Genomic DNA, 72,089 nt, shown 5'->3' with positions numbered 1-72,089 from the left:
AGTTCATGGATTCGGATTTTAATGGAAACAAACTTAAATTTTGGGTACCATTCCTGAATCTGGCATCAGTTCACTTCTTCTTCCTTCACTTTGAATTGAATAGATGGTTGTTTCTCTACAATAAGTAGGCCATCTATTCAATTTTGCTACCTGTAACATGAAAATCAAACGAATGATAAATAACTAGGTATCGTGTAGCTAATAAACTGTTATGAATTTATTGACCTGTACTGAAACCCACGAAGCTAGAAAAAGAAGACTCATGTAAAACTACAATAAAGTTCATATAAATACAGGTACCAAATATGTTTCTCCAACAAAAAAAATCACATCTTTTGACCAAGTTATTGCAGAAATCCCTGCTCAAGATGTTCAATTGAGAGAGATCCTTTGTTCAGAGTACAAATAACTGAGGTTAAATGATACAACCAATGTCATAGTTATAAAAAACACCAAAAAAAAAAATATATATATATATATATAACTACGAGGATTACTGCAATCTTGCAAAGAATGAGAACGTAACAAAAGAGCTTGGAAATCAATCAATTGCTTAGCCTATTCCTCATTCATGACTACTGACATCTTGCTATTTCTTATATGGGTTAGACTTAATCAACTGGAGAAACAAAATTCAAGTCTCAAGAAATTTTAAGTCATTCAATAAAAAGAAAGCAACCTCTATTTTAGAACAAATCCTGGATAACCACGGAGTGAATGGTTGACATTAATACATACTCTCAAAAACCAACATTCTCTTCAGAGATTGAGTGGAACTTCTAGCAAAATAAAGCACCAAAAGTTGCAAATTTGCAAGATTTGGAAGTAGTAAATATTAAAGAGCAAGATAACAGGAAAAAAAAATTGAACATTTTCAGTAGAAATTGGGTGAGTTCTGAACCCAGAAAGTTATGCCACAGAGAATTGTTTTGAGTGATTTTCCCATGAAGCCACAAACACACCTTTTGGATGATACAAATATATATGTAAAAAAAAAAAGCTTCCATATACATGTGAAATTTCTCAACAATAGCTCTACCAACTCTACGCATCAGTGACAAATGCACCATCTTTTAGTTTAAACACGTACATGACACACAACAATCAATCTTTTTTTTTTTCTTTTTTTCATTGATTTTCATCAAAACAGAACCCATTCAGGACTTTCATCAAACCGGTAGTGAGCATGTTCAATTTCAGTACAAAATATTGGAAACCAACCATAAAACAAAGAATAGTTGACAAGATTATTCATATAATTTTTTCGAATACAAAAAATAAAAAGAGGGAAAAAAAACTGACCTTTTTTTGGGTATAAAAATTCTTATTTGACTTCTGAAGAGGTTGAGAAAGATCCAACTACTCCAACAATGCAAAATTTTTAGTTCTCATCATAAATCTTACTGCTCCGACCACAAACTTGAAATAATTACATTGGAGAGAGAATTCAGAATACTGAGATTACAAGTACATTCAAAATAAAACAAAAAATAGTTGTTTTGATACAATGTATTCAATATTAATAAGTAACATAGTCAATAGTACTATAATGTACAACTAAAACGTTAGTCCATGGAACATCATCGCATGCCTGAAAAACATAAAATAACATCGTTAGGAGACAAAATAGTAAATATCAACTAAACATAAAAGCAACTAAAATTATTTAAACAATCTAGACATTATTGAAATGCATCGCGTACCTAGTTTGGAAGATGACCGCTTGTCGAAGAGCCACAAGAATCCGGACATTTTCTACGGTTATGCCCCTCTTCATGACACAATCCACATCTCTGCTTAGGTTGATTCTCCCTCAAATCTGACTCCTCCCTCCTGCATCTCTTTTTTCGCCTAACTCCATCCATCTCATTTCTTATTCTTGATTTCACTGGTCGACCTTTGTCCCGCAACAATTCTGGGTTAGGCAGCCACTTTAAGCCATCAGCATCCCTCCACAATGACTCTGACTTAGGCACTGTAAATCCATGTGAATAGCTGTTAATGGCATTCGCCAAACTATAACACGGGTCAATATATTTGGTCGAATCAATGTGTAGCAACTCACAAACTTTAATTACATGTGAACAAGGAATCTTAATATTTTGCCATTCCCCACACCCACATGTTCTATCCATTAATCGAATTTCATAACTACGGTGTCCCCCTCCAGAGTTGTGGTTATTGTATGATGTAAATACTTGATATATATCATCCTGATTGTTAAATTCCCTCACATGATGTTGTGCAGCTTTGAGCTTATTTGCATGATAAATGGACATGGCATATTCACTCCAACTCTTACCCTCCAAGAGATCATGAGTAATGTCTTTGTGCCGATCATGAAAATATGCGACAAGTTTGGACCAAGTAAACTCAACCATTGCAGCTATAGGCAAGCCACGTGCACCGTTTAGTACACCATTTAAGCACTCGAATATATTGGTTGTCATTGCCCCATAACGTTTTCCACCATCATGTGACTGGGTCCACATGTTCACAGGCTCACTCATTAGATATGTGTGTGGCTTAAAGGGTTTGGGATCACCTCCATTAATGCCAATGGTCAACTTCTTCTTAATGGATTCAATCTCGGCATTCTTAATGGAGTCCATTATGTTATCGAATTTGGCTTCCTGAATAGCATATCCCGCTTTTAAGACTAATGACTTTAGAAAGGGGTCCTGAAAATGTGTGTTAAAGTTGCTAGCGACATATCTAAGGCAATATCGATGAAATACCCTTAATCTTCCATTTTCATCCTTAGGCCAAGTTGCAATAGCATTTTTGATACCCTCATGTTGGTCAGAAATTATGCAAATTCCCTCATCAGGTATCACACCCCCTATCGTCTCCCTGAGGCATTCTAAAAACCATCTCCAACTGGACCCTGACTCAATATCCACAACGGCAAAGGCAAGAGGAAATACCTTGTTGTTAGCATCGGTTGTCATTGCAATCAACAACTTTCCTTGATATTTACCATACAAATGAGTCCCATCAATACTGATCACTGGCTTGCAATATTTGAATCCATCAATGCATGGAGCAAAAGCCCAAAATACATAATGCAATAAACTAGTACCTGCTATGCTCCCAGGTGTGGTATGATAGAAAAACCGGGTACCCGGATCCTGATCAATGTATGCCAATAACAACTTTTGTAACCTTTGATAAGACTCCTCCCAATCCCCAAATATCTTTGCAATAGCCTTTTGTTTTGCATCCCATACCTTATAGTAAGAAAGCTCATGGCCAAACTTCTTGCTCATGTTAGTTCTGAGATCATGAATTGTGGTAGTATGTTTCTTGAGTAAAATCGGAAGAAGTTCTAATGCAACAAAATTAGAATCCATCATTCTACCATCTTTTGGCAACCCAAGGGATATACAAGTGTGAGGACCCACATAAACTGTGACCACCCATTGTCCATGAAATTTAGGTTTCATAAATGCCCCAATATACCATTTGCATGACTCATCCCTGCATTTTGCACACAGTTTCACCTTGGTGGACCTACTGATTATAAAATTTTTGTTTTCCTTAGCCGCGGAAATTGTTAACGCACGCTTCACTGCCTCTTTATTCGCAAAAATCAACCCTTTACTAAAATTCATCCCCTCTTGCCAAGTAGAAACAAATGGAATCTCAACATTTGAAAGATCAACCATATCTTTCCAAGTATTTGCATAGAATGATTGGGCAGGAGGTGTGTATGTAGGGATTGTGTTTGTAACATGCTGGACACCAATATCATCCTCCACATCATTTTCATCACAATCAACCATATCATCGGTGTGAAGATTGGCAGCAATTTCATGGACATCAACATTTTTTTCAAAGTCACTTCGCTCAACCGTCTCTTCATACTCATTTCTATTGTCAAGATCTTCACCGTTAATGACAGTATGATCAACATATTCTTCATCTTCCTCTTCCTCTTCTAGATGTGTAAAAGATTCATCTTGATATCTATGGCCGTCGTTGTTCTCAATCGGTGTTGTTTGTTGCATTTCCTTGCCACCAACTTTTACACGCGGCTCCACACTTATGTACAACTCAATAGCAATTATTTGAGTCATTCTCTCCATCCTGTCAAACATGATCTTCATATGTTTGTCTTCTTCTATTGCCATATACCTGTAATTAATGCGTTCTTGGAGGACTTCATGTGGAGAACGAAAAGTAATTTTAATGTCATGCAAAATAGGGTTCACACGCAGTTCTTCCATAATTATCCTCTTCAAATCATTCAGGGTCTTCAATCTATGATGTAACTGAATATAATAGCACTTGATACCCCGTCCTTTAAATGGCAATCCCTCATTCTCATCATCATTACAAAGCTCTCCACCATAGTATAGATTTATATCAATCACAGTCATTGTGAACCTATTAAAGTCAAGTGTAATATGTTAGCGACAAATATAACACTTTCATTCAACATCAATTACAAAACATTTTATCTACTCAAAGTACAAAAATTACCTATGAAATGCCAACAACACCTTGTTACAACATATGGTATGGTTATGAGATTATGTTCCAACATCTCAAGCAAATTTGCATATACTCACCCCACATCACACGTAAAAACACTCATTATCCATTTCATACCCATTACAAATTCCAAATCATTCTAAGATCAAAACCCATTCAAATCTTAAACAAAAATATTTTCAAAAAGGTAATGATAAAACACCTAGCAATACTATCCAATTCATACCCAATACAAAATTCCAAATCCTTCTAAGGCCATGATAAAAACTCATTCATGATAAAAATTTAATAATACTAAATAAATATCTTAAATAAGTAATGATAAAAACCTAGCAAATAAATAATCACAATATTTACGCAAACAAAACTAAATAAATATTCACAATATTTAGAATAATATCTTAAATAAGTTATGATAAAAACCTAGCAAATAAAAAATCACAATATCTATATACTAACAAGATTGTTAGAAGTTTTAACCCACACTCCAAAAATAAATAAAACCCGAGTGCAAAATTGTAAAACCCTTACCTAAGATGTAGATTTGTTGAGACTGTGAGAGAGAGTGAGATGAGAGGGTGAGTCTGTGAGTCTGTAAGTGTGGCTGTCTGTGAGTGAGGCTGACAGGATAACCACGGAGTGAATGGTTGACATTAATACATACTCTTCAGAGATTGAGTGGAACTTCTAGCAAAAATAAAGCGCCAAAAGTTGCAAACCTGCAAGATAACAGGAAAAAAAATTTTAAAATTTTCTGTAGAAATTGGGTGAGTTCTGAACCCAGAAAGTAATGCCACAGAGAATTTTTTTTTGTGATTTTCCCATGAAGCCATAACCACACCTTTTGGATAATTTATATAAGTAAAAAAATAAATAAATAAATTTCCATATACATGTGAAATTTCTCAACAATGGCTCTACCAACTCTACCCAAGAGTTACAAATGCACCATATACATGACACACACAACAATTAATCTTAATTTTTTTTTCTGTTCACTTCATTGATTTTATATCAAAACAGAACCCATTCAGGACTTTTATCAAACAGGTAGTGAGCGTGTTCGATTTCAGTACAAAATACTTTAAACCCAACCATAAAACAAAAAATTAGTTGACAAGATTATTCATACAATGTTTTCAAATACCAAAAAAAAAAAAAAAAAAAAAAAAACTGACCTTTGTTTGTTTGGGTGTAAAAATTCTTATTTTTTAGCGTTCTGAAGAGCTTGAGGAAGAAACGGCGCTATGCAGTTTAACTGAGGGTAAATGAAATTCGGGATAGAATGATATTTGTGCCGGGCCTGAGCTAAACATGAGTGTGAACTGGGCTTTATCTGATATTGGGCCTTGCTTTTTAGTCCGAACACACTTTCAGCCTTTAGTCTAAATAGGCTCGAAATACCTTATTGGGCTTAGATTTTATTCTCGGAGCCCAATTTCATTTGTGCTTAAAAATGTATTGATCAAAGATAACGTATAGAGCGTTTTTTTTCTTTTTTTCTTTTTTTTTTTTAAGTTTCAACTCCGCTTTTGATAATAACTCTTTATCATCAGATCAAAACACCAATCAGTTTTTGATGTAAACAGGGATTGAACTCAAAATCTCTTATTCAACTATCAAATATTTTACCAGTTAAACTAACTGAAACCTACGAGATAATGCCTAGAGCTAGATATTCTAATCTTTAGCATGATTTTCATGTGCATGATAATTTACTAAGATGATTAGACAAAGGAACTGTTTTAGCAAACAAACGAAATAGGTCTCATTTGTTATAGCTTCACTTTCATGATTGAGTGAAATCATTCTTAAATTTTTTGTTTATACATGTGGATATGTGCATTGAATAATATATGAAGTACCTAATAGGATTATTGAAAATTGAAAGACAAGCAAACAGGTTGTAATTAAGTCCTAGTACTAAGTACTAACACAAGTGCCACCATTTCGTGATTTTTCATGGTTGAGTGGGACTCACATTCATCACACCTAATCAAACTAATGTGGGAAATTATATTATGAAATTGGTTTATATAGCTTCAGTTCTCCTTGTTATGTATGATTCTTATAGGTCAACATGGTTGTGAGAGAGGTACTCTGTATAAGGGAAAAATCTTAGGTAGTCTCAGAGTATAGTGAAATAATGTTTCCTTCTCTTACATTCATGGTGGACCTTACTTTGAATTTAATGAATACACCCCACTATGAATATGAGAGGAAGAAGTATCATTCTCTATACTCCTGAAATACCTAAGAATCACTCCTATATAAGATAGTGTGATAAGATACTTTCTCTTAAGTGAGTTATGTAGTGTTGCAAGAGCTCACAATACATTAGTGTCTAAATTTACCTACATTTACCATACATTGATAATAAGACAGTAGGTGGACATAGATTAGGGCTTGTAACAATTTCAATGTGTGTCCATGTAACCTTGGAGGAGTATGATGAGGTTCAAAAGGAATTTTTTTTTTTTTTTTTTTTTTTTAGAATACTAAGTATTTTAACACACACACGAGAAGAGGAGAGAATGTCTTAAAAAAACTAACAATGAGAGGTTTAACCACCATCCCCGCACCCCCCCCCCCAAAAAAATCATTTTTTTATAAATTAAAAAAAAATTTGTCAAAAGAATCGAAAAAGTGAGAGGTTTAAGATTTTAAAATTAGATCAGATTCAATTAGAAGTTAGATCATGATGATTTTATAACTAATAAATCCAAGTCTCACCCTGAAAAAAATGAGAGGATCTTTTATATAACTATATATATATATATATTAAAAAAAGTATTCTAAGTCATTTATTCACTTGAAAAATATATATTATAAGTCTCGATCCGAAAGGAGGAGGAAAAGTGCTATAATTCTTCCTTTATAAATAGCATATTCATTCAAATATGTTAAGTATTATAATAAATATATTTACTTTTATCAAGCCTGGGATTCTAAAATTAAATAAATAGTTTAGTTCTTTTTTTTATCAATAATTATAATAATAATGCAGGTGATTTTTTTTAAGCCAAAAAAAAAAAAAAAATGGTCAAGACTATTTTAGATTCTTGGGTTTGGTTGCTTTTGATCCTTGGGCTTGACTGTTTTTCATTGGTTTTTATCGATTTTGGAACAATTTTTATTTTGGTTGGTTTTTAGTATTGGATCAAACTAGACATTGATTAATTCTTGATTAACCCCATCAAACTGCTGGTCAATTTGGTTGTTTGTTTTTATTTCTTTTCTTTTTCTTTTTTTTGGTTGAAAGAGTTTATTTGTTTTTTAAAACCATGAAAAAGTAGCATTGATAGTAAAGCATACATATCAATAATAAGATGTCATCAAATATTCATATTACAAGCACAATTCAATGAATCCATAAGGTGCATGCTCGGTTGGGAGAGTTTATTTTCGTTAGTTTATTGGACTTAAAAAAATAAACTTAAGTAAATATAGCTCAAGAGAGAGGTAAAGATATAAAAATGTGCAAAAACTAAATAAAACAATTGCTTGATTAGGTGCGACTGGCAAAATATATGACATTGTAAAATTGTGAATAACATGCATTGAGGACCTGAGGTGGATGTATCCAATTTTTTTATAAAGCAAGTTATTAAAGGTTTATGTGAAATGCAGGACCCATGCACTGATGTATGATATACCTCCACATATATAATATATTAGACCCAATACAATGTGAACACATGGTAAATATTAAACACACGTACACACTCTACAGCCCAAGCCAGTTCCAATAATAAATAGACACAATAATTTTGGATTTTGTTTGTTATTAACAAAACAAAATAAAACAAAAACAAAAACAAAAAAGAAAGAAGAAGAAGAAGGGTATAGTACTGTGGATAGAATGTGGATAAATGGCACAAAAAATGAGTGGTAATTAAGAAGCCTGTTTTCAAATGATCATAGCTCTCAATCATATCAAGACAACTGACAAATTCCAATGAGCTTTTTGTCTCATCTATATGAATTTTGTGAAGACAGTAAACTTTGAACAGTATCATTTCATGAGATTCTCTAAACAACTCACGTTATTTTTGTTCTTTACTACAAACACCCCCCCCCCCCCCCTCTCTTCCCAAAAAAAAAAAAAAAAAAATCAGACTCTTTCCTAGTTCCCACTGTCCGTGTATCATGGAAATAGAATAGCCAAAAGAACCTTGTCATTTGAAGAGTTTAATGGCCTGTTTGGATTGAGAGGAAAATGAGGAAGAGTAAAGGGAAGTAAAGTAAAATTAGTTGAAAATAAGCTAATTTTGGACCAATTATACTCTACTCTTCCTCCTTCCCCTCAATCCAAATGGACCATAAATATGGAAATCTATTATAGATAGTCATGAAATAGTATATATATGTGTACTATAAGGGCACCTAGGCATGTACTAGTCTTCTTTATTTTCTTTTTTCTCATGATTTCCATGAAACATTGTGCATTAAGCATCCGTTTGGATACACGTCCACGTCCGTCCAAACGGACCATAAATATGGAAATCTATTGTAGATAGTCATGAAGTAGTATATATATGTGTACTATAAGGGCACCTAGGCATGTACTAGTCTTCTTTATTTTCTTTTTTCTCATGATTTCCATGAAACATTGTGCATTAAGTATCCGTTTGGATGCATGTCCACGTCCCTGCGTTTTTACGTTTCATGTTTTTTTATTTTATTTTATTTTATTTTATTTTTTTTGAGAAGAGCATTAACTGAATTCCAGTGGGTCCCATGAATAGTGCACAGGACCCACAAACCTCTTTTTTAAACAAAACTTTCATTAAAAATGGGTTCCACGGCACTATTCACACATTTAAAAATTATTTTGCTACAGTATTTTCAGCTTTCAGTTTTCAGCAAAATAAGCGATATCCAAGTGAACCCTAAGTGATTCTTTATTATTTGGATTCATTCATCTCTCTTCAGTTTATATAAGAGATTTCATTCTGCAACTTTGACATTACCCTTTAAGTAATAAGATGATATATAATATAATCATCCCAAGTGCAATAATGTTTGACCATCACACATGATCCCAGAACTTTAGTTCAAATTATGAGATGTAGAATTAACCTGGTTAGTTTTCAAATTTTGTGATATTTTTTTATGTGTTTTAAACAAGAAGAAGATACCAATATTCCATAGAAATTGTTTACTTTCTGTCAACCAAATTCATAAAAGGACATTTTTGGTTTACAAGTCGTGAAAATTGCACTCTGAATAATCAAGAAAAGGCCCATTAGTGATCCTCACTCACTGAATTGAGTTTTGAATACAATAATAAAACAGGGTAAACTAAAAGCTTACACGAATCACGTTGGTTTTGTAAACTAAAATATGGGGGAACTTCAACATTTCCCCCTAAAAGAGTTACATAAATTCATAACAGTTAATTAGCTAAGCGATGCCTAGTTATTTATCTTTTGTTTGATTTTCATGTTATAGATAGCAAAATTAAATAGATAGCCTCCTTATTGTACACAAACAACCATCTGTTCAATTCAAAATTAAGGAAGAAGAAGTGAACCGATGCCAGATTCAGGAATGGTACTCAAAATTTTATTTCCATTAAAACCCAAATCCATGAACTTCCAGAATTGTTTACTCAGTATTGACTTTTTTGATAGAAATTCACAAGTACCAGAACCACCTAGCCTCAACAATAATATTTTACTTGTCACAAGTATGAGGCACGTAGCTCTTTAGCAAGGATTGCTGAATTCTTATCAAAGGCTAAGTAGACGAAATATTTTTTGTTGAGTCAGACTTTTCAAAGAGAAAGTTCAGTTGCTAAACTGCACATCCCTCTCACTAAGGAGACGAAATAATTGAAACTTTTGACTTTTAAGTTGATTGATATATTCCAAATCTAATTGATATATTAAACTCATCCTTGATATCCTAACCTATTAAGTCCTACATTAAGAGTCCCACATTAATTTCAGCTTGAAAGGTAGTTAAGGTACCTGACATGCCAACTTTGCAATTTATGGATAAAAATCTAAGAGCATTGTTACAAACGTCTTGTTTTATACACATTTACATTCAAGTGAAAAAATAACTGAAATTGTGATTTGAAGTCATGATTTCTAACTTAAAAATCATGATTTATGGAAAGTTTGGATGATTGGCTAGTTTTCCTCCATTCAAAGTTCAAACTATCCATTAAAAGTCACAATTTCAAATATTTTTTCGCTTGTGTGTAAATGTGTGTGCAACAAAGTGCATGTAATAGTTTTTTTCCAAAATCTAAAACTTGTTGTGTGCTTTTGGAGATCCCAACAGCTCGCATATAAATTCTATTTGGTTCTTTTGGCACAAAAGACACCTACAAATGGTCACTCCTTTAATCAAAGGAAATTTATTTTTCATCATTCCAATTTTGTACATGTTTGGACTTTTTTTTTCCTCTACTTTCTTATAGGATGCTTGGATGTGATGTGATAGTTTTTGAAAGTTTAATAATGCATTTTCTAGCATCTTATTATTATTATTATTATTATTATTATTATTATAGTTTTATTTATTTAGTTTGTTAGCCTTTATTTGATTATTAATCTCTTAGTAAAAACATCTTAAATTTAATTAATTTTTAAATTCACATAAGAGTTACATTAAAACTAATTTTATTAGTGCTTAAAATATCAAAAACAATAATTTTACTGCAACAACTCCAAAACATGATTAATGAAGTACCAAAGAAAAGGGGAAGTGCACACATATTTAACCAATTCTACCATATCATGTTTACATTTAATATAGCATTTTTTTTAAAAATCCTAAAACCTAAAGGTTTAGGATTGTAGCAAATTAAGAACTATTTGTTTTGAATACAATATTTAAACAAACACTTAATAAACATAAACATGAATATAAACATTCAATTTTTTTCCAACATAAAAATTTGGTCTAATCACCATTTTGGTCACTAATTTTTACCCAGTGCGTCAAAATGGTCTATAATATTTAAAATGTGTTAGTTTAGGTCATAACCTTCTTATATTATGTTAAAATAGCCGTTGCTGTAAAGAGGTGAATAGAGAAAAGCAAACACACTAACAGTGATATTAAAATATTATTATTAATGCCACTTAGGTTCTCACATAGCTTGCCAAGTAGCCTTTATTATAATTATTATTATTATTATTATAAAATCTCAACTAAACTAAAATCACAAACTTAATAGGGATTGAAATTTTAAAATCTTAACTTAGATAGATCAAATATAATGCATGATTGAATCCTTATAAGCATATAATTGCTTAACTTTATAAAGGACAGCCACGGGGCAAAAAGCCTAGAAAATAAGCACTTTATAAAGGACAGCCACGGGGCAAAAAGCCTAGAAAATAAGCAATTTTAGAGTGTATATTATGATCATCCTCTATGATGTATATGACATTTGTAAAGCAATTAAAACATGTAAAAAAAATTTATATGTCAAAAAATGTGAAATACGATAACATTAAATAAGACACATGTAAGAAAAATATGATTTTCAAATACTAAAATTTGTTTACAATCCAAACACTCAAAAACATATGGCAAAGGAAAAAAAAAAAAAAAAAAGCACCTACTTTATATCTATACTCAATGCCTTTTTGTTTTTTAATAATTAAATTTTTGTAATGTTTTCCCCCCATGAGATGCTACTCAATTCTAATATATCATATATATACCATTTTAAAAGTCCTAAAGGATTAAGAATGTAGAAAATTAAGAAACATTTGTTTTGAATACAATATTTAAATATAAACTGAATAACATAAACATAACATATACATCAGAATTTTTTATAAGCCATATTACAAATTACAACCTCTAATTTTGCCTAAAATTCAATTATGTAACTTTAATTTCATTCATTTAAGTTCTTTAACTTTTTCTTTATTCAATTCAGTTCTCATATCAATGTTGTTAGGTGATCATTGTTACTGCCCAAAACAAAGTAGGTTTTTTAAATTTCTTACATTAAAAATAATCTTAGAATTAATAACAATAAAATTAAATACAGAAGAAAAGAAAAAAAAATATTTTATAAACACCAACCTTCATACACAAATTTTGTATCACAATTCAAGACTCCATAACAAAATGCCATATACAAGTTCTACAAACCCAAACCAAATTTTTATTCTGGTTTTCTCTTACATTTTTTGTCTTGATTTTCTTGAGAATCAATGGGATTAGGGGTGTTAAGGGGCTAAAATGATAGGTTGCTTTGTATTATCTGATCACTGATGCGTAAAATATTTGGACTAAAAATACAAGCGTAAAACGTTTTACTCCCAAAGAGCCTTTACTTTACAATCAACCTAAAAATATCTTAGGTTAACCAGCATTTTCAATTGCAACAAACACCTAAAATTGGGGAAATATTTTCTAGAAATCAATTTTTATCAAAACAAATGCAGTGAAGGTTGTTGATAGAAATTTTTCCTAATTAATTCCTACTAGACCTGTTGAATGTTAGAAAATATTTCGTGATGTTTATTGAAGATTGTTTAAATTTTTACCTGCTCAATGTGATTACAAGTGGATCGAAGCTTATTATCAAGCTTCGATTTGGTTGTTATGAACTTGGATGGATTATGGATCTCTTGATAGTGTCACACTTCTTTTTTTTTTGGCAAAGTTTAGGATGTATAATTTTCTTACATATGTGTTTTTTTTTTTAACCTTATCATCACGATGTAAAATTTTAGTAGTTCTTATTGTAAGTACAAATTTAATTCTAACCTCTTTACCAAGAGTTTTGTAACTTAACTAGTATCGCCTAGTGTTTCCAATAGAGATATCCATGGTCAAATTTTCCCTCCTCCAACCATTAATTAATTTATTTTAAAAAAAAAAATGCTAGCCTTCTCATCTTTAGGATGTACTACTTATGAACTGCCGCCTGTAAATTAAAATTGGTTTACTTGTAGATATTAGGATAAAATGTAAAAAGACCTAGCGTTTGGATCAGTTGCAAATTGATCCATGTGTTATCAATTTTCACTCCGATTGTGGGGTCTCTAATAAAAACGCTAGAAGCTATTCGTTTGGCATTGCATTTTTTAAAACTCCTGTTTGGTAGAGGAGTTTGAGTAATGTTGTTTGTATTTTTTTGAAATATATGTAGGTGAAAAAGTGTGTAAAAATACGTGTAATGTTATTTAAAAACTGAAAACATGTATTTAAGATACTTTACCAAATGGGGCCTTTCACGTTTGCAAAACACAGTGGTGGGTGGCTTTTAAAAAAAACGCAACTATCATAGTCATTTAAGTTTGAAATTCCTAAAATATCCTCACAAATACTAATGCCTTTTTCGCTACCTTGCTATCATCTGTCTCCTCTACACCTTGCCACTATCTAATTCTGCTCGGCTTTGTTGAAGTTTCTTCTCTCTAACTTTTTTTTTCATGAATTGAATATTTTGGGAATGCAAAAATTGGAGCGAAAGCAAAATTATTTTGGTATGGGATGAAGTTGTGGGTGACGCGAAGAAGATGAATTTGGAGAAGCTTGGATGCAGTTGAATGAATTTGTTTAGAAATTACTAAGGTTAGAAGCGGACCATGTGGTTGAGTGTAGAGGATTTCTGTCCAGCTACTCAACAAGTGAAAGAGAAGCTTGTGGTAGTAGGAGATAGATATTGGGAAAGATAAAAATGAGGTAAAAATAAATTACACTATTAAATAGAACTATATTATTGTTGTTGTTGTTGTTGTTGTTATTAAATTTTTTTTATAGGATGTTTTCTTATTATTACATCATTAAATAAAAAATATATATTATTACTTTTATTATTATCATTACAGTATCAACCTGTAAAGTCCTTTTTTTGTAATTTGCTCAAAACAATAATATTAGGGAAACATGTTTTACCAAACACTTAAGTGTAATTTTAAAAAATGTGTTTTCAAAATACTCATTTTAAAAACGCTATTTTTTGAAAACACACTTTTTAAAACAACTTATCCAAACTGACTCAAATTGTATTATTAACCCCTCGAAGGTTTAAGAATCTTTCAAATTAATCCCTCCATCTCAATTTGATTAATTATATAATCATGTGATGTGCACATATTATTTTAATAATTATTTTTTTAATATAGTAAAGTGATCACACCTCACATGCACACCACATGACCATTTTTTGTTACTTATAGGGAAGGAAATTAAGATAGAGGGTTCAATTTGAACAATTATTAAACAACTTGAGTCAATAATACAAGTGGGTTCCAATTAACTCAACAGGTAAAGTCTCTGATAGTTAAATAAGAAATCTGGGGTTCAATCCCCATTTACACCAAAAACCGATTGGTGTCTTAGTTTGATAATAAGAGCTATCATCAAGAGCGGATACCATAGGATGATATTCTCTCCACACAAAAAAAAAAAAAAAAAAGTCAATATTACAAAATTTAGAGTTGGCTCCTCTCTCGCTTCCATAATCTAGAGTTGCCACTAATCCAAAATCCCAAGGGCATTTTGGACTAGATATTATAAATTTTTTATTACCTTTAACTTTCAATAAACACTATTATAAAAATTGCCACTTTATTGTCTCATTAAAAAAAAAAAAAAAAAAAAAAAACCATGCAAAATTACAACGGCTCAAAAAACAAAAAGAGGCTCTCTAACTCTAAGAGCATTAGCATCCGGAATGCAAAAAAAGTTCTATTTTGCATCCTCACACACCACTTTCTCTATTTTACCAACCCATTTTACAACTCACCCTACATCCCAATTTCTATTTTTACATATAACTCATTAAAATAATATAAACTACACAATCAAATAATATAAAAAATTTGTTTCTCTCTCTTCTCTTCTATCTCTCTTCCTTTTTGTCTCTCTCTCTAGTAAACCCACGCAACCCACCTTCCACCAAAACTCAACCACAAACACCAATTCTTCACAACAACCACCACCAGCACATCAAAATCAAGTAACCAATCACCACCAGTACAACAATCAAAACTAACCACCACCACCACCATTGTCAATACCCATCACAAAATTAAACCCCATAACAACAACAACAAAAGCCTTAACCACAACAACCACCACCCCACAACACACCACCATCACCTAGAATCCATCACCACCACTAGAAAAAACTACCAAAATAACAAAGAGGGAGAGAGAGATGAGACATAGAGACCCTGTCAAGCCCACAGCCCTTGCACAACCCACAATAACCACCGAACAACCCATCACTGAAACCCACCATCACCAAGACCCATCATAGTGACCCACCACCAAAACCCAACCACCCATTCAAATTCACCACCAAATCCCAATCTAGCAACCACCAAATCGTCACCCCTGAAATCCAGCCACCATTGAAACCCACCATTAGCGAAACTCACTATCACCAAGACCCCCCACCAAAACCCACCCACAATTCAAATCCACCACCAAAACCAACCCAGCAACCATCGAATCTCCACCCTTGAAACCCAGCCACCACCGATTTGATCCAACCAAAAATGTCTCAAACAAGAAAAGATAGATTAAAGAGAAACGAAGAGAATAGAGAGAAGAAGGAGGAACGAAGAAGAGAGAAATAGAGAGAGTAGAAGGAGAGATGAGAAGAGTGAAATAGAGAGAAGAGGGAGACACAGTGAAAAGTGAAGACAGAGAAAAGGGAGAGTTAGATGAGAGAGTGAAGTGGGAGAGTTAATAAAATATTAGTTTTTAAGTCTACATCCTGTGAACAGTGAGGTTGCGTATATGCAACCTTACTGTAGCATGGGTGGAAAACATTTTGGGTTTACAAACCCAAATGGAGCATGGTTTTAAGGGTTTAGGAGGAAAAATAGCAACTGGGGGGTTTTTACACCCCCCAATACTAGCGCTCTAAGCATGAAGTAGTGCTCCAAACATAACATAAACAAAATATTCGTTATACAAATTTTAATAATACAAATAGTCTCATCACACATGCTACATACAAGCTCGAAGGGTTTTTTTTTTTTTTTTTGGGTTAATGTAAAAAAATTTCATTAATTTCATTCGAGGTTTATGTTTTTATTCAATAATGTTTGTACACTTGTCAATCCCCAATGAAACCAGAAATGTGATGAGACCTAACTTCAAAAAATGAAAACACCCACCAAAATAATCCCTCAGTTCTATTTAAGTGTTTATTTTCCATGATTGGCAAACACATGAATCTTACTAGACAAACATATAAAACACAAACTAAGAAAATGAGAAATTTTAAAATTTTAAAATAAAATAAAATAAAAAGCCTTTAATCATGTGTGTAGTGTGCAATGAGGCTAATATATATTTTATTTACAAACATGTATATAAAAACATACTTCTATAGACTTAACAAAAAAAAAAAAAGGTGAATCTAATTTATATAACTTCATCAAATGAAAATCATTACGTCTATACATGCACATAAGCCAACTTTGCCAACTTAGGTTTTTGGTATAAGAGCATTAGCATCCGGATTTTTAAAAAATTTATCATTTTATCCTTTAAAAAGTTACTTTGCCTATTTTAACATATTATTTTACAACTCATCCAACATCTCTTTTTCTTTTTTTTTCTTTTTTTTTTCATATACAACTCATTAAATAATACTAGCCTCTGAGCACGCACTAACACACATGCTCAAAGCCTTTTCTTTTCTTTTTGGTAAAAGTTAATAATTTGCATCAATTATAATTTGGGATTACTAATTTTCCAATCACAAAAATATCTAGGGTGTGATGAAAAAATTTTCACCCACAAACGCAACACTCATTACACCCCTAGGTTATTTGTTATCTAGAAAATGTAATAATTAAATTATAATTGATGCAAATTATTAACATTTACCCCAAAAAAATAGAAGAGCTTTTAAGCATGCATATGAGGGCGTGCTAAAAGGCTAGTTCATTTTTTGTGTATCTACTAATTTGATAATTAATTGTTTAATTTTAGAAATACTAAAATAATTAGATTTAGAATTTAAATACCGAAAATCAAACTTAATACTTCTACACAATGTGTGTGGTATTAATTTTTTTGTCATTGGGGAAATTTTGTAGTAACTTCTTTTGAACCACATTTGAATCTCATGTTGTTCTCCGTTAACATAAGATAAATATTGAGTTATTTTCTACTATTTAAGTTGAAAATTTTTATTTTGAACCTTCATATTTTATTTTATTTTATTTTCATTTGGCGTTATTTCTCTCCCCCATATACCCAATAAGCTTAGATGCATCTAAATGTCCACCCAATCGTAAATCAAATTGAAGTCAAACCAAACTAAAGTAAAAAAGAAAAGGGAAAGTAATAAAGTAAAGTTTGGGGTGAGTTTACCCATCTAATGAAGCACCTGCAACACTCTTACAAAAGCATTAACATAGAAATGTGTTAAATGTAACCCACTACAACTTTGCAAACCAAATATGAGTACATCCCCAAGGTGTATTACTATTATTATAAAATTAAAATAAAAAGTCTATTAAAACGACAGGAAAGTCTTATTAAAAAATTGTATATATCACCAGCAAATTGAAGTCCATTATTGCTAAGCCTAACCAAAGGTTAACACGCACAAAGAAAAATATGGGAAGTGGGACAGGGTTCACTCACTCATGCATAATCTTATACATCTACTTAAGCCAAGAGAAATTTTTGTCCTATCAAGGGTTTAAGTATCAATTCCAAATTTGTGCACTTGCTGTAACCTTAAGTGTGCTAAACAATAGGATGATTAAAAATAGATGAAAACAATAGTTTAAACCAAAAAAATAATTCATTCAAAAATCAATAAAAATAGATCAAAAGTACAATTGTAAGTAAAAGCTAATGTGGAATTTGAAGCTCTTTTAAAACCTTTCACAGCATATTTGGTTGATTTATATGGAAGTTGGATTGTGGACCCATAATCTTGACAGTGAAACCAACAGAAGGCTTATTTTCCCTTTAGCATCACATCTATACCCTTTGAGGCCTCAAATACTTCAAGTCCTTTGTAGCACCCACCCACATGAATCCTAACATCAAAACTCAAAATACACAACAAAGGTAATCACCATAAATTTGTCTAATTTGACAATAAAATCCCAAAAGCTAATTACACACCAAATACAATAATTTCCACAAATCAGAACCATTTGAGCTAAAAATGAAAACTACAAATCATTCACATATGGAGATGAAGAAATCAGGAATGAAACAAAATTCCCACCAAGCAAAATGCAATATATTAGGAGAAGAGACAAACCAACATTTAAGAAAAAAGCTTGCAAGAGCTTGTTAAAAATGGATTGAGACTCCCAAAGATCCAATAAAGAAAACCATGAACCTTTAAATAAGCCTTTATCTCAATACTTAAGTCACACTTGCAACTTTACAAACCAGTTGCTGCAAAGTGCCAATACTCACAACTTTCATCAAACACTTGCTACCCACCAAAATGATACCCAAGTGAAGGCCTTGACACATTAACTTCAAGCTCTTTGAGAATTAAAAAAATATTAACCGCTGATTGCTGAAAAGAAGGATACTCTTCTACCCAGTTTGAAAGGTGTACAATTACCAAATTTGAAAAGAAAAGGAACGAACACATTTAAACCAAATAAACATATACCTAAATGGGGAATATAAACATAATCACATTGGTGAAAATTCTACACTTGACTTTATAACCGCTGTAGGAGAAGCATAATAGGACGAGGAGGCTGAATTTTATTTCTTTTGCGCCCTTACTATGTGCTCTGCTATTGCCTCCACAACTTGACAATGTTCTACCACAGAAACACCAACGTAATCTGTCATTTCACAGAACAAAAACTCTTCAGTCTCTAGAGAGAAAGGGATGGTGTAATAAGACATTAGCTTCACCAAAAAAAAGGGAGAAATATAAACAATTGTGGGTGTATATTTGCATGTAAAGAACCATTCCTATGATGCAAATGGTATGTATACATTCTGTAAATATTTAACAAATTAAAAATTATGAATGTATGCATGCCCTATGGCGTATATTGATAAAAGGAAAACATGTGTTACGACGAATTTAGAAAATTACAAATGTCCAGTTGTAAGCAGAATTATAATCACAGTCATAGTGAGTATGGTATATCTAAGACCAAAAAGATAAAAAATGCAGAGAATATAGAATAAAGAGCCAAGAATTAAAGAGTAACCTACCAAACTTGTCAGGTAGGAAACTGCCAAATCCTCATCTTCTTTCTCAGGGGAGCCCCATTTTTTGCTGCATCATTATTAACATTATTAACAAAGCTCTGTTTGAAACCCAGTAACAAACAAAATTCAACATATACAAAGATTGAAAAAAGAGAGAATAATAATAATTTTTTTTTTTTTTTTTTTTTTGGCCATGTAGTTCCTTGCCATCTTCCCTTGCAGTTCCTATATGTGATCTCCTATTCTTCAATATCTACCCGAACATTACACACACACACACACACACAGAGGATGGAGCAAAGTCTTTTTGGAGGTTTTCTATTTTGGGGCGGTTTGTGTGAGGATAGGATGCATGGAAAAGGTGGGTAACGTGATTCTAACAAACTTGCCTAAGAGAGTGCCACAATTTTGTCGGGCATGTTTTAAGTGGAAGTTAGAGAGGTGTTTTTACCAATTTGTCCTCCAATTTTGTCCCTACTTAAATATTTATCCCAAACAAGGGAAGCCCCATAAATAATAGTATAGATAAATCATTCAATAAAAGAATATATATCAACAACCAATCTCTCTCTTCTTTCTCTCAGCCTCTCTGTGTCTTTCTCTCTCCAGTACCACTGAAACCATCCCTCAAACCCAACTCCAGGAACTGAAACTTAAAGCACCGCTGAAACAAACCCTCAAACCCAACCCAACAACCGAAACATAAAAGGCACCACCGAAATCAACTATCAAACCCAACCCCAGCAACCACTGAAATCAACTCTCAAATCCAACCCCAGCAACCGAAATAAAAAGGCACCATTGAAACCAAGTCTAGCACCACCAATTCAAACCCAATCCCCGGCAATTAACACTACAAGCTACCATTGAACAGCCTGAACCTCAGTACCACCAAAACGATTCAACCCATAACCACCATCGATTCAACACCAATTCAAAGCCACAAGAACACTGATTCAAAGCCACAAGAACAATGATTCGGCACCAATTCAAACTCACCTAAAAATTGCGACAAATTCCAGCAACCAATGCCGATCATCATCGTTGCGGCCGCCAAGCCATCACCTTCCATCTTCAAAGATGCCGCCATCTACCAAAAAGAGAGAGAGTGACTGTGTTGAGAGAAAGTTTGTTGAGAGAGCTGAGAGACTGAAGAGAGGAAATATATTTAATTTATTTGGGAAGACAGAGACAATAAAATATTATATTTCAATTTTGCACTAGCTACCGTAATTCCTATTTTAAAGGAAAATACCAGAATCATCAAAAAGGTACTGGATAAAGGATTCAGGAAGTTCATGGATTCAGGTTTTAATGGAAACAAACTTAAATTTTGGGTACCAGTCTTTAATCTGGCATCGGTTCACTTCTTCTTCCTTCATTTTGAATTGAACAGATGGTTGTTTCTGTACAATAAGGAGGCTATCTATTCAATTTTGTTATCTGTAACTTGAAAATCAAACAAATGATAAATAACAAGGTATTGTGTAGCTAATAAATTGATATGAATTTATTAACCAGTACCGAAACCCACAAAGCTAGAAAAAGAAGACACATGCAGAAACTGCAATAAAATTCATATAAATATAGGTACCAAATATGTTTCTTCAACAAAAAAATCACATCTTTTAACTAAGCTATTGCAGAAATCCCTGCCCAAGATGTTCTACTGAGAGAGATCCTTTGTTCAGAGTACAAATAACTGAGGTTAAATGATACAACCAATGTCAAAGTTATGGAAAACCCAGAAAAAAATATATATAACTAGGAGGATCACTTCAATCTTGCAAGGAATGAGAACGTAACAAAAGAACTTGGAAAACAATCAATTGCTTAGCCTATTCCTCATTCATGACTACTGACATCTTGCTATTCCTCATATGGGTTATATTTAATCTATGGGAGAAACAAAATTCAAGTCTCAAGGAATATTAAGTCATTCAATAAAAAGAGAGCAACCTCTATTTTAGAACAAATCCCACATAACCACAAAGTGAATGGTTGACATTAATACATACTCTCAAAACCCAACATTCTCTTCAGAGATTGAATGGAACTTCTAGCAAAATAAAGCACTAAAAGTTGCAAACTTGCAAGATTTGGAAGTAGTAAATATTAAAGAGCAAGATAACAAGAAAAAAAAAATTGAACATTTTCAGTAGAAATTGGTGATCTGAACCTGGAAAGTAATGCCACAGAGAATTGTTTTGAGTGATTTTCCCAAGAAGCCACAAACACACCTTTTGGATAATATACATATGTAAAAAAAAGCTTCCATATACATGTGAAATTTCTCAACAATAGCTCTACCAACTCTACACATTAGTTACAAATGCACCATCTTTTAGCTCATACACATACATGATACACAAAACAATTAATCTTCTTCTTCTTTTTTTTTTTTTTTTTGCTGTTCAATTCATTGATTTATATCAAAACAAAACGCATTCAGGACTTTCATCAACAGGTGGTAAGCGCGCTCGATTTCAGTACAAAAAAAAATATTGGAAACCCAACCATAAAACAAAGAATTAGTTGACAAGATTATTCATATAATTTTTTTCAAATACAAAAAATAAAAAGAGGGAAAAAAAACTGACCTTTTTTTGGGTATAAAAATTCTTATTTTTGTCTTCTGAAGAAGTTGAGGAAGATCCAACTAATCCAACAATGCATAATTTTAATTCTGATCATAAATCTTACTGCTTCTATCACAAACTTGAAATAAGTACATTGGAGAGAGAAGAGTGAAATTGCAAGTACATTCAGCATAAAAAAAAAATATATATATATATATATATTGTTCCGATACAACGTAGTCAAATATTAATAAGTAGCGTAGTCAACAGTAATAGAATGTACAACTAAAACGCCAGTCATGGAACATCACCGCATGCCTAAAAAACATAAAATAACGTCGTTAGGAGACAAAATAGTAAATATCAACTAAACATAGAAGCAACTAAATTAATTTAAACAATCCGGACATTATTGAAGCATCACATACCTAGTTTGGAACATGAACGCTTGTCGAAGCGCCACAGGAATCCGGACATTTTCTACGGTTATGCCCTTCTTCATGACACAATCCACATCTTTGCTTGGGTTGATTCTCCCTCAAATCCGACTCCTCCCTCCAGCTTCCCAGTTTTCGCTTGACCCCATCCATCTCATTCCTTATTCTTGATTTCACTGGTCGACCTTTGTCCCGCAACAAACTTGGGTTAGGTAGCCACATTAGGCCGTCAGCATCCCTCCACGATGACTCTGACTTAGGCACCGTAAATCCATGGGAATAGCTTTTAATGGCATTTGCCAAACTATAACATGGGTCAATATATTTGGTCGGATCAATGTGTAGCAACTCACAGACTTTAATTACATGTGAACAAGGGATCTTAATGTTTTGCCATTCCCCACACCCACATGTTCTATCCATTAACCGAATTTCATAACTATGTCCCCCTCCAGTGCTATGGACATTGTATGATATAAATACTTGACAAATATCATCTTGATTGTTAAATTCCCCCACATGATGTTGTGCAGCTTTGAGTTTATTTGTGTCATAAACGGACATGGCATATTTACTCCACCTTTTACCCTCCAAGAGATCATGAGTAATGTCTTTGTGCCGATCATGGAAATATGCGACAAGTTTGGACCAAGTGAATTCAACCATTGCTGCTATGGGCAAGCCACGGGCACCTTCTAGAACACCATTGAAGCACTCAGATATATTAGTTGTCATTGCCCCATAACGTTTCCCACCATCATGTGACTGGGCCCACATGTCCACAGGCTCACTCATTAGATATGTGTGTGGCTTATAGGGTTTGGGATCGCCTCCATTAACGCCAATGGTCAACTCCTTCTTAGTGGCTTCAATCTCAACATTCTTAATTGAGTCCATTATGTTATTGAATTTTGCTTCTTGAGTAGCATATCCCGCTTTCAAGGCCAATGACTTTAGAATCGGGTCTTGAAAATGCGTGTTAAAGTTGCTAATGACATGTCTAAGGCAATATCGGTGAAAAACCCTTAGTCTTCCATTTTCATTCCTAGGCCAGGCTGCAATGGCATTTTTGATACCCTCATGTTGGTCAGAAATTATGCAAATACCCTCATCAGGAATCACATCTCCTATTGTCTCCTTGAGGCATTCTAAAAACCACCCCCAACTGGACCCTGACTCAATATCCACAACGGCAAAGGAAAGAGGAAATACCTTGTTGTTAGCATCAGTTGCCATTGCAATCAATAACTTTCCTTTATATTTACCATACAAATGGGTCCCATCAATACTAATCACTGGCTTGCAATATTTGAATCCATCAATGCATGGAGTGAAAGCCCAAAATACATAATGCAATAAACTAGTACCTGCAATGCTTCCAGGTGTGGTATGATAAAAAAATCGAGTACCCGGGTCTTGATCAACGTATGCCAATAACAACTTTTGCAGCTTTTGGTAAGATTTTTCCCAATCCCCAAATATCTTCGCAATAGCCTTTTGTTTTGCATCTCATACCTTATAATAAGAAAGCTCATGGCCAAACTTCATGCTCATGTTAGTTATGAGATCATGAACTGTGGTAGTGTGTTTCTTGAGTAAAATCGGAAGAAGTTCTGATGCAACAAAATTAGAGTCCATCATTCTACCATCTTTTGGCAACCCAAGGGATATACAGGTGTGAGGACCCACATAAACTGTGACCACCCATAGTCCATGAAGTTTAGGTTTCATGAATGCCCCGACGTACCATTTGCATGACTTATCCACGCATTTCGCACACAGTTTCACCTTGGTGGACCTACTGATTATAAATTGTTTGTTTTCCTTAGCAGCGTAAATTGTTAATGCACGCTTCACCGCCTCTTTGTTGGCAAAAATCAACCCTTTATCAAAATTCATCCCCTCTTGCCAAGTAGAAGCAAATGGTATATCAACATTTGAAGGATCAACCATATTTTTCCAAGTATTTGTATAGAATGATGGAGCAGGAGGTGTGTAAGTAGGGATAGTGTTTGCAACATGCTGGACACCAATATCATCGTTAGCATCATTTTCATCACAATCAAATATATCATCAGCATTATGATTGGCAGCAATTTCATGATCATCAACATCTTTGTCAAAGTCATCTCGCTCAATTGTCTCTTCATACTCATTTCTACCATCAAGATCTTCACCATTAATGGCACTTTGATTAACATCTTCTTCATCTTCCTCCTCCAGATGTGTAAAAGATTCATCTCGATGTTTACAAAATTTATCTCGATATCTATGGCAGCCTTCCTTCTCAATCGGTGTTGGTGTCTCTTCACATGGGGGTGTATAGCCTCCCAATGTGGTGCTTCGATCATCTGGGAGTATAAACTGTAGATTTGTAGTTGTTTGTTGCATTTCCTCACCGCCAACTTCTACACGTGGCTCTGCACTTATGTACAACTCAATAGCATTTATTTGGGCCATTTTCTCCATCCTATCAAACATGATCTTCACATGTTTGTCTTCTTCTATCACCATATACCTGTAATTAATGTGTTGATGGAGGATTTCATGTGGAGAACGAAAAGTAATTTTAATGTCATGCAAAACAGGGTTTAGATGCAATTCTTCCATAATTATCCTCTTCAAATCATTCAGGGTCTTCAACCTACGATGTATCTGAATATAATAGCACTTGATACCCCGCCCTTTAAATGGCAATCCCTCATTCTCATCATCATTGCAAAGCTCTCCACCGTAATACAAATTTATATCAATTACAGTCATTGTTAACCTATTAAAGTCAAGTGTAATATGTTAGTGACAAATATAACACTTTCACTCAATGTCAATAACAAAACATTTTATCTAGTCAAAGTACAAACATTACATATAAAATGCCAAAAACACCTGGTTACAACATATAGTATGGTTATGACATTATGTCCCAACCCCTCAAGCAAATTTGCATATACTCATTCCACATCAAATATAAAAACACTAATTATCCATTTGATACCCATTACAAATTCTAAATCATTCTAATGACATGACTTTCAAAACCCATTCAAATCTTTAAAAAAATATATTCTCAAATAAGTTATGATAAAAAAACCTAGCAATACCATCCATTTCATACCCAATACAAAATTTTAAATCCTTCTATGGTCATGATAAAAACTTAACAATACGAAATAAATATCTTAAGTAAGTTATGATGAAAACCTAGCAAATAAATAATCACAATATTTACACTAACAAAACTAAATAAATATTCACAATATTTAGAATAATATCTTAAATAAGTTATGATAAAAACCTAGCAAATAAAAAATCATAACATTTATATACTAACAAAATTGTTAGAAGTTTTAAACCACACCCCAACAATAAATAAAACCCAACTGCAAAATTGTAAAACCCTTACCTAAGAAGCAGATTTGTAGAGACTGTGAGAGCGAGAGATGAGAGGGTGAGTCTGTGAGTCTGTAAGTGAGGCTGTCTGTGAGTGAGGCTGACAGGATAACCACGGAGTGAATAGTTGACATTAATACATACTCTTCAGAGATTGAGTGGAACTTCTAGCGAAAACAAAGCACCAAAAGTTGCAAACCTGCAAGATAACAGAGAATTGTTTTGAGTGATTTTCCCATGAAAACATAAACACACCTTTTGGATAATTTATATATGTATAAAAAAAAGCTTCCATATACAAATGCACCATATACATGACACACAAAACAATTAATCTTAATTTTCTTATTAGCACTGATTTATATCAAAACTGAACCCACTCAGGACTTTCATCAAACAGGTGGTGAGCGTGTTCAATTTCAGTACGAAATATTGGGAACACAAGCATAAAACAAAGAATTAGTTGCCAAGATTATTCATATAATTTCTTCAAATACAAAAATAAAAAGAGGAAAAACAAAATTGACCTTTTTTTGGGTATAAATTTTTTTTTTTTTTTTTCTTTTTCTTCTGAAGAGCTTGAGGAAGATCCAAACCCAGAAAACGGCGCTTTGGAGCTAAGTTTAATTGATGTAAAAGAAATTCGGGAAAGAATGATATATGGGCCGGAGCTAAACCTGAGTGTGAACTGGGCTTTGCTTTTTAGTTCAAACACACTTTCAGCCTTTAGTCTTGATAGGCTAAGTTTACCTTATTGGGCTTGGATTTTATTCTCAGAGCCCAACTTCTTAATGCCTAGACGCTAGACATTCTAATCTTTCTTTTTTCTTTTTCTTTTTTTGAGAAGATTCTAATCTTTATCTTGACAATGAAAACCAATATAATAAGTCTGTGTGTGTGTGTAACATGATTTTCATGTGCACGATAGTTAGCTAGGATGATTAGACAAAGGAACTTTTCTAGCAAACAAACGAAGTGGGTCTTGTTGGTTATAGCTTCACTTTTATGATTGAATGAAAAATCATTCTTAAATCTTCCATTTATGCATATGGGTTTGTGCATTGAATAATATATGTACATAATAGGATTTTTGAAAATTGAAAGATAAGCAAACAGCTTGTGAGTCCTAGTACTAAGAACTAACACAAATGCCACCATTTTCATGATTTTTTGTGGTTGAGTGGGACTCACATTCATCACACCTAATCAAACTAATGTGAGAAATTGTATTTTGAAAATCAGTTTATATAGCTTCCACTCGTAATATATGAGTCTCATAGGTCAACACGGTAGTAAGAGGAGTGTTGTATAAGATAGTGTCATAAGATACTTTCTCTTAATTTAGTGTTGTATGAGCTCACGATACATTAGTGTCTAAATTTACTTACATTAACCATTTATTCATAATAAGATTGTAGGTGGACTTAGATTAGGGTGTGTAACAATTACAATGTGTTGTCTATGTAACCTTGGAGGAGTATGATGCGATTCAAAATGAAATAGTTGGATGCCCACCACCACTACCACCCTCCCCCCCCCCCTTTCAAAAATCAGTTTTTTTATAAAAATTAAAAAATAGTCAAAAGAATAAAAAAAAAAATGTGAGAGGTTTAAGGTTTTTAAATTAGAATGGATTTACCACCCTGCACCCTTAGTGCAGTGGTCACTCCACAAGTATAAGTGATTTGTAGAGTGTGGGAGGAAAGGGCTGGGATTTAAGTCTTCAGGAAGAAGATTTACACACATATATACTGAGATTAGGTTAGAGTAGAATTTTTATATTGTAAAAAAAAAAAAAAAAAAAAAAAAAAAAAGATATTGGATTCAACTGGAAGTTAGATCATGGTGATGTCATAAATAATTGTGCAAGTCTCACCTTGAAAAAAAAAAAAGAGGATCTTTAAATATATATATATTCTTTTTTTTTAGGAAGAAAAAAAAGTATTCTAAGCCATTTATTCACTAAAAAAAATATTATAAATCTCATTTCAAAATAACGGGAAAAAGGGCTATAATTCTTCCTTTATAAATAGCACATTCATTCAAGTATTTTTAGTATTAAATGAATATCTTAACTTTTTTCAAGCCTGTGATTCTAAAATTAAATAAATAGTTTAGTTCTTTTTTATCAATAATAATAATAATAATAATAATAATAATAATAATAATGCATGTGATTTTTTTTAAGCAGAAAAAAATAAAATTGGTCAAGACCATTTTAGATTCTTGGGGTTGACTGGTTTTGATCCTTGGGCTTAACTGTTTTTCATTGGTTTTTATCGATTTTGGAACAATTTTTACATTGGTTGGTTTTTAGTATTGGATCAAACTAGACATTAATTCTCGATTAACCCAATCAAACTGCAGGTCAATTTGTTTGTTTGTTTTTCAATGAGTCTATTTGTTTTTTAAAACCATGAAAAAGTAGCGTTGGTAGTAAAGCATACACATCAATAATAAGATATCATAAAATATTCATATTACAATCACAATTCAATGAATCCATAAGGTACATGCTCGGTTGGGAGAGTTTATTTTCATCAGTTTATTGGACTAAAAAATAAACTCAAGTAAAATATTGCTCAAGAAAAAAAGTAAAGATTATAAAAATGTGCAAAAACTAAATAAAACAAATGCTTGATTAGTGCCATTGGCAAAATATATGACATTGTAAAATTGCAAATAACATGCATTGAGGTGGATGTATCCAATTTTTTTTTTTAAGCAGGCTACTAAGTATCTGTTTGGAACAGTTTATTTAATTTAAACAGAAAAAATGTTAAAAAAATAAACTGAATAGTATAGTGGGACTCATGAATAATATCAAAATGTGCAGTGAGACCTATAAATAGTAGCAAAAATAATATGAAAGTGGAGATAAGCTGAAAAATCCAGCTCGCATATTAAGATTGCATTTGAGATTACAGTTTAAAGTCAACTTATTTTACTATTTAACTTATTTTTACTACTATTTATTGGTCTCATTGCATTTTTTAGTACTATTTATGAGTCTAACTGTACTATTTCAACTAGTTTTTACATTTATCTATAATACTTTCAACAAAAAGTTTTCAACTTCAGCTTAATAAACTGTTCCCAAACAAACTCTAAATATTTATGTGAGAGGGAATACTCATGCCCACGATGCATGATATACCTCCATATATACTAGACCCAATAAAATGTGAGCACATAGCATCTAATAACATCTCAATAAACTCCTAATTTGGTTAGATTTATATATGAGTATTAAAATTGATTGGGTATGATTGTGCTTATTCTTAAGTATGTGATAAAATGATGTGACTTGGGATTGGAGGAGTAAAACATAGATTTTACATCACATCTTTACAAAATATAATCTATGAAAGGAAACATTTTTGGAAGTTGTTTTTCCTTCATTGGCTTTTTAGGAGTAATTATTTGATTAGAATTTTCTATATGTTTTTCTCCTTATGTATCTCTAGCATTACTCTTCTTTTCTTAGGCTGCTTTTGGATCAATGTAAATTATTTTTTGAGTGTAAAATATTTTCAGGTGAAAATATTTTTCAAAAAGGAAAACATTTTCAGATGTTTGGTTGCATTCTAAAAAATGCTTTGGAAAATATTTTATGGTGTTTGTTTGTATTCTTGAAAATGCTCTAGAAAACACATTTTTATCAGGTTTCTCACATTTTCCCAAGATCCAAACAAATATTATTCTAGAAAATCTCAATATATAAACACAAAAAGAAGAAAAAAAATCAAAACAAAAAAAATTCGTCCTTCCTTAGACGGAACACCAGTTGTGAGAGAGGTGGAGAGAGATGGCTTGAGAGAAAGAGATGAGTAACGACGGTGGCAAGATCGTGAGAAATGGTATTGAGCTTGGGGCTTTGGGCGACGAGATCGGTGGTTCGATCTAGAGGTGGCAGCGAAGGTGAGGGTGGGTGGTAGATCGATGACATGTAGTTGAAGATTCGGCCTTAGTTGGTTAGAGGGAAAGAGAGAGAATGAGGGAGGAAGAGAAGAGGGACGGTGGATACAGCTTGCACGGCGGTCCGATTCCTCTGGTGCTCTCTCTCTCTCTTTGGGTTGTTGAGTTTTGAGTGAGGCTAGAAATTTATTGAAGGTAAAATAACTATGGAGTTAGTTTTACAGAGCTAGGGACTCTATTTTATGGTCAACTGAAATTTATTTTCAGTTTGACCGTATTTTCATGTGTATCCAAACACCCTCAAGGGTGTAAAATATTTTCCCAATTTTCTTTACAGCCGAAACAAATGCAACCTTTCTCTTATTTTAATTATTTCCTGTTTTTTCCGACTTGCCGTTTTAAGTTCTCACCTATACAATGATTCCATCATTGCTTAATTTTCCCTTTTTCCTTCCCCCCCTTTTATGATTAACTTTATTGACATTTTATTCCATCATTTTTTTATATGGATAATTTTACCATTTGATCCTCTTTCTTCTCAAATAAATTGTTACCCCTAATACTCTCCAACCCACAATTAATTTTCAATTAAAACTCAACTCTCATTTTTCCCATTACTCTCTACCCCCTATATATATATATATATATATATATAAATTGCAAGTAATTTTTTTGTTGAGAAGATGGAATATCCATCTAATTAATGTAATGATAATGAAATATTATTGGAATTTTTTTTTTCTTCATTGTTTTTTTAGGAGTAATTGTATTTTTCTTAATTTAAAAAAAAAAAAAATCAACGTTTGACTGCTATTTTTTTATTTTATTTAAAACAATATAGTTTCTAGGCATTAGGTGACAACCCAATTACGTAAAAATGAGAGGTATTTTCGGGAGTAATTTAGGGAGACACATTTACTCTTACAATTATTTAAGCAATAAATTTTACAAATGTTTAATTGAAAAAAAAAATTTACAAATGTTAAATATGTATAATGATAATTTAATTATTGAGCAGTATTTAAGGAAAGTCATTATGACGTGGCAAATATTTTTGATGTGTACAAATTGTTGTTTGCCATAAGGGCATTGTAAGTTTATATTACTCTAAAAGATCACACGTCTTGATTTTGCAAAAAGGGGAAAAGCAAGAGAGGGTGGGTTTTTGAATTTTTCAAGGTCATTTTTTTTTTTTTTTAATTTAAATGATTCAGTGTACTAATATGTCTCTTTTAGAACAAATGTCAATTTCTTATTGGGCTTAGAAACACCACCTAGATGTTGAGGTGGAGTTTCTAAAACATCATATACTTTCTCCTAAAAAAAACCTATAAAGTTTTTTTTTTGAGAAGCAAAAAACCTATAAAGTTTTTGTTTTTAAAAACCTATAAAGTTAATTCCAAACTTTTATTGATAATTAATTATTGTAACCAATTACAGTCGCTCCATAACTTTCTTTTTCTGGTACAACTATTAATGTTATTTATTCATAACTGCTGATTCTCGATCGGTCTCCCAAGGTGACACTCTCGTGTCTAACAGATTCATCAAAAAGAGATAAAAGTGATACTCTCGTGAATTGAGAGGATTTTACTTTCACAATCAAAATTCTATCTCACTTTTTGTTTGGGAGGGTGAAACTACGAAAGTTCTTCAACGTTCTCAAAAACTTTCTTGTTTATCACTCTAATAATAGAACTATAATTAATAAAGTACCTACTATGGACTAAACTTTTAAATCAAGTAAAGCGACTTTTGATGATGATTGATCGAGATTCATTCCTGCTGGTCAATCCTAACAGTCTAACCAAACTAAAACAAGTATGTATCCTTAATTCTCTAAAAGAAAAGAAAAAAAAAAAAAAAATCTTATATATGGTCGTGTTTGACTACAAGCAATGCATTTATTTTCTTTGTTTGTTTGTTTGTTTTTCTTTTTTTTTTTCTTTCCCCACATTGTATCCTCAAAACTTTTAACTAGAGACTAATCACCGTTCGCGCCGTGTGGGCCCACGAAAGGGCAAAGCGTTGGCCTAAGAAATTCTTTTCAAATTGTAGGTAGCAGGACTCGAACTGGGGGGCACACCTAGTGGAGCCCAGTATAAGCACCTTGAAACCAAGAGCCCAACCAACTCGGCTAACCCCCTAGGTTTTGCAAGAAAGTCTTTGCCTCATCAATTTTTTTTTTCTTTTCTCCCCACATATTTGAGGATGTCATGTTACATTAGGCCTAACTTCTACCAACGCTCTATTTTGACTCCCCAAATGTATTTTGATTAATTAATTGAATTAAATCAATAGAGTATTCAACTAAATTACATAAAATATAAGTTTTTCTATTGGACTATTGACTTTTAATATTTCCAATTGTAATGCAGGAGGAGTTTATTGGATATGAGTAATTATATATAAACAATTACATGGTACCATCATTATGACAAGTCATTTTAAGATATAACAAAGAAATGGTTAGTACTTTTCTAAAAGATGTAGCTGTCCAAGTACAAATTTTTCATAATGATCTTGTACTAGCGCACTACAAATGTTCATCACATTTTTTTTTCTTCCACAAATATTTTATTGAGGTAAATAAGGTACAAACAGAAAGCTTAGTATTATAGTCTACCCTCATTTATTTGAAAAATCAGAGTATTTTTTTTTAAATAAAAGATAGAAATTATACTCTAACTTAATCTAAGTGTTATGTGTGTGAAACTCTCTCCTGGAAGGTTAAACCCCGCCCCTTACTCCTCACATTCTACGAGCACTTATACTTATAGAATAACTATCATGCCGAAAGTGCGCAGTAGTCAAAAAACTAGAGGTTGAATCTCCCTCTATATTAACTAACTGAAGTGTGCATTTGGTGAAGAATACAATATATGTGTGAAAATCAGAGTTTGAAACTCCCTCTATTTTAACTGACTGAAGTGTGTATTGTAAAGTATACACTATATGTGTGGAAAGCAAAGTTCCCTATGCAATTAGTAAAGTAAACATTATATGCATGGAAAGCAGAGTTCACTAACCACTTTTTCAAAAATAAAATATTTTAGGTAAAATACTATTTTGGTCTCTAAATGTTACCAAAATTTTGTTTTTTATCCTTAAATTTTAAGAAATTTATTTTTCATTCATAAACTATTGAAAAGTTCATATTTCGTTCCTAAACTATTGAAAATGTTTTATTTATATCCTTAAATTTTACTAAAAATTTGTTTTTCATCCCTAAACTATTGAAAGAGTTCTTTTTTCGCCCTTACTTTTGTTTCTATATTATTCAAAAAACTCTTTACAAAGTTTAGGGATGAAAAAAGAATTTTTTAAAGTTTAGGGACGAAAAACAAACTTTTAATAAAATTTAGGAATCAAAAGAGTATTTTACCCAAATATTTTCTTCCACTTATTTACATCTATTATTGAATATCAATATTCACGGTTAACGTAAGAACGTCTACATTTTTAAAATATCCACATATAGAATCAATTGCTTTAAATGTGTAAGATAGTGAGTGATTGACATTTTAGCAATTTTTTAGGTACATTTTAACCTTTTTTTTATTTAGCTTCAGTGAGAAATGGAGTAATGATGTAAAAGTTTTACTCTTGCAGCATTAGTAAAGAACGTGAATGAACATCCCTCGTGAAAACTGAAAAGTGGTGTACAAGTTGTACTTGAGAATCCAAATTTGCTTTGAGGGGGAGGGACCTCTACGATTTAGCAGAAAATACAAAAGGGTATACATTGATGTGGTGAGTGTGGTCCACTATGGGACTATTCTTTGCATGAAAATATGGAACTAACTTTGGCATGCCATTGATGTGGTCCATAAGATACTCAAAATTCCCAACATAGTTTGGGCATTTATTCTTCACAAAAAAAAAAAAAAAAAAAAAAAAAAAACTTAGACAATTATAAGATTTTCATCTACTAGTAACACATGTATTAGATGGAAAATTTTGATTATGTAACCAGCCACTGGTTAGTCCGGTTATGTAAAGTTAGATTTGTTCAATTCTTTCCTTAATTTGTACACAATCATATAAATGGGGAAAAAAAAAACTCCTAGAAATCCTGGATCCATGGTGTTTTGAATCATTTAATTCCTAAATGTTGGTGGGTTGAATCAGAAATGTTTTATATTGATGCAGATAAAATTTTTTTTTTTTTTTGAGAAAGTATAAAATGTTGTTAAAGATAGTGTTAAAAGCTTAGTAGCTCAATAACATTGCTTGTTCTTCTGTATGAGGAGAAGCAAGGTTCGAATCCCCTTTCCCCATTTGTTGTAACAACTTAATTATAAAAAAAAGAAAAATTATAGTCATGATTTCTCCAATTACATATTGTTAACTAATCTTATTTTTCACTGCGCATTATTAGTGTGATGGTTATTCAAGTATAAGTGCTTGTAGGGTGTGAAGGAGTAAGAACCGGGATTCAAATTTTTAGGAGGAAGTTTCACGCACATATATACTTAGATTAGGCTAAAATATAATTCTATCTAAGAGAATACCAAAAAATAAAAAAATAAAAAAAAAATCAAACTTGAAGGCCTAGACTTAGGGCTGTAAATGAACCAAGCCGTTCATAAATAGCTCGGACTTGGCTCGATAAAAAGCTTGTTCATGAACGAGCCGAGACCGAGTAAAAAATATTGTTCATGAACAAGTTCATGAACACCAAGATTCGATATAAAAGTAACAAAATAAGTTGAGCCTATGTTTATTTATGAGTTTGGTAATAAAATTGATATGAGCTTAACAAGTAAACTCATATCTTTCTAAAACTTTAATTAATTATAAGTTGAGACTACTCATCCAAACCAAATAGGTTAGATAATAAACTTGATATAGACTTGATAATATACTTATGTTGGATCACAAGCTCAAAAACATGATATTGAGCTTGAGTTTGGGCCTGATGTTGAGCTTGAGCTTGGCTTGACTAATGAATCAAGCCAAGCCAAGCCAAGCTCAAGTTTTTATATTTTATAACGAGCTCAAGCTTGAACAGTATTTGTAGGCTTGTATCAAGCTCAAGCTAAACTTGAACATTCTATTTTTGCTGTCGAGCCGAGCTTGAACATTCACTACTCGACAAAGCTCGGCTCATTTACGGCCCTACTTAGGCTAGACTCCATCAAAGACACCCTCCTACGCACACACACACAAAAATAAAGGTGACTTTTGGGTTCCTTTTTTACTTTTCATTTTTCTTCTGCTCTTGTTTTCTTTTGGTGTTGAATCCTGTTTATTGCATTTGAATGGAAAAAAATTCTTGGGTCTAGTGCTCTGTTTGGAAACTGAAAAAATGAGCAAGAATAAAGGTGAATTTCAAATCTGATTGATATTGAAAAAAACAATTTTGGACCCAAGAAAGCATAAGCTTTTGTGTTAACTTTGGCGTGAGATTCTAAATTTACTGATTTGAAGCCTTGTCTGTATTTCTGACTTTTCAGAAGGCTATTATACTCTGATTTTCTTTGTGTTTAAATTCTGAAATTCAAAATTTTATTGATTCATGTTTGTTTTAAGTTTAAGTTTTTTCCTGGATTAAAATGTTCAAAACCGTCGAGACTTGTTGATAAGGCCAAGCAAGCATGAAAACCTTGGTTAATTATTCCAACTATTGTACAATTTACACTTATACTAGGCTCACTTGAGTCCAACGTGTTTTTGTTTTGTTTTGTGTGTGTATTATTTGATAGCTAGTCTTTCCTATGAGGCTGAATATGGTTTAATTGTATTGCAGGATATAGCTTAGTTTGTTGAAACTTAGAATCATTGGACTCATATTAGTTGTGAAAGACAACTCCATTAGGAGAGGGAGAGTATATGTACTTCTAAGCTTGGAACTTTTTCTGGGGGAGGAGTGACACAAAAAAATGGCTTTCAAGCCACTGGATTGGTATTGTCAGCCAGTGGCAAATGGGGTGTGGGCAAGGACAGTGCAGAATGCATTTGGTGGATATACACCATGTGCTGTTGACTCTCTAGTTATCTGTGTTTCTCATTTGGTTGTTCTGGGTCTTTGCTGCTACCGGATATGGCTGATCAAGAAGGATTTCAAAGCCAAGAGGTTCTGCCTGAGGTCGAAGTTGTATAACTATGTGTTGGCTTTATTGGCTGCTTATTGTACTGCCGAGCCTTTGTTTAGATTAATCATGGGAATTTCAGTCTTCAATTTAGATGGGCAGGCTGGTCTTGCTCCATTTGAGGTAAGCTCGTTTTAAGTTGCTTGTTTTGTTTCGTTTTTTTCCTGAGAAGCAAGGTAAAAATATTACTCTCTTAGGGGGTTCTGTACATGCATAATTATACAATTTAGCTTCTTGAACTTTTCACTTGTCTCCTTCACCATTTTGTAAACTTCCTTAATGGCTGAGACATGGGATATTGATAATGATGATTAGTTTTTGTTTTTTGGGTAAAAATGATTACACTGCAAGTTATAGTTCAGAAGAATGATATTTACTATTAGTACTTCCTACTTCAAATAAAAGTTCTACTAAATTTTCTTAAATTGAGCTGGTCAGAATGCTGTGAATTCTATATATAATTGTTTGAGAAGTTAACTTGTACGAAGGATAAGAAAACAAATTTCTTCTGTTACCGTTCTCTGTTGTTGAAAGGATGATCTGCAGCACTCTGTTTGTACAGTAATAGGTGAAGATTTACCTATGAGAGAGAGAGAGAGAGAGAGGAACTGGGGAAGAATCTGTGAATGAACACTAAAGTCTATGGGCCAATGAGCTAGCTCAACAGGCCCTTCCTCCTCTCAAAATAATGGGTTGGAGGGTGAGGTCATGCGTACAAGACCCGATGGAGAATTATTTTTGGTCATGATCTTAAACTGAAATTACTTCTCTTTTTTTAGGAGGCATATTATCATTTTTTTTTCCCTGTTGAAAGACAAATGAGATGTATAACATTGCATTTGACATTATACTTTTGGGACTATTGAAAGAAAATCTTAATCTTGAACTTGATGCCGGAGTGCATGATGTGGTTACTGTGGAAAGAGCGTAACAGCTGTACTTTTGAGGAGAGTGTGAGACCTATTGAGCATTGAAGTCCTTTCTGCTCCCTACTATGTTTGATTGGTCTCGAGCATGGAATTTTACCAACTGTACTTCCATTTTTGATTTCCAACTCTCTTAGATCTTCTAATTGATTAGCTTGCATTTTTTCAAGGTGCTTTATGTTCATCGTAAACATAGAGTAATCCTTTTCATTTGCAATAAAATTCTATTACTTATAAAAAAGAAAAAACTAATCTTGGTTTAAACCCATAATTTTAATTTCTTATTAGAAGATTACTAGTTGTCACTCTTCAAAATAAATAAGAAAATTTCAGTTATTTAAATCCACTCACCCTATGTTTGGAGATATTGGATTTCAGTTTCATTTTTAGTTTAATTTGAGTGTTTTATATGTTGACACTTAAATTTGTTTAAGAAGTCATGAATGTAAGGTTTGTTAAATTGTTGCAGTATTTATTTATTTTGGTTGTTTTCAATTCAAAGTATCTTAATTTTATCCTCTTTTTACAGACTGTTTCTCTGCTCATCGAGGCTCTTGCATGGTGTACAATGCTGGTCTTGATTGGTGTAGAAACTAAAGTATACATCTCTGATTTTCGATGGTTTGTCAGATTTGGAGTCATTTATGCTTTAGTTGGTGATGCTGTGATGTTCAATCTTGTTCTTTCCATGAAGGACTTCTATAATAGGTTTGTGTTTTCTGGTTTTTTGAAGTGGATCCCTCATTGGTTAAAGATGATATGATTGTTTTTTTTCATATCTCTCTCTCTCCCTCTCTCTCTCTCTCTCTTTTGTTTAGAAACAAAAGAAAATATGCACATGTAGCGAATGATATGCTTGTCTTATTTTTATGAGTTTCTTTTGTAAACTTCCAGTGTATATGAAGTATCTCCTTTTCTTTGAATAAAATATATTACTTATAAAAAACAAGAAGAAGAATATCTTTGGAGCTCTTACTTTTATTTCTTGTTGAAGCTCAAACTTCCAATCTCGTTAAAAAAATGTCTTAAGTTCTGTTGTAGAAATTTTGAACTTTTTGGTGGGACAAGACCTATTAACAGTTGTGTGTTGTTCGTGCAGCTCTGTACTGTATTTGTACATCAGTGAGGTTGTTGTCCAGGTTGGTTGATCTTGATTCTCCTTTTTATCATTTACACAACATTCATGTTTTACTTTTTCAACCCAAATTTTAAATTGCATTGCATATTTGATTTTTTTCTCAACGTAGTAATTGGCACCCCTAGCTTGTTAATCTGCAAGGTTAGTAATGAAAATTAATTTGTTCAAATAGATATGTACATGCGCACACATTGACTTACCCTTAAGATACACGCGCACACACAAATTTATAAATATGCTGTAGCTCAAATGACTCTTCCTCCTCCCATAATTTGGATAGAGAGTGAGTTCACGGATTTGAGTCTTTGAAACCCACTGGGTGCATACCAATAAAGAAACTGTATGTAATGTATGCACAAAGATGGCCAAATCAAAGTATGGTCTAAATTCAGGACCCAAGGAAGACTGAGAACAAGTATTCCTTGCGATTTAAACTTTTTAATTAACACTCAGCTACATTGCAAAGCATTACAATAAATTTTGACATATGCTTATTGTTTCTTGTACTTTCTGTGAACTTTGACTCTGTCATTCTCTTCTTTTTGGGATAACATCCACTTATTAAAGTAAGGATTAATGATTATTTCAATGCAGGTTTTTTTTGGAATACTTTTACTTGTATATGTTCCTCGCTTGGATCCCTATCCTGGTTATACCCCAATTGGGGCTGAATCAGTTGATGATGCTGCATATGAAGAACTTCCTGGAGGAGAGCAAGTTTGTCCTGAGAGACATGTCAGTGTATTTTCAAGTATGTATATATCAATTTACATGACCTGAATGCCTGTCACTTAGAAAATCTCAAATGACCATACATGTTGATGGTGAATCAGTGATAGAAATCATTAGTGTTGGAATTAAAAAAAAAAATGAAATGCTATGTCAGCTAGTCAAGGTGATTTCACCCATGTTGTACTATCTAACAGGCTAACAGCTATCATCATGCTAAATGCTTTCTTATCTTCGTTTATGAAGGCATTAAAAACTTGTTTAAAGTACTTAATACATAGTTTGCTTAAAGAGACATATGGGGGGAAGTAATTCGATCTTTCCATTTGTCTTTTCCCCACTGCCATTTTTCTGTTGCATGCTAATTATATCATGGTGTGATCTCTTTAGACCAATTTAAATTACTTTATTAACTCTTTTTTTTTTTTTTTCCTGCCAGAAATATTTTTTTCCTGGATGAATCCCATAATGAAGCTAGGCTACAAAAGGCCTCTCACAGAGAAAGATGTCTGGAAATTAGACTATTGGGATCGAACTGAAACATTGCACAATAAGTCTGTGCTCATTTTCTTCTTAAGTTTTTTTTTTCTTCTTCTTGAATCTTTTTATATTAAGGTTGCATCAAGGCTTTTATTTAACATTGTAGGTTCCAGAAATGTTGGGCTGAGGAATCGCAGAAGCCTAAACCTTGGCTTCTAAGAGCCTTAAATTATAGCCTTGGGGGAAGGTAAGTTTTTGATAAACTTGATGATGGCTTTTTTGTTTTATACCTGGTTTCATTTGAGGCAAAAGGAACTCAGTTAGATATCATTCCAAATCATTTTTAGGATATCTCCTTTTTATTTTACATTTCTGGCCTTCTAATACAATGGTCACACCAGGGACATTCTTTCACTTTACATATAAGAGGCTCATGAATTAGACGTAATGAAATGCAAATTAATTATGAAAGCTATAGAGTTTATTCATTAAGTTTCTCTCTGTTTTTTTCCTCTCCATTGCATCTTTGTTTGTCATAGATTTTTCAGTGCTTCTGCCAGTTTTGTAAGCTTCCTTGCTTTCTTTGCTCTTTCTCCTCTTAAATTAAGTTGCTCTTTCTTAGGTGTGAATTCATCATTCTTCATATGCATGGCCAAACTATTTCAAGCGTCTTCCTCATCTTTCCTTCAATGAGGGCCCATACTGTCAATGAAAGGATGACTTCATTCGTTATCTTTTCATCATAGTATTCCCATTCCATCTTCATATTCTCACTTTAGCTATACTTATTTTATGAACATGCTGCTTTTTTATTGCCCAAGCTTTGGTATATAGAGCATAGCTGGTTTTATAACAGCCTTATGAATTTTCCTTTTAACTTACTGGGTATTATATGATCACACAATACTCATGGGTATTTATTCACTTCCTTCATCCTGGTCAAATTTTATGGCAGTATCTGCCTCAATATCCCCCCCCCCCCTTTTTTTTTGTAATAAATTACTAATTCAAGATATCGAAAATGATTACTCTTTTTAAAGCAAATTTTGTTGGTTGGTTTTAACTTAACAAAAAAGCATATAATAAAAAAAAATACTAGAGAGATATATGTAGTATGAATGATTATGGTAATGTTTTTAAAATGATACTAGAGAGATACATCTAGTATGAATGATGATGGTAATGTTTTTCGATTTTTTGTAAATCTGAAAATTCCTTGAAGATGACTTCCATCACTTTGATTCTTAAGAAGAATGGTGCTGTTAAAATTAAGGATTTTCATCCTATTAGTTTGGTGTGTATCTTTTACAAACGTTAAGCAAAGGTGCTGGCTAATTTTTTAAGGAGTGAAATTGATATTCTTGTGTCAAACGTTAAGGAACCCTTTTGTTGAAGGTTGTTGAACATTGGACTCAATTCTCATTGTGAATGAATGCCTTGATAGCATAATTTGGATTGGTATTCTTGGGTTTATTTGCAAGCTAGACTTTGAAAAGGCATATGACCCTGCAAATTGGGACTAGATTTATTTGTTGGGTAGATTTGGTTTTGATGGAAAATAGAGGAAGCAGTTTTGGTTTTATATTTCAACAGTTCAATTATTTATTTCTGTTAACGCTAGTCCTACTGGTATTTTTTGGGTAGTTTGTGAGGGTTGAGATAGGACACCCTTTATTTGCACTCGTATCACACTAGTTATGGAGGTTCTTAGTATGATGTTACAGAAAACTGTTGGTGGTGTATTTTTAGCTAGGTTGCACATAGAGGGAGGAAGAAACCTCTCACTTACTATTTGCAATGATAAAATTCTATTTTTGTTAGGTGAATTTAGAACAACTTAATTAAATTTGGCACATACTTTGTTTTGAGGCATTGTCAGGCTTTTAGGTTAATTTGAGTAAAAATGAGTTGGTGCCAATAGGTGATATTGTAGGAGCATTCCTTGGTTGGCCTTTGGGTTTATCTTTCAAGGTGTGAATGGCTTGGAGTGCTATTATTGAAAAGGTAGAAAAGCAATTGCATGTTGGAGGAGATGTTAAGGCTATGATGTTATTAAAAAGAGATGCTTGGGCTAGTTAGTTTGGAAGAATGATGGTATAAATAATTGTGAAATATATATTGTGAGGGTTGGATTCTAAACATGGAAGGTATAAATAATTGTGAAATATATATTGTGAGGGTTGGATTCTAAACATGGAAGAAATCAGGTAGAATCATGCCACTGTCCTGGGAGTTAGCAGCTTCTTTCTCATTTCTTCACTTGATCCAATCTCAAGTTCCTAGGGGTGGTGGAAGTGACAGTCTTTGTTGGAGCCTCAATGGAAGTGGGAAGTTTGACACTCGGTCTTTTTATCATAAGATTCGAGATTTTACTCCTAATTTCCCTTGGAAGGGCATTTGGAAAGTAAAGGTTTCTAAAAGGGTGGCATTTCTTATGTGGACAGCAACTTATGGCCAAATTCTCTTTTTGGATAATCTTATGCTCCGTGATCACCCCTTGGCAAATCGTTGTTGTATGTGTTGTTGTAATGAGAAATCTATGGATCACCTTCTTATTGCTTGTTCTTTAGCTCATTCAATGTGGATGCATATGCTTCAGCTGTTTGGGATTGATTGGGTTATGCTAGGTTCAGTTGCAGACTTACTATGTTGTTGGCACCATTGGCTTGGAAAATATAATTCCGATATTTGGAATTTGGTACCAGGTTGTTTGATGTGGATTATTTGGACTAAACGTAATCGGCGTTCTTTTGAGAATATTGAGAAATCACTGGCCCAGTTGTTAGAGTTGTGCTAGCGGACTCTCTTCAATTGGTCTTGGTGTTGGGGTCTTTCAGATTGTTCTACTATTATTGATTTTCTTTTGTCTCTTAGAATAAGTTTTTGATTCCTTTATTTCTTTTTGTTTTCTATGTTGTTCTTTGTTCACTATCGTGAACTTTGTGTATCTTTTCTTTTTTTTCTATTAATAATATTACTTTCTTACCTATCAAAAAAAAAAAAAAAAAAGAAACCTTGTGTATTGCCAAGAGGAGCTTTCTTCTTGTGGTGTGTAACATTAGGGAAGACCATGACAATGGATAATCTAAGGAAAAGATGAATGATTATTATGTACTAGTGTTTTACGTGACACTTTCTCCATTGTGTGGTGGCTCACAAATAATGGTCTTTGATCTTTTGCTTGTTTGGTGTTGCTTGGATTATGCCTTATTATGTGATGGAGCTGTAGTCATGTTGGAAAGGTCATTGTGGTAAGAGAATTAATGGGAGCATTTGGAATGCGGCTCCCTTATGCTTAATGTGGCGTGTTTGAGGCAAAGAACAAGACTTAGTTAAGTTGGAAGTTCTTATTGAAAACCCTTTATGAATTGACCTCGACTTGTATTTTCACTGCCATGGACTGCTTAGAGTTCTTGGATTCATTAAGCTTCTGATAGTTTTCTTGTGTGCCTGTGTTTTCTTCTCTCTTCCTCTTCTTCTTCTTCTTCTTCTTCTTTTTAAAATTTTAATTATTTATTGATAATAATTTATATATAAATTTGGGGGCTAGAGCTGCTTACCAATCACCTCTCCCGAATGTCTCAAAAGGGGAACTTTGTGCATTGGGTATGATCTTTTTTTTGGGCATCTCCTTTGATACCTCCTGTGTAATAGAGTTGAGCCCCTTTTCTGCACTTTGATATTAAGTTTTGTTACTTAATAAAAAAAATGCCATTTGTCTAAATTGCACGCTCCTTCCTCTGTCATTATTATATACAAGCATATTATTGATATCCTCTTTTTGCAACCTGTAGGTTTTGGTGGGGTGGCTTTTGGAAGGTAACAAGCATATGCATTTGCAAAAGTGCAGTTACTCCCATTTTTATCACACACACACATGTATATGTTTTATTATTACTGTATTGCCATGGCTGCTGACGTGTCAAATATTATATGAAGTCTTGCAGCATTTGGTTGACCTATTCGTTTTTATTTATTTATTATAATCTGTAAGTTATATAAATATATAAAATTTTACATTTTTTTAATGTATTTTCAACTTGTAGATTGGCAATGATCTTTCCCAATTTGTCGGGCCACTCATCTTAAATAAACTCCTACAGGTTTGTTGGTTTTTATCAATGTTATCAATGCTTTACTGGGTAAATCACTTAGTTTTATGGGGTTTCTATGTGACATCTAACTCTAAGATGCACCTCGTTGCAATTTACAAGCTTGATGTGTGCATTTATTTGTCATATGCATAAATGTAGATGGTTAATTGAATTAGTAATTGTAGGGACACAATTTTTAACGATCCAAGGATGACATTGGGCTCGTATATAAAGGACCCGAACAATATGATTTGTAGAGAGTGGGTTTGGAAAGGCTAGACCTTGGTCGTTGGGCAACGGTTTAGTCAGGATTTCCATGGAAGCCCATTCGAAGGTGGATTTGGCCTGTAGGGCTAAGCCTTACACGGATGGGGTTTGAAAGGTTTATCTCCTCGGACTAAGTCCGAGGAGCGTCTCCTCTTCGCCATTCATTCTTTTTTTATGGGTCTCCCTCCTCCTCTCCCCCTAGTTCATGGGCCGCCTCTTGTCAATGCAACGAGTTTCCCTTTTATACTAGTATTTCCTTCCCATTCTTCACCTACGTGTTCGTTTCTCCTTATTCGGGGTGGTTACTTGTCTTGTCAATCCTCACATCAGAGTGGTTGGGAAAAACTGGATAGCATGGTATGAGTATGGGTTTGTCAAGTGCTAGGCTCCACATTAAGGTGCTGGCAGCCTTCTCCTTCGTGCTGCTCTTGTACTGAATCTGTCATTTTCTTCAAGCGTTTTTGTGAGATGTTGGATGTAAAGTCGTCCTCGGCCACATCCCTGGGCCTTCAAGGAGCTTTCGTTGCGCGTCCTTGGCAATAGGGCTCCTTGGCCTGGGATTTGGGCCCTAAATACAAAGTGGGCTGGGACCTCAAATTTTGGGCCCCACAATAGCCCCTCAAAATCCTGCTGTCCGACTTTTTAATTGGGGAGGAGGGTTTTGGTGATGTTAGGCCCACATTATGGCTCGCTCAAATCCAGAACTCCATTATTATTTGTATTTTTTCATTTACATGGGAGGCGTGTCAAGATAAGGGCCACTCCTTTATTTTTCGTTCACGCGGGGTCCTTTGACATTTCGGTACTCGAGGCGCGCCTTCACGAGGATCTTCAAATCCTACGGCTGAGGATGAGGTTGGAAATTGAGTCAAGTCTGCTTTGTCCGTAGCATTCCTTGGAAATTTGCATGAATTAAATGCCACCGGTTTGCTTCTATGTATAAATAGGGTAGGGGGTCACTCCACCTGCAATGAACTCTCCTGTTCCCTTCAGAATCATACTTCTTCTTTCATATTCACGATCTCCATTTCTAGTGCCACTCTGCCTCAAAGCAAGATGTTTGAGGCGTGGATGGGGATGAAAGGTCTCCGCACGCTTCAGAGGCACCGAATCCTCAAGGTGATATGGTACGGACAAGGATGACACAGATTCAAGCCAGTCCCCCGTTTTGACAGGAGGAAGATGGTATTCCTCCCTCTTTTAGTCAAAATCCGAAGCAGGTTCTGGTCATGCCAGATTTTTGGTATGTCAGAAGAAGGAATTTCCGCCATTAGCGCCGTCTGCCTTGTCGTAGGCAAATTTTCGCGGGGGCTCCTCAACTTCCGGCTCCCTGCACCTTTTCTTCAACGGTGCAGGCCTCAAGTTGGGTTCCCTGCACCTTTTCTTCAACGGCGCTAGCCCGAAGCCAGGTGCTCTCTACACCTTTTCTTCAACGGTGCAGGCCCCACGTTGGGTTCTTTGGCTGCCTGAGTTATGGGCATGTAAAAGTATTGAGGAATGGTTTTCTTACACAACTCCTCGGAACAGCAGCCAACCTCTCCTTTGTGCTTTTTCTTCGGCTTTATCTTCATTCTCTTGTATTTTTTCTTTTTACTTACGTAGTTAGCTTCAGTATAAGCTTACTTCAGTTTTTCATTGTACACTGTACTATTTCTTTATCTTAATAAAAGATGAGTTTATTCCTTTCTAAATATTTTTCCTCTCGGCAGCAATTACTTTGTGAATGAATATTAAATATACGTTTGCCTTTAATGATACTTGGAGCAGAAAAATGCCTTAAAACAAATTCCTACTGGTTTAAACTTACTGACATTATCAAGTATAACAATGGTAATTCTCAATAAATTAAACTCTTGGAACTAACCGGAATAATGGCCGAGCGCTGTGCGATGCATGCTAGACAAATGTCCGAGAACGATAAACTTCTAAATAATTCATCCGAGAGGGTAGCCAAGCAGTGAGGGACCCCAATAGTGTTTTTGGTAGCATATTGCTCTATATTGCATCAATCCCTTTGGTACTGAGGATCCGAGGGTAGACTGGGGAATCCATTCAGTATAGGGATTAACCCAACTGTTAATGGGTAGTTCTCCTCGGATAGATTCTAAGGTTCATGTAACGTAATTTTTCTTTTAAGTACTTGGTTTCCCCATGGGCTTGAGTCCGAGGACCATGCAAGGCCTTGGTTCTGTCCAAAACTTGTAAGATTTCTTTTATGTACTTGGTTTCCCCATAGGCTTGAGTCCGAGGACCATGCAAGGCCTTGGTTCTGTCCAAAACTTGTAAGATTTCTCTTTTGTACTTGGTTTCCCCATAGGCTTGAGTCCGAGGACCATGCAAGGTCTTGGTTCTGTCCAAAACTTGTAAGATTTCTCTTATGTACTTGGTTTCCCCATAAGTTTGAGTCCGAGAACCATGCAAGGCCTTGGTTCTGTCCAAAACTTGTAAGATTTCTCTTTTGTACTTGGTTTTCCCATAGACTTGAGTCCGAGGACCACCCAAGGTCTTAGTTCTGTCCAAAACTTGTAAGATTTCTCTTATGTACTTGGTTTCCCCATAGGCTTGAGTCCGAGGACCATGCAAGGCCTTGGTTCTGTCCAAAACTTGTAAGATTTCTCTTTTGTACTTGGTTTTCCCATAAGCTTGAGTCCGAGGAACCACAAGGTCTTGGTTCTGTCCAAAACTTGTAAGATTTCTCTTATGTACTTGGTTTCCCCATAGGCTTGAGTCCGAGGACCATGCAAGGCCTTGGTTCTGTCCAAAACTTGTAAGATTTCTCTTTTGTACTTGGTTTCCCCATAGGCTCCGAGGACCATTGGTTCTGTCCAAATAGGCTTGTATCATGCAAGGCCTTGGTTCTGTCCAAAACTTGTAAATTTCTCTTATGTACTTGGTTTCCCCATAGGCTTGAGTCCGAGAACCATGCAAGGCCTTGGTTCTGTCCAAAACTTGTAAGATTTCTCTTTTGTACTTGGTTTCCCCATAGGCTTGAGTCCGAGGACCATGCAAGGTCTTGGTTCTGTCCAAAACTTGTAAGATTTCTCTTATGTACTTGGTTTCCCCATAGGCTTAAGTCCGAAGACCATGCAAGGCCTTGGTTCTGTCCAAAACTTGTAAGATTTCTCTTTTGTACTTGGTTTCCCCATAGGCTTGAGTCCGAGGACCATGCAAGGTCTTGGTTCTATCCAAAACTTGTAAGATTTCTTTTATGTACTTGGTTCCCCCATAGGCTTGAGTCCGAGGACCATGCAAGGCCTTGGTTCTGTCCAAAACTTGTAAGATTTCTCTTATGTACTTGGTTTCCCCATAGGCTTGAGTCCGAAGACCATGCAAGGCCTTGGTTCTGTCCAAAACTTGTAAGATTTCTTTTATGTACTTAGTTCCCCCATAAGCTTGAGTCCGAAGACCATGCAAGGCCTTGGTTCTGTCCAAAACTTGTAAGATTTCTCTTATGTACTTGGTTTCCCCATAGGCTTGAGTCCGAGGACCATGCAAGGCCTTGGTTCTATCCAAAACTTGTAAGATTTCTTTTATGTACTTGGTTTCCCCATAGGCTTGAATCTGAGGACCATGCAAGGCCTTGGTTCTGTCCAAAACTTGTAAGATTTCTCTTTTGTACTTGGTTTCCCCATAGGCTTGAGTCCGAGGACCATGCAAGGCCTTGGTTCCGTCCAAAACTTGTAATTTTCCTTTTTTTTTTTTTTTTTTTTTTTACTTTTTTTTTTTCGACCATAAGCCCCTATACTAGGGCGGAGAGAGTTGGCTTGAGGCCAGAAGCCCCTAGAAATACTCGCGCCCTTGGCACTGCAAGGCGTAGCCCCTAGCAGAAGTTTATGTCGGAGCAACAACTGTATGTCGCCGGAGATGGAAGAAACCCCACGAACCTCTGCTTGCCATAGAGTTGACTCCACCGCAACCTGCGCCAACGTGCAAGCTCCCCACAGACGGCGCCAATTGTAGGGACACAATTTTTAACGACCCAAGGATGATATTGGGCTCGTATATAAAGGGCCCGAATAATATGATTTGTAGAGAGTGGGTTTGGAAAGGCTGGACCTTGGTCGTTGGGCAACGGTTTAGTTAGGATTTCCATGGAAGCCCATTCGAAGGTGGATTTAGCCTGTAGGGCTAAGCCTTACACGGATGGGGTTTGAAAGGTTTATCTCCTTGGACTTAGTCTGAGGAGCGTCTCCTCTTCGCCATTCATTCTTTTTTTATGGGTCTCCCTCCTCCTCTCCCCTTAGTTCATGGGCCGCCTCTTGTCAATGCAGCGAGCTTCCCTTTTATACTAGTATTTCCTTCCCATTCTTCACCTACGTGTCCGTTTCTCCTTATTCGGGGTGGTTACTTGTCTTGTCAATCCTCACGTCAGAGTGGTTGGGAAAAGCTGGATAGCATGGTATGAGTATGGGTTTGTCAGGTGCTGGGCTCCACATTAAGGTGCTGGCAGCTTTCTCCTTCGTGCTGCTCTTGTACTGAATCTGTCCTTTTCTTCAGGCGTTTTTGTGAGATGTTGGACGTAAAGTCGTCCTCGGCCACATCCCTGGGCCTTCAAGGAGCTTTCGTTGCGCGTCCTTGGCAGTAGGGCTCCTCGGCCTGGGTTTTGGGCCCTAAATACAAAGTGGGCTGGGACCTCAAATTTCGGGCCCCACAGTAATAGTACTCATCAATTTTTGGTGATGTTAATCATGTTTATGAGTTCAAGTTATTGTGGTCAGGACTCATGATTTTCTGATCGTGTGGATCCATAAATTATTACGTGCCCCTTTGATAAATGAGATATAAATGTTCAAACATATCAGGTCTTGAGCAATTTACCAAACAATTGGCTGGCCTACCAACTTGTTGTCTTGAAAGTTCTTCTATTTGATTATGGAACTATTTATTAATATATATAAGAACTAAACTATGTATCTGTACAGATTTGAGCTTTATATGTGCTTACTGCTGCTTGAAGCTCTTACGATCTTTTGAATAATGAAATGAAGGCTTGACCTTGTCTCAAAAGGAATGAAGCATTAAGTTTAGATGAGTGACTAATAAGGGCCAAAATGGAATTGGTAATTTCAATTTTAAAGACCACTGTCACTGAGCAGATGTAAAATGCAAACAATGGTTATATTATTGTTAATGTTTTATTAGACAAGGATGAACAGGTTCGCCATGCATGACTGTAACAATGCAGATATTATGATTGCGAGGATTCTGAGAGATCTTTGCCAGATCTTAAATTATTTTTCTTTAAAAATATGTTGGATTGGTTGTCAGTTGTGGGAAAATACTCTGTGTGCTGTTTATGATTTGATAGATCATCGTAATTTGGGCTTGATTATTTTTTCCCCATCGTATGTATACTTGGGCGACTCTCTTTTTTGGTCTTAATAAAATTCATTATTTATAAAAAAAATTGCACATATTATGATTGCTGTTAATTAATTTATCTTGTTAGTGATTTGGGTTAGTTAGAAGACACTACTTCATGGTGGGATGTTTATGTCCTTATTTTACTGTAACAGTGTCAAATCAATTCTTTATATATTTAAACTTGGTAAAAAAATAGCATTATGACAGCCTTGTCAGATGCTCCTTCAAAGTATACAACTTGATTTATTTGATGAATTATCTGCAGTCAATGCAACGGGGGGATCCAGCATGGATTGGGTACATCTATGCCTTCTCAATATTTGTTGGAGTGGTATGACACGAGTCCTCTCTTTTTGTTTCTTCATTATCTATGTATGTGAAGATATTGATTACCTTTAACTTTCATGTATGCTTATCATAGTATTGCTGCTTTAATCACATATGCATGGTGCAGATCCCTTGCCTCGTGAATTGATGAGAGCCACTTCGTTGATTTAGTTTCTAGCTTTCTGTTTCTTTTCTGACTCTTGCAGGGCCACATTGAAAATTGATCAAGAACTAAAAAAAATTATTATAATGCAGTTTGATAATGCAATAAGAATTTGTTGGACTAAATCAAACTTTTTGGTTCTGAACTGTTCATTCTTCATTAAATTCAGTTAAAAGAACCTAAATGTTATACATTTAAACATGTAGATGTTAGAGTTATTGAATTTGGTTCTACACATATCTCTGGATGTTACCACCTTTTAGATTTCTATTTTGTGTGTTTGAAAGTTCTCTGTTGTTGATGAATTTCATTTACAGAAAATTTTCTTGTAATTTTCAGTGCCTCTGCAAAATGGCAAAGCTGAAAATCTCTCTCCTAAGCTGTTCTTTTACTCTCATCTCATGATCTCTCTAAATCCAATTGACTTGGTTTTTCTAAAATTCGGATCCTAGATGTAGAAATATAAGAAGGCAGGCCTCCTTCCTCATCAAGAGAAATGATATTATCGAGGATATAACTTTCTTCGTAGTGGCTCCGTTCCATGCCTCATTCCATAGGGAACCTCAAAGTGGCTCTATTTCATTATATTCCATCCATGTCCCTTCCACCCATCAGAGCCATGGTTAGCCATTGGTCATTAAAAATGTCAGCAACATACCCTTTTTGTGATTTCTTTCTATCAAAGGATCATACAAATGGTTTGATTCCTGAAGTAAGGCGTTCTTGTATAGACTTTTGGATATTTTGTAGGTTTTGTAATACATTTCATATTTGGATTTCTAAGGAAAAAGATCATGGCATATCCTGTTGTTTTATTCTTACTGTAGGAATCTTAAAATAATAATGCAGGTGCCTTGGAAAAAGTATCTATGTGGCTTCATTAATGTTCCTATGCTCTTTCCCTTTCATTTTAACGGCTTTTTCTAAACATTTGTTGTCTCGGTAATTTCATCTTATAGTCAACATGTCTTACAATTATCTACTACTTGCTTTTAATAAGAAGTAGCGCTTTCTACTATTGGCATAACCTCTTTCCATAAAAGCTTCGTAATATAAGCTGAAAATTTGGAATAATTGACTTATCAAGAAGCACATAGAATTTCTGACACGGTAATTTTCTCCAGGTTTTTGGTGTGTTATGCGAAGCCCAGTATTTTCAGAATGTAACGCGTGTTGGTTACCGGCTGAGGTCAACGTTGGTAACTTCTTTTGTTTAAATGGTTTTTTTTTTTCTTGATCCTCATGACATGATTTTGGTGCTTATTTATGTATTTCCCAATAAGCTTTGCCTCTTTTGCAATATCTTACAGGTTTATTTTACTGGGGGGAAGTAAGTCGTTGGTATTGTTTCAAAATAATTTGGATTTGCAACAAAGCTCAGTTCACGCTCTAGGGGTCTCACTAAACCCTAAAGCCAAGAAAGACACAATAAATAGTCTCTTATGTCATTGAATAAGAGATTTGGAATTCATAGCCCGTCTTCACCAAAAACCAATAGGTGTCTTGGCCTAATGATAAAAAGCAATTATCATGGAGCAGACACCATAGATTAAAATTCTATCGTTTTTATAAAAAGAAAGGACTTGGACTTAAAAATAACTAAAAGCATAATATAATTAAATATTTTTTGCTTACTGCCAGTTTTGGTGCTATTCAGATTTTTGTTTGCTAGCTTATCTTCTTACCTCAAACTATTATCCATGAAGTTTTCAAATTAGATCTCTGGTTTCATATTGGATTTGTCACTATTTGAGCTTGCAGCAAGTCCTTTGATGAAAACATGCTCATTCTTTGTTAGGCAAAACTAAGGTACAGTTCTTTGCTGTTGTACCTTAGGTTCCCTAAGTGAAATTAACCACATGGTTGTATTGACCAATACAACAAAAACAGTGTTTTATTTTCAAATGGCAATTAAATGCAACCATGTGGTCAATACAATCACATGGTTGAATTTAATTGGGAAACATAAGGTACCATACCTACAGAATTCTACTTTAGTTTTACCCCTCATTGTCTCAGAGTTTCTTGTAAGCTTCACCTATTGGTGTGAAACAGGCTGGCCTTTTTAATTTCTTTAGTGGAAACTTTAGTAGTTCATGGATCTGTTCTTGCACTTAGTGATGTCTAAAATTTGGAAATAAATTTATTTATTTATTTTACCAAGGTTGTAATTTGTATGTTTGTATATTTATCGAGTGAGAAAGGGGATGATCTTCTTAACAACAAAAAATTCAGTACATTGGGAAGGTTTTGGGTTTTGTACATTAGATACTTGAACCCTACCTGATTAACAATTCATAAAATTATATTGAATTTTCAGTATTTTTTTAGTGGTTTGAACATAATGAATTATTATGACAATTGAGTGGTTATGGTGCTTGTTGATTTTGGATCATACTATTAATATTGTTTAATTTAGTAAAAAGTGCTGATTAATGCTTAAATTTAGTTAAATAGTATTTCAGATGTTCACAATTAGGTTAACCTGACCCAACTCATCGTAAGATAAATGGTTTAGTTTGGGTTTTCCAAATGTAAACAGGATGTAATTCTTTAAATTTAATACATTTTGGTACGGGTTTGGTATGTAAAATATTAAAGGGATTGGGATTGGAAATGCTTTCTCCTTCCATTGCAATTCGTAATATTAGGTAGTGTGGTCATATTTTACTGGATCATATGCACGGGGGTCAGTGAAGTTATAAGATCCCAGTTCTACTAATGCTAGGCAAAGTTGAACTCACTTTCTTATTAAGTTTCATGCCAGTGCTGAAGGTATTGATGGTTTGCATATATTTATATATGGTTCTTAATTTATGCAGGTTGCTGCTGTATTTCGTAAATCGTTAAGGCTAACTCATGCAGCTCGCAAGAAGTTTGCATCTGGGAAAATAACCAACTTGATGACAACTGATGCAGAATCACTTCAGGTTTGCTCTTTTTACCATTTGGTATACACTATATTGTACAAGTTACCATGCACTGTTGTTGCCCCTTTGTGTTTTTTAATGAAATATTTACTTACCAAAAATTAAGAGTTACCATGCACTATGGTTTTAGATGGATAAATTGATGAAACTTTGGATACTTTTCATTTTAGGGGTACTACCAGACTGATTATTTAAAGCCTTGTCAGGGTCTTCTCTCTTTTTGAAACTAAATCGTTTGATTTGATGACTAATTTGTTGCTTTCATTGTACAGCAAATATGCTATTCGCTTCACGCTTTGTGGTCTGCTCCATTTCGTATTGTTATCTCTATGGTTCTTCTTTACCAGCAATTGGGTGTTGCTTCACTTCTTGGTGCATTATTGCTAGTTCTTTTGTTCCCCATACAGGTTCAAGAGTTAACTTCGCATACTTTCATTGAAAGAACAATATCAGTATCATGTCTCACACATTTTATTTTTTTGTTTGGTTTGTCTTTGACTTTATCTAGTCCTATGGTGTTCTGTTAAATTTTCTTCTGTTTCATTCTTTCTCCAGATATTGGAATATAACATAATGGCTTAATCACCCATAAGCTGGGCAAAATTGAGCATGATATTGGAAGTGGAATATTTTGGATTTTGTTATAATCAGCACTAACACTGTTATATAAAAGGAGTAGGCATTTATAAGAAATGGAGGACATTTGTCATGCTGAGATTAAAAAAAAAAAGTCAAGATATATGTTCTCTTGTTTACCTGTTGTGAATTAATATGTTGTAAAGGGTGAGTGAAAAGGAAATGAAAATTCAAAGCAAATCGCTGCAGGAGAGTGAACAAAATTACATATAGTGGTGTCCTATTAATTGAGAATGTTGCCCAATTGCAAAAACCTAAATTGTTCAGCTGATCGCAAATAATTGGAATTGAAATTTGTTAGCATTGAATGTTGAATCTATATTTGGGATTTCAATTTTCACTTCCAATTTATCTTTTTAAACTCTGGTTTAGTTGTTGAGAACTAGAAAAAAATAGGATAAGAGAGAAGCCTGGCATCTGTAAATAATATCTTGTGGAACTTTCAAATTGTGTATATTGGAATTTTACTATTCTCATATGGAAAAATTGGTTTTAAAATTGAAACGCTTCATATAATTTAGCAAAACATTCATTTAGCCTTAAGAGCGATGACAAGAAGATTCATGTTCATCAACCTACCTCCACGTTGGAGAACATGCACTGGTCTATAAATGCTTCAATTAAAATGGTGCAGAGGCACAACTCATGCAATGAAAATAATGATGAGCCTCTGAATCAACAGCTCCAAGCTGATAGTTGATAAGGAAGCCTTAGTTGCAAATGTCATGCAATTCTGCAGTGGTTCTGTTCATTTGGGGGTTGAATTTAATGTGAACAGTTCATGATTGGGAGTTGGAGTCCATATCGTTATTCCAAGAACTACTGTATGTGCGAGACCGGGGGGGGGGGGTGTGAAGAATTGTTTAGAACAGATTTGAGGTAGATTTTATTATAGAGCTATCCCCTTTTGGAGTTGTGACGATTCCCTTTGAAAAGCATTTGGAATGCTAAATTCTCAACAAGAGTTGAATTTTTTTATTTGGGTTGCTTCCTAGGGGAAGATTTTAACTATGGATAACTTGAGGAAGAGATATTATTTTGGTGAGTTGGGGTTGTATGTGCAAGGGGAGATGGGGAGACAGTTGATCATTTGCTTCTTCATTGACCTTTTTGCCCAAGAGCTATGGGATATGGCCTTTGCCCTTTTTGGGGTTCAATGGATGATGGCTAGAGTGGTTATAGACTTACTAGCTTGTTGGCAAGGTCACTTTGGGCGACATTAGAATGGTGAGATCTAGAAGGCCATCCCTCATTGCTTGATGTGGTGCCTTTGGTGGGAAGGAAATTGTAGAAACTTTGAGGGGGGTGTGAATGGATAGTTTTTGACCTGAAACTGCAGTTTCTTAGAACCCTATTTGAATGGATGACAGCATCGGGGAGTTTTTCTTTTTCAAATTTATTAGATTTTAGTGATCAAGGTAATTTTGGCTCTTAGTTGTGATGTAGTCCTAGTATATGCACTGTGTACTTGATGAGACAATCTCATGAGACCACCCTCTTATAAATTGTGGGACCCACACATGTGAGAGGGAGGCCTCATGAGACCTTCTCATACGATACTTTTTTTGTGTACTTGGTGCTTTCTTTCATCAAATAAAGCTTATAAGAAATAAAAAGAAGAATTGAAAACGAATTAACTCACATATATGCTGCATTTTAACTTCTATGCTATTCTGTCATAATATATGTGAAAACTTTCACTTAAAGACACAATAAATCATGTTAGGCTCATCCATTCCTGTTTCATTTGGGATCAAGAAATATGGTTGGTTGGTAATCTGAAGCGTGTGAGCCTGGTTGAGCAGTCATAGAATCTAATAGGTATATGCTTCTTTTTGTCATTTGGTTTGATGATATTGCGGCTCTATTTTGTTTTACATTTGTGCATCTTACATTAACTCTTTCTTAAAATAGATTGTCCATAATTTGTGTAATTATTTTGTGGGAACAGACATTGGTGATAAGCAGAATGCAGAAATTGTCTAAGGAGGGGTTACAACGTCAGGACAAGAGAATTGGTCTGATGAACGAAATTTTGGCTGCCATGGACACTGTGAAGTATGATTCATTTTGAGTGCAGCTATTCATGGGTTTTTATGTGGTATTAGACATTTAATGTTCTTTTTGATTGTCTATGCTGAAAATGGCTCAGGTGTTATGCATGGGAAGATAGTTTCCAGTCTAAAGTACAAAGTGTTCGGACTGAAGAATTATCTTGGTTTCGTAAAGCATCACTACTAGCAGCAGTATGGCATTAGAAGAATGCAAAAAATATAAATTTGCGGTTATTTTTCTTTTGTTCCAATTTTTTATTTCATATTTTAACTGTTGTTGCACTCGCTGAGTTACACATTGCCGTACACACAATAAAATTACTATGCCCATTGGTAACTATATTTTTGTAGTCCTATTTGGGCATATGATTTGCAAGTTGGATTTGGGCCTATCTATGAATGTAGATGGAATGCATGGGGACCCCTTCAGTGCTATCTCATTCATGTTCTTAACCTTTTCCCTTGTTTTGCAGTGCAATGGATTTATACTAAATAGCATCCCAGTTGTGGTGACTGTGGTTTCATTTGGATTGTTCACTTTTCTTGGGGGAGATCTAACACCTGCAAGAGCTTTTACTGCAATTTCTCTATTTGCTGTGCTTCGCTTTCCACTATTCATGCTTCCTAATATAATAACTCAGGTTCTGTCTTCTTCACCTTGGTCATATCTCATATACTGCTGAAATATTTTATATGCCATTTTTGCATGTAGGGAGGACAGATAATCATTTTCTGCTTACACTAATTACTTCTTTTCTGCTCCATGTTAATTAATCTGAGTATTGTTGTGTATGGTTAGGTACTTTCAACTGGCAGATCCTTAAAAAGATATTTAGTCATAACTTTTTAATACATACATTTTTAACTTGCATTTCTCAGTGGCACTTATAATGCAAATTTAAACAAATTCTGGTACTAACCGGTTAATAGAATATGAAATATCTCTCCATCTTGAGTGTTAAGTTAGCTTCATTGGATATTGAAGAAAATTTAGATTCTTTTCTGGAATTTGGGGCTTGGTTAGTTGTAGTGGTTAATTTGAGTGGATCAATTTCTTCCTAAAGCTATTTTAAGTGCAAGTGCATTTTATAATCAACTTATAGTGTACTCATTTACATCCCAACCATTTTTTTAAGTGGTGAGATATTCTCATAACATTCTCACTATTGTTTTAAGTAATCACGTGTACTCAAAATTTAGTCTCTTTATTGTGAATAAATGAGGGCATTGAAGTCATATCCCATATAGTGCCTTTCAGTCATCTAAACAAGGAAGCTTGTGGGAAAAGAAAGTTTGCCAAACTATTGTATATTTTCAACATATGTTAATTATAAGGATATGGTGGATGGGACTTCAAATATTGTAGTTAAACTTTGTCCTTTCTAATGGAACGTTTTTTAATATTGTAGCCTAACATTCCTTGTATGTACCATATTGGCTTGAGTTCTAGCTCAAAAGGCACCTCTATTAACTTTAAGAATGGGGTAGAGGGAGTGGTGTAGATTAAGATCCACTGAGTACTTAAATGGTTTTTTTTTTTTTTTTTTATTGTGCTTCTATGCTGCCTTAGTTTGACATGTAATTTATGCAAAATATTTTGTCTTATAATGCTGCCTTACTTTGGCAGGTGGTTAATGCAAATGTATCCTTAAAGCGTCTAGAAGAGCTACTCTCAGCTGAAGAAAGAATTCTTCTACCAAACCCACCTCTAGATCCAGGATTTCCAGCCATCTCAATCAAGAATGGAAGCTTTTCATGGGATGCAAAGGTCATTATATTTAATGTTATAGCCTTTTAGTGTGTGTGTGTGTGAGAGATATAAGTATATACATAGATTTTTAGAAATGAACATGTGCATATATATAATTATTTAATAATTTATCTCATAAAGAAGGGAAACCTCATGTACGCACATGCTACGCCACTAAAGAATTACAATATATAAAAATTACATTCAAAAGGAAACAAAGTTTTTATTCTTCAACAGATTGTATAACACCAGTGCCAAGAATATGAGACCACTTAAGCAATGATCTCAAGAGGTCGCTGCCAAAGTTTTTGTTATCTATATGCCTATATATATATATATTTATTTATTTGGAAATATAAATACTCCTTGTAAAATAAATATGAGAACTACATAATTCATACCATCTCATTACCAACATGAACAATAACCAATTCATTGCATATATCCTGGTAGAAACAAAGTCTTTATCCAGAATGGTTGGAATAGAACAAAATGCCTGGAACACCTCGGTACGGCCTGGTATTTGAGTTGATACAAAATAAAGGGTTGCTATGTACTGGTTTATGCTCCAGTATTGTAACTACCAGCCAGTATGGAACATAATTCAAAACGTGGATCTCCACAGCATTGATAGGAGGGTCTATCAATTTATATAATAATGGACTTTATAACAAGCTTGTATGAGAGAGAGAGAGAGAGAGAGAGAGAACATCTACCAAAGGTAAAAGATTATATGATTGGAAAAAAAATCTATTTCTAAATTGATGAGGAAAGTTGATCCACCATTCTCTTCTAGGCATTACCCAATGAAAATATATTATCCCCAAGTCATGGGCAGCTATGCAATGCATAAACAGTTGATCCTCAGTTTCACCTGTACTTTTACACATACAACACCTATCTGCCAAAATTGACCCCTCCTAATAAGTTTATTGTGTGTTTAAATTTTCCCCTATGCTTTTGTCCACACAATTTTCCACTGTCAAATTTTCCTGTGTATATTATGATGATATACGTATTACTAATTTAGGATTAAGGTTTTCCTTTTGCTGATAATTGATGATTGCTTTCATTTTGAGTAACCTGTAATTCATGCTACTATGGTGACTGCATCTAAGAAAAACTGGCATTCAGATGATTCAAATTCTTTTTCCTGAGGCACCAAGGTAAAAATGATAGTTTCATTCCTTTCAGCAATGCCAATTGATGCATAGTAATTGCTGGATTGATGCTTCATATACATATATATATATATATATTTTTTTTTTTTGATAAGTAATAAAGATATATATTCAAGAACACTACCTGATGCAGAAAAACATAAGGTAGAGAGAAAAATACTAAGGGAAAAGAAAGAGAATAGAGATAAAGAAAGGAAAAGATACTAATTACACAAGAGAGAGCTAAGGAACATAGGGAGAGAATCACTAGAGGTGAGTCCCCAAGCCCTAAACCAGTCAAACAGAGAGCCACTGAAAGAAGCCAATAGCTGGTCATCCTAACTTTCCATATCCTCAAACGTCCTCCTATTTCGCTCCCTCTAAAGACACCACATCAAGCATAACGGAGCTAAATTCCAAATGCTAGACAAATGCTTTCAAGGCCAATTCCACCAACCGAATAGAGTATCTGCAACCGATCTTGACAAGACCCAAGAAAACCCAAAAGATCTAAACACCAAACTCCACAACTAATAAGCCTTACCACAATGTAGTAACAAATGATCCACCGTCTCCCCATTACTACGGCACATGATACACTAGTCGACAAAATTCATCCCTCTACCCCTCAAATTATCACCTGTAAGGGTCCTATCCCATACAGCAGTCCACACGAAGAAAGAAACATACCAAGGAGCCTTAACCTTCCAAACACCTTTCCAAGGAAATATAATGGGCAAGGGGCTTCTCAACTTATCGTAAAACGATCGGATATCAAAATCCCCATTCTTTGTCAACTTCCATCGCATACGATCTCCGTTCTCAGTGGGAGGTAGATTTGAGCCCAAGGTACGAAGAAATTCATCCACACCACCTATTTTCCAATCATTTGGTCTCTGAGTAAAATGAACATCCCAGCTTCTCCATTCCTTTATTCCCAATCGTTCAAGAGAAGAGGCCACTAATGCCTCTTTATTGGATGTTGATGCTTCATATTGTTCCAATTTAGCACATTTTGACATGAAATAAGTGAGGTAGATATCATGCTTTCTTACATAACATTGTTAAAAGAGCTCAATGACGAGTTTATCATTATTTGTTGGTTTGTATTAGTACCATTTGTTGTTTTGAAACCTAATTTGATTTTTTTTTTTTTTACTCATCAAAAAAGTAAAAAAAAAACATTTGTTGTCTTGAAGCTTTGCTTGCTTGTATGATCACTCCACATTTGTCTTATGCTTAGTGACATTTTAAACACTGGAAACTTTCTATGGTTCTTTCTCGCCGCTTGTATCCTTATTGGTTGAGAGGTTACTAGATTTCATGGATTCTTTTAGTTAGCTGTTTTGCTGATTTCCTTTATTTTTCTGTTTCTTGTTTTTGAACTTTTTTTGTGTCTTTTCTGTACACGGCCTGTGTGTTAGGAACTTATGATTACACTATTGGGATTACACTTTTTTCAATGAATTTATTTATTTATGGGTTGAATTTAAGTTACACATAATATATCTTTAAGTAATGTTACATTACTTAATTTTTTTTTAGTTAATATGAATTTTAATAAATCCACAGTTGGATTACATCATCTTCGTATATGCTCTATACTTGCAAAATTTCAAGACAATTAAAGATCAATAACTATGGGTCCGTTTGGATTGAACTTATTTTTGCTAAAACTAAAAATTGAAAATTGAAAACACCGTAGCAAAATAATTTCTAAATGTGTGAATAATACCGTGGGACCCATTTTTAATTTTTTTTTTTTAATAAAGTGGCTGTGGGTCCCATGAACAGTGCTGCTACAGTGCATGAATAGTACTGCTACAGTTGTGAAAGTAAATTTTGTCTCCCTAAAATGCGTGAATGAAAAAAAAAAAAAAAGAGGAAAACGCTGAAACGAAAACGTAGACATCGAATCCAAACCGGCACTATATCATCAATAAAATGTTTAAAGTTCAAGTTTTTATAATTTCAAATTATGCATTAAAGATGAGTTTATGGATTTAATGGTAAATAAAGTTCGATTGGCACAAAATTTTGCATGCGTGTTAAGAACATAAAGAACATGTAATCTAATGGTGGAATTTTCAAATTATTAAACCAATAAAAAGTTATTAGATGGTGTAACATTGTTTAAGTACGTGCACCTTAAACCCAACTCTTTATTTACGTATAAAAAAAAATGTCTAGAAACTAGCAGTCCTTGAAGTTTATTTTTTTCTTACCAGGCGGAGAGCCCTACATTGTCAGATGTCAATTTGGATATACCCGTTGGTAGCTTAGTTGCAATTGTTGGCAGTACTGGAGAAGGGAAGACGTCACTTATTTCTGCAATGCTTGGGGAGCTTCCTGCAATCTCAAATGCTAGTGTTGTTGTGAGAGGAACAGTTGCGTATGTCCCACAAGTTTCATGGATTTTCAACGCAACGGTAAGTTTCAGAAATATTACATTGGTACCAATGAGTGTAATATAAATATATGTGATATTGTAAAATACAATTGGTTTCATGTCAATCTTACAAGCCTTGCTGTTGGAATCATGGAGATATTTGTGATAATTCTGTTGTTGCAGAAACTAAAATGGCTAGGGTGGTTTGATGGATCAATTTAGCTCTTGCGGTCATTCCTTGTTATCATGTGAATTTTCTGACCTTCATAATTTAATCTTTGTAGGTACGCGATAATATTTTATTTGGATCTGCTTTTCAATCAGCAAGATATGAGAAGGCAATTGATGTGACTGTATTGCGGCATGACCTTGACCTACTACCTGTAAGTGTTTTCACATTGTCGTATAATGTCGCTGATTTTCAAGGATGTTTGACATACTGTCACATGCTTAGAAGCACAAATATGGAAATGACAGGGTATACAACAACATGACAATTCTTGAATCATTGGGGGGTGATGCTGTGGGGATATGGAAATTAATCAGTTAATTAATTAATATATTTGGGTATATTTTATTTTACAAACTTAACTAATATAGGGATATTTTATGTTTTTTTTAAGCTTTTATAATAAATAATAACTACTAAAATTTTTGAAAATATATTCAAAGTGAAAGTAATTTTTTTTCCTCTCTACTCACTAATGACACACAAGCAAGAGTGTCCCTAACATGTTTGACATGGATGTGCCAAGAATTTTGGAGTGTCCGTGCTTCTTAAGTCACATGTTATTCAACTGTTGTGAACTAAATTTAACGTGCTTTACATGCTTAATAATTAGGGAGGTGATCTTACAGAGATTGGTGAGAGAGGTGTCAACATTAGTGGTGGGCAAAAGCAAAGAGTTTCCATGGCCAGGGCTGTGTACTCTGATTCTGACGTGTACATCTTTGATGATCCTTTAAGTGCCCTGGATGCTCACGTGGCTCGACAGGTAACATATCCATGTTAGAGAATATTAATTCACATTAAAATTTATGTTCCTTGTTTAATTCTTCATTCTATTTCGAGCTATATGTATAACATGATTTAATCTATGGTCATGCTTAAATCTAGTGGTGCCATATAATGTTTTCTAACATAGTTTATGTTTGGCTTGTGGTAAGCAGGATTATAGATTAGATTCCTAAAATCTTATTATATTGTAGGATGGATTGGAATGCTATGAGATTATATGAAGTAGAAGAGTTAATATTCACACTCAAGTGCACAAACAAAGACAAAACATTTGTATTTATGTTCCCCCTTCCTTTTTGAAAAAAAATATTTATAACTCATGAGAAAGTCAGTAAAAACTTATCAGAGAACTATTTTACAGGTAAAGTTATTCGTTTCTTATTTAATTATGTCTATGTCACCTATCAAAAAAAAATTATGTCTATGTCTATGCATACACTAAAAATTGAGAACTTTTGCCCAAGCAATGTTGGGTAAATGGTTGCCGCATCATGGTGAGGGTTTTTTTTGGGGGGAGAGAGGGGGGGGGTCATGGTCGGGTTGCATACAAGCCCACCACTCAGACTGACCCTGCCGCATGAAGATCACCTCCCCCATGTGCTGATAGAGGGGCCGGAAAAAACTGCCTGTAAACCACTTTTGTTTGGGAGGTGGAGTCTCAGGTTGGGCCTATTAGTTTGGGCTGCCTTTTTTGAAGGGAAAAAAAAAAAAATTTGACTGGACACTTGTTAGGCATGGTCTTGGGCCCATTTTAAAATAAAAAGTAAGTATTTTGGGCCATCAACTTCGACTGTGTTGGTATCTAGTGTCAGATTTTTTGGTTAACAACCGATTGCAAGCCAAAACAAAGGAGGAGAGTTGAAGTAGGTTGATGGCCAATGAAAAATTTGTCACTTTTCACAAATGGATCCTAAAAACATGTGATGGCCTTGATTAATCTATTGAGGATCCATGGTCAACCCTATAGTTTTGGGACTAAGGCTTTGTTGTTATTGTTGTTGTTTAGGCCATCCTTTTTTTTTCAACTATGGGCCCTTAAAGTTAGATTTTTCTTTAAGTTTGCCTTTTGGGCTTAGTATGGAAAATCACGAAATGGAAGTAAACAATATGCCATCTGGCAGGCTGACTTCTAGAACTTATGTTTTCATTAGCCATAAGCCATTATTGAGATTGAAATATATATATATATGCACAGTCACATGTGCATCAGAAAGTGTGTTTATCATTACTTTCTTCAATGTTCTGTGGTGAAAGATTTATATTTTTTGTTTTTGTTTTTGTTTTTTTGTTTTTTGGGTGTTTTTGGGGTTCTTTGGGTCATGCTTGAGAAGATAGATGATGTGTAATTTTGTTGGAAGGGTGGCATAGGAGTAGATTCATTTATATTGCAGCCCCTTTTTGCCTTATATGAATAATTTGGAGAAAGAAACAGTGTTTGCAGTGTTGCTGACCTGTCTATTATTGAGGTTAAATCTTTATTTGTGATTATTTTTTGAATTATCAGATGATTTTGACACCATTTATATTCTTTTTTTTTGGGTGTTACATATATATATATATATATATATATATATGTGTGTGTGTGCTTATTTATGAATTACATTTATAAAGAAAAAAACAATGAATAGAACCATGTTTACCTTGTAAGAGTTTTAGTTGAACTATTCTTTAATATTATCTTATACTGTTCTAATTTGCACTGCCAATACTCATCAGCTTTTCGATAAATGCATTAAGGGAGAACTAAGAGGGAAGACTAGAGTCCTTGTTACAAATCAGCTGCATTTTCTCTCACAAGTTGATAGAATCGTTTTGGTCCATGAAGGTATGGTGAAAGAGGAGGGAACATTTGAGGAGCTCTCTAGTAATGGCATACTGTTCCAAAAGCTAATGGAAAATGCAGGAAAGATGGAAGAGTATGAGGAACAAAAGGAAGAGGATGATATTGATAATAAGACCTCTTCGAAACCTATTACAAACGGGGTTGTTAATGACTTTTCAAAGAATGCAAACCATACAAATAAACGGAAAGAAGGAAAATCTGTTCTTATTAAGCAGGAAGAGCGGGAAACAGGTGTTGTCAGTTTGAAAGTCTTGATTAGGTAACAAAACGTCACATTCATTTATATGCATCAATTATATAACTTTTACACGTAAGTTTTACTATAGCAAAAGAAAATTCTAATTTTTTCTTTTTCATCCCAAAAAAAGGGCAACAATTTGAATTGTGCAATGGACTATGTAGTCATCCTTACAGATAATGAATTATGATTTTGGTGCTGCCCTTAAAATATTGACAAACCTTGGCAGTTTATTATATCTTAAGAAGTATGGAAAAGAATTCTGGTTCCAACTGCAACATGGTTGTAGTGCTTCTGTTTATAAATGTATTAACATATTCCCTCTAAATCTGAACTACATTTAAATTTCAGTTAGAATCAAACCCTTGATCCTTTAAAACTATAGCTTTCAAGGACTAGTACCCCAGAGTATCCAATAGCGTGAAAAGGAGTATTTCAAAAACCATACGTCAAAAATGCAATTCTTCGGAAGCTTCATAATTTTTAAGGAATCCAATTCAAGAAGAAATTGCATATGAATTGGAAACTAGAAGTAATTGGCAGTTGTTTTTTGACGTGATCTCACTTAATCTATAATAAACATTCAATCAAATAATGATCTAAACAGAATAAAAACATATAAAGCAATATAGATTGAGGGATTGAGATAAATAAGAATGATAAAAAATTAAAAATAATAATAGGAATGATGGGAGAATCAAGATTGAATCTCTCCAAGGATTGCTATTATATGGGTTATAACATGTGCTGAATGGGTTTCTGTTGACATTGGCGAGTTTAATAAAATCCCAAACTAAGGTACTGATGATCTATCAGCTAAACCTGTTTTTCATGGCTCTTTTTTCTATTTCTTCTTGTTTCATTTGTACATAGATTTGATTCAATTTCTTGGGTACAGGTACAAGGATGCATTAGGAGGCCTTTGGGTGGTTTGTATACTCTTTACATGCTATGTCTTGACTGAATCTCTGCGAGTTTCAAGTAGCACATGGTTAAGCCATTGGACTAATTCAGGCATGTCAATGGATTACAATCCTGGTTACTATAACCTGATATATGCAGCTTTGTCATTTGGTCAGGTATAAGTACCGTAAAATGATAATTGGCTCAAAGCTGTAAACTTTCCTATTTATTCATTTCTGACAGATGCTGCCCCTTTTTTCTTGTTAGCTTAGTCGTTTTATGTCCAGCTACTTTGAGAAGGTGGATGTGTATGTCTGCATACTATAATTTGTCTGATTCTGTCTGGAGAAGAAATTTATATCTCTCTTTGCTTATCATACTTTTCTGGTTTCAGGTTTTGGTGACATTGGCGAATTCTTATTGGTTGGTCATATCAAGTCTTTATGCTGCCAAAAGGTTGCATGATGCCATGCTTACCGCCATATTAAGAGCACCAATGGTCTTCTTCCAAACCAATCCGCTTGGACGCATTATCAATAGATTTGCAAAGGACCTAGGAGACATTGATCGGAATGTTGCACCATTTGTGACAATGTTTCTTGGCCAGACGTCACAGCTTTTTTCCACTTTCATCTTGATAGGAATTGTGAGCACCATGTCTTTATGGGCCATAATGCCACTTTTGGTTTTGTTTTATGCGGCCTACCTATACTACCAGGTGTGTGAGTGCTTATATTCCTGTTCTTGCTCTTCATTTTTATGCAAATTAAAAATCGTATTCTAAAAATATGGAGTGATAGATCAAATTCATGTTGTGTAAATTAAGAAATGTTGCTTTAGTTAATGAAAAAGTTGAAGTTTGTTGGCAACAGAAAATATTTGATGCCACAAATGTTTCTTTGATTCTCTATAAACAAATTGTAAACATTCAGGTGAACTCAAAAGTCTTATTGATTAAAATTTGTTCGGAGGTTGTATATTCTTTTCTCTTATTCTTTCCTTGTGTCTTAGTAAGTTCTCCAACATGTAGCAAGTCACCGTGTTGCTGGTGCAACCATTGATTTTCCATTTTGCATAAAAACACAGCAATCCCCCACTCCAAGCCCTCCCCTCCCATGGTGGAATCCATAACACTTCCTTTTCTCCCCATGATGAGGAAAGGTACCACTTGGCTCAAAAGGCTGGTGGTAATTCCAAGTCCCCCAGAGATCAAATAAATTGGATTAGATTTGTTTCCTTGGCAGTTGATACATATTTCTAGTGGTGTGCATTATTTAATTTTTGCGGATTGCAATGGATATTTATTAATGTGGGCATCATTTTTTTTTTCTTCAGAGCACAGCACGTGAAGTAAAGCGCTTAGACTCGATTAGCAGATCTCCTGTTTATGCCCAATTTGGAGAAGCACTGAATGGTTTATCAACTATTCGAGCGTACAAAGCTTATGATCGGATGGCAGACATCAATGGGAAATCTGTGGACAACAACATTAGATTTACCCTTGTGAACTTCAGTGGAAACCGCTGGCTTGCCATCCGTTTGGAAACATTGGGAGGCCTCATGATATGGTTTACTGCAACCTTCGCTGTAATGCAGAATGGGAGGGCAGAAAACCAGCAGGCATTTGCATCCATCATGGGTCTTCTTCTTAGTTATGCTTTAAACATTACGGGCTTGTTGACTGGTGTACTGAGACTTGCAAGTATGGCTGAGAATAGTTTAAATGCAGTTGAGCGGGTTGGCACATATATAGATTTGCCCCCAGAGGCGCCACCTATTATTGAGAGCAACTGCCCCCCTCCTGGATGGCCTTCATCTGGATCCATCAAGTTTGAGGATGTTGTTCTACGTTATAGGCCTGAACTTCCTCCCGTCCTGCATGGATTGTCTTTCACAATTTTTCCAACTGACAAGGTGGGAATTGTTGGAAGGACTGGGGCAGGGAAATCTAGCATACTCAATGCTTTATTTCGCATTGTAGAACTGGAAAGAGGTAGAATTTTGATTGATGATTATGACATTGCAAAGTTTGGACTCAGAGATCTACGTAAAGTTCTTGGAATCATACCACAGTCACCAGTTCTCTTTTCAGGTACACCACCCCAATCTTTCTTTATATTGGGATGACTGCTTAGTGTACTTGGTTGATTCTCCAATCTCTTCCTCATTTATTTGACTTAATACGGTTTTCTCTTATTCTTAATGACAATGTTTGATGGATTTGTTCTTCCAAGATAAGTTTATAATGTGAAGAATGAGTTTCTTTTACTACTCTCATAAAGTGACTCAATTGTTTTAATTGTTTCCCATTCTAAACCCTTTTAACCAGATCAAGAGTGAGCTTAGTGGAGCTTCAGCTGGTAATATAAGAATACCTTAGTGTCCAGATCCATGTCCTAATGGTGTTAATAATCCAATATATAAAGCTAACAAGTAAGACAATAGTCACCATCCATTGTGAAATTGGAATAGTTATCAAAACCAAACTGGAGGTTGACCCGGCTGAAGGATTGGCTCATTGGTTCTATTAGCATCATCAAAATTAATAACAACATTGACAGACGTGATCTTATAATTGGTGCCTTTCTTATTGTATTTTTAGATGAACATCCATTCAAATTGAACTTAAGTGAGTTTTAGATGGTTGGATTAAATGATAAATTCCATAAACCCTTGTTATCTTAGTTTTGAACTTGGAGGTAGACTTATGAAACGGTATGTGACTGGTTTAGGCATTGCCTTTTCTACCCATTTTAACTGTGTTTTGTCTGATGAGGTAAACACTTCTGGTGTGATTCTGTTGAGGGTTCTTTTCATTGGACCTGTTCTCCAATAATTAACCTGATGTAGAGTGTTGGAAAATGTTTATATATGCAGAACTTGTATATATTTTTTGTTTTGTATATGAATAGGATCTGGTTAGTTGTAAAGGTGTGACAGCACTTGTCTTGACATAGGATAAGTCACATCCATTTTGGGAATGATTCTATGGGTTCAAAGTATACCCTTGAAAACAAAAAACAAAGTATTTTAAAATTTTTATATTTTGGTGTTAGTGTATACCTCCTTTGTTGCACAATAAGGATATGTTTACCTTTTTGGGTTTGTCCAAAAATACATGAAACTTCCTTAAAATAAACCATTTTTCTCACAAAACTTCCCACATTTGAAGAAAAAAAACAAAAAATACAATAATGCTATGGACACAACTTTACAAATTTTACGATTACTAATGTGGTTGACTATGAGTGGTGGACAATTGACACTCATGGACCCATCACTTTTTCTCCACCACTCATGGTCGACCATTTTAGCACTTGTGAGATTTGTTGTGATAAAAGTTGTCCCTAGCATTATGGAAATATAAAATCTGTCTTACACACTCAATTTTCTATGATGATGTCAGCATGGTTTTCAATGTCAGAGAGAGGGCTTCCAATGCTCACTTCTCTCTCTTTCTTTTTTTAGTTGTAATGCCCTAATGCTTTGTTTGGCATGGAGCCATAACACTTCCAACTTTCAAGTCCCAATGCTCAGTTTTTCTTTTTAGTCATAATGCTCAATTGTTTCCTGTCACATTTTTATTTTCTCCTCCATTGGTTTAGTCAAACATGGAAAGGAAAACTGGCAAGAATCCTGAGCTGTTAAGGGTATTTTATGAAAAGGATTACCACAATAAAATATTCAGTTTGGAAAGTTAATTAGGACCTGGGGAGTAATATTTATTACCCCGTAGGTAAATTAGGTTTTTTATATGATAACATTTGTATCATTAATGTCTGCATACATGTTTAATTAATCTTGTAAACTACTTAAATAAATATTTGGTGACAGCAATGCAATGAGTTTGTCAGTTTGATGTTAGTCTATTCTGCTTTAGAGCTCTCAAAAAGAATTTGTTATTTATACTAAAATATATGGGGAATTCTAAGGGAGCATCCGAGCATGGTTTGACTGATTTGGATGAATTCCACATTTGCCAAATTCACAATTGGTAGTGCCTGGGCAACTAGCTAAGGAGACTGAAAAGTGATCTTGTGGTCTTTCTTTGAATCTATCACATTTCAAGCAAAGGGGGAGTTTTTGAGACTTGGTCTTAGATTGATCCATCTTTATTGTCTTTGAAGAAAATCAGCCAAATCTGGCTGAACTTTGTTCTTGACCTATATTACCATTGTCAAAAACAAGAAGAAAAGGCCTTAACAATTCAGTTGCTGTATCATATGTTTACTGATTTGAAATATGGCGGTCTTGGATGGTGACGCAAGTGGTATACTTGATGGCTAGGAAAAGATGAAGGATGTTTTTAAGTACAACTTATTGATTGTGGGTTATTCAGTGTACATTACAACTATATATCATTTTTTTTAATGAATGTTTATTCATATTGTCACCGATGCCTTGAACTTCCAAATATTGTACCAATGAGTCTTTGCTTTCCAAGTTGAATATTATGATTGATAAAAAAGAAATGATGAAGTATGTTTTATTCTAATCTGAACTTATTTCATTGTTTAGGATCTGTGAGATTTAATCTTGATCCTTTCAATGAACACAATGATGCTGACCTTTGGGAGGCATTAGAGAGGGCACATTTGAAGGATGTTATCAGAAGGAATTCTTTTGGTCTGGTTGCTGAGGTAAATTCTCAATCATAAGTTCTCCACTCAGGATGATTTGATTGTTTGATATGTTTCTACCCTCCCTTTTCCATCAATATCTTTAGTATTTCATTTGACTAAAATAGCCAAATCTGTGAGATTCACAGCCATAATAATCAATAGAAATGTTTTATTTTATCCTTCTTTCAAATAACTTAAAGCAAAATGTGACTGTTAAGTAGAGTGACATTCCTTGTGTACTGGTAAAGGTTTCGGAAGCAGGGGAGAATTTCAGTGTTGGACAGAGGCAACTATTGAGTCTTGCTCGAGCACTGTTGCGGAGATCAAAGATACTGGTTCTTGATGAGGCTACCGCAGCTGTTGATGTTAGAACTGATTCTCTTATTCAGAAAACTATTCGAGAAGAATTTAAATCACGTACAATGCTTATTATTGCTCATAGACTGAATACCATTATCGACTGTGACAGGATAATTCTGCTTGATGCTGGTCAGGTATGCCTTTAATGTTCAGAGCTTTGCCGGCTCATTTCTTTCTTCCATGTGTTGTTTATTTATTTATTTTTATGAGAAGAACAGTTCTGTTTGATGAGAAGATAAATACTGCAACTTTGCATGAGTCAAACATGAGAACCCATAGAGTTATTTAAATCTTGTTTAATTTGAACTTCAGTCTTTGATTTCATTTTTTTTTTTTTTTTTGGGTTAATACAGAATTTCTTTGCCTTTCAGGTTCTAGAATATGATACTCCCGAGGAACTTCTGTCAAATGAAGGAAGTGCTTTCTCGAAGATGGTTCAAAGTACAGGGGCTGCAAATGCTCAATACTTACGTAGCTTAGTACTTGGAGGGGAAGGAGAAAACAAGATGGGAAAAGGAGAGAAGAAGGCAGTAGATGGACAGAGGAGATGGCTGGCCTCTTCTCGATGGGCTGCTGCTGCCCAGTTTGCCCTTGCTGTTAGCCTCACCTCGTCACAGAATGACCTTCAACGTTTGGAAATCGAAGATGAGAACAGCATCCTGAAGAAAACAAAGGATGCAGTAATAACTCTACAGGGAGTTTTGGAAGGAAAGCACGACAAAGTAATTGAAGAATCGCTTGATCAATACCAGGTCTCTAGAGATGGATGGTGGTCAGCTCTTTACCGGATGGTTGAAGGTACAATTGAAATCCCTGGTTCCATCATCAATTTTCATGAGACTCTCTCATTTAATTTGGTGGATATATACATGCATGTATTTACTAAATCGGTGCATTTTATACATTTGGATTTTATCTATCTTTTTCGTTGTTATTTTTAGTTTTGCTTAGTTTTATTAGTTGGGAAGTGAGTGTCCAGCATGAATGATGTCTAAACTAGATTTAAGATCTAAAACTTGGAACTTGTGGTTGTGGGCAACTGATTTTGGTTACATAAATGTGATACCAAGAATAAATGCAATTATAATTCTCAACTCTCAGCCAAAAAAAAAAAAAAAAAGAAAAGAAAATCAGCATTTCCTAGAAACACCTAATACGCCCATGATGTTTTTCCTAAAATCAGCATTACCACAGTCATGATTGTCTGATTCAATTGACGTTTATTTGTTAAATTAGTCTACATTCTTATACATTTTAAATTTAAAACTTTTGTTTTGGTCATCTTTTCCTTTGTCTGCTAATTGGCATGTCTTGTAGTTTCAATAAATGTTTCACGCCGCATGATCTTTTGCAAATGTTTTTGAGAGATTTCAGGCCTTTAGGTGGTTGTACCAAGTAGAATTCGTCTTTTAATCAAGGATGTAATTTATCTTGGCATTAGATTGTGCATGAAATCCAGAAGAAATTCATGCCACAATATGTTTTATGTTTTATGTTTCAAGTTTTTATCTCTAACATTTTTGTTGTCCTCGTTTTCAGGTCTTTCTGTGATGAGCAGGTTAGCTCGGAACAGACTTCAACAATCAGAATATGATATTGATGAAAGATCTATAGACTGGGACCATATTGAAATGTAGGGCACAATGTCTCTGTTTTAGTTAACAGGCTTCATAGCACTACCTATTTCTCACACAGTAGTGAGTGCTGCAACCTCCATATTTTTTGTGATGTATCTCTCATACCTGTTCAAACTAAGTATAAATAGTGATAGAAATGCAGGACATTATATGTCACACTATTTCTGTACACCTGACCTTATGTACACTAGCTCTAGCTAGTACCTTTTTTGTGTTTTCATTTTTTTGTGTAATAGCAGCAGTTTGGTTAAATCCAATCGATTTTTATTAATTTTAATGGGCAACTTATATGGAAAGATGTACTATGTAAAAAGGTGTTAATTATTGGTACATAATGAGTTTTAGAGGGAGTATATATATAAAATCTTTTTTTTAAAAATTAATTTATACGCCTGCAAATTAATCAGGAAAAAAAATTGCATGGTATTATCTTTTGTTCTAAGGTCATAATAATAATTTTTCTTAAATTTCATAATAATAAGATTTTACCAGTTGAACTAACTGGATCTACAATTATACATAAGTTGTGGGTTTCATAGAATTTTTTTTCCATTTAACTTTATTATTAGAAGAATTTTGTTATTTGACAAGGTGCGAAAGAAAGTAAAAAACTAGCATCTTGAGTTTTTAAAACTCAAGTTCCAGACTTCTAACTTGGTGATGTGGATAAAAATTCCACGTGGAACGCGAGTTTTAGGGAACTCGAGTCTTTAAGACTCGAGTTCCAGACTATGCAACTACACAAAGAGATCCGCGGAGAAGAAAAAGAAAAGAAGAAGAAGAGATCGTGAACTGCACCATAGTCTGCAAATTGTGAACTGCACCCATGGAGATCATGAACTGCACAGTGGGTCTTCATCTTTGTTGTGGATCTTTCTTTCTGCTGGGTTTCCTTCTTCTTTCACTTCTTCTTCCTCACGATTTTCTGAGTTCTTCGTGTAGATCGATCAATCGCCCACTCAGATCTGTTCTTCCTCTGTTCT

The 72,089-nt window shown here is 34.2% G+C and overlaps 3 protein-coding genes across 11 annotated transcripts; 1 reads left to right on the top strand and 2 right to left on the bottom strand.

Annotated features, from left to right (window-relative positions):
- Positions 1–1,407: 1,407 nt before the first annotated feature.
- On the bottom strand, positions 1,408–5,762 carry LOC115991651. 2 transcript variants are annotated; one of them, XM_031115493.1, is made up of 5 exons: positions 5,676–5,762; positions 5,029–5,216; positions 2,303–4,389; positions 1,704–1,975; positions 1,408–1,591 (listed from the first exon to the last, which is right to left on the bottom strand). In XM_031115493.1, exons 3-4 carry the CDS (start codon positions 4,380–4,382, stop codon positions 1,704–1,706), a joined length of 2,352 nt encoding a protein of 783 aa, XP_030971353.1. In that variant the 5' UTR covers positions 4,383–4,389; positions 5,029–5,216; positions 5,676–5,762; the 3' UTR covers positions 1,408–1,591. The 2 variants fall into 2 exon arrangements, with proteins under 2 accessions (XP_030971353.1, XP_030971352.1); XM_031115492.1 differs by having other exon boundaries at positions 1,704–4,389.
- Positions 5,763–18,738: 12,976 nt separating this feature from the next.
- Positions 18,739–26,695, bottom strand: LOC115989667. Of its 5 annotated transcripts, none has more exons than XR_004092027.1 (8): positions 26,593–26,690; positions 26,079–26,264; positions 22,667–25,445; positions 22,260–22,556; positions 21,001–21,102; positions 20,659–20,749; positions 19,663–19,726; positions 18,798–19,280 (listed from the first exon to the last, which is right to left on the bottom strand). XR_004092027.1 is itself a non-coding variant. In XM_031113479.1 (3 exons), the coding sequence occupies exon 3, from the start codon at positions 25,436–25,438 to the stop codon at positions 24,185–24,187; it is 1,254 nt and encodes a 417-aa protein (XP_030969339.1). In that variant the 5' UTR covers positions 25,439–25,445; positions 26,079–26,264; positions 26,593–26,695; the 3' UTR covers positions 23,909–24,184. The 5 variants fall into 5 exon arrangements, 1 of the variants encoding a protein (XP_030969339.1); XR_004092029.1 differs by having other exon boundaries at positions 21,001–21,065; XR_004092028.1 differs by lacking the exon at positions 21,001–21,102.
- An 8,401-nt stretch (positions 26,696–35,096) lies between these two features.
- LOC115991186 (ABC transporter C family member 2-like) lies at positions 35,097–71,402 on the top strand. 4 transcript variants are annotated; one of them, XM_031114926.1, is made up of 28 exons: positions 35,097–35,163; positions 35,736–36,201; positions 37,534–37,712; positions 38,104–38,143; positions 38,737–38,893; positions 39,311–39,425; positions 39,518–39,598; positions 43,146–43,170; positions 43,398–43,454; positions 49,342–49,407; positions 50,691–50,765; positions 52,389–52,496; positions 52,769–52,903; positions 55,084–55,190; positions 55,285–55,378; positions 55,660–55,827; positions 56,814–56,954; positions 60,325–60,525; positions 60,770–60,868; positions 61,328–61,480; positions 63,220–63,605; positions 64,483–64,663; positions 64,882–65,205; positions 65,823–66,579; positions 69,006–69,127; positions 69,358–69,603; positions 69,841–70,267; positions 71,009–71,106. In XM_031114926.1, the coding sequence occupies exons 2-28, from the start codon at positions 35,869–35,871 to the stop codon at positions 71,104–71,106; spliced, it is 4,875 nt and encodes a 1,624-aa protein (XP_030970786.1). In that variant the 5' UTR covers positions 35,097–35,163; positions 35,736–35,868. The 4 variants fall into 4 exon arrangements, with proteins under 4 accessions (XP_030970786.1, XP_030970784.1, XP_030970785.1 ...); XM_031114924.1 differs by lacking the exon at positions 35,097–35,163 and adding an exon at positions 35,195–35,310 and having other exon boundaries at positions 71,009–71,402; XM_031114925.1 differs by lacking the exon at positions 35,097–35,163 and adding an exon at positions 35,502–35,595.
- Positions 71,403–72,089: the final 687 nt, after the last annotated feature.

Source organism: Quercus lobata, chromosome 5 (assembly GCF_001633185.2).
Source record: "Quercus lobata isolate SW786 chromosome 5, ValleyOak3.0 Primary Assembly, whole genome shotgun sequence".
Classification (NCBI taxonomy): domain Eukaryota; kingdom Viridiplantae; phylum Streptophyta; class Magnoliopsida; order Fagales; family Fagaceae; genus Quercus; species Quercus lobata.
This window is presented reverse-complemented; position numbering and strand designations above follow the sequence as displayed.

Bases quoted from the DNA above. Each gene is read 5' to 3' on its own strand.
- LOC115989667 (XM_031113479.1), bottom strand. From the start codon at position 25,438: ATGACTGTAATTGATATAAATTTGTATTACGGTGGAGAGCTTTGCAAT.
- LOC115991651 (XM_031115492.1), bottom strand. From the start codon at position 4,382: ATGACTGTGATTGATATAAATCTATACTATGGTGGAGAGCTTTGTAAT.
- LOC115991186 (XM_031114924.1), top strand. From the start codon at position 35,869: ATGGCTTTCAAGCCACTGGATTGGTATTGTCAGCCAGTGGCAAATGGG. The intron at 50,766-52,388 runs GTAACTTCTTTT...TAATTTATGCAG, and splicing joins ACCGGCTGAGGTCAACGTTG to GTTGCTGCTGTATTTCGTAA. The intron at 56,955-60,324 runs GTCATTATATTT...TTTTCTTACCAG, and splicing joins GCTTTTCATGGGATGCAAAG to GCGGAGAGCCCTACATTGTC.